Source organism: Helianthus annuus, chromosome 4 (assembly GCF_002127325.2).
Source record: "Helianthus annuus cultivar XRQ/B chromosome 4, HanXRQr2.0-SUNRISE, whole genome shotgun sequence".
Taxonomy (NCBI): domain Eukaryota; kingdom Viridiplantae; phylum Streptophyta; class Magnoliopsida; order Asterales; family Asteraceae; genus Helianthus; species Helianthus annuus.
This window is the reverse complement of record NC_035436.2, coordinates 176,668,205-176,740,293: the sequence shown is the minus strand read 5'-3', so window position 1 is coordinate 176,740,293 and position 72,089 is coordinate 176,668,205. Positions and strand designations below refer to the sequence as shown.

Genomic DNA, 72,089 nt, shown 5'->3' with positions numbered 1-72,089 from the left:
CCTGCAAACGGCTAAAGATCATCTTATTCATCAAGATTGGTTCAGATCTAAAGGATTTCCACACTTTTCAACAAAATCTCAACAAGATTTCAACACTTTTCAACTGATTTCAACTTTTCTTCAACATTCTACACAAAACCGATGGAATCCGTACTCATTCAGACTCTCTACTCATTCCTTTGTTGAGAGCCGGCTTGAAAACGGATTTCCACCGGAGAGATGACCGATTCACGGGTTAAACATGAAACCCCATCAAGAAATGTGAATCTGATCGAATGGGGTGGTTCACATCCGATCGAATGAGCTGGTACTTGATGTGTTTCCGTTGTTCGACACATTTTCACACTGTCTCCGTTAAATCACAAACTTTTACTTAGAAAATTTTACAAGTATTCAAACAACAAGATCGTCCACTCGAGTGGCCATCCGATCGGATGACCATACGATCGAATGACCATTCGACCAGGAGGTTTGACCCTTATACAAATCCTTGTTCAAAACTATTTGACCAAACTTTAAACTACCAACTTCGCGATCGAATAGCCATCCGATCGAATGGCCATCCATCCGGATGACTTGGCATCCTTACTCTACATTGTTTAAATGCTATAACGAAAACTTCAAAATTTTCGAAACGATTTACAAACACCCATATCTCATTCGAATGGCCATCCGTTCAAATGGTCATCCGCTCGGATGACCATCCGTTCGGATGGGTTGTACTCATATGATCGAATCACCATTCGACACTTATCACGCCCGACATTCTATTTACACGATGTTCAATGCTTACGCTACTGTTCTATGCTCAGGCTAACTCCAACGCGCTCCCGTCAATCCAAGTCTGTGTTTACTAGCTAAACACGTACTGTGAGTATACTTGAACCCATTTTCTTTTAACGCACTTTTGGGTGTTACATACGTTCTCTATCAAAACACAACAACACACAACTCAAACACTTTATAAACGCTAACCGCTCCCGCATGTTATACGCGTACTTTGAATGCTTTTACTATGCTTAGACAGTGTTACACTCTACCGCCTCTAGCAACGATAGTACTATAGTTTGGACTCAGCACCTGTCGTGGACAGGGGTTGCTAGGGATCACATCTCTTCACGTGTCCGCTGGACATGTGTCGCACATACTCTACAACGCGGTCTTGTGGTTAAGTGTGAACATAGTTTTGATAGTTACTTGCTTCGCCCGTTACGTGATACATGCTGGTTATGCGTAAACGCTTTCTATACTATATGCTACTTAAACTTGTGTGCTAACCTTACATTTTATGTATTGACTTTATTTTAACGTATGTGACAGATTGATAAGATGCTATGCTTGCTATGCTGAAACGAGTAGGAAGTCTAGAAACTCCACTAAACAAATCTGAGTTGTCGGAACTATGTTTTGTTTTTGAGACTTATATCTGTAATAACTATTTTGCTTTATAGTTAGTAGTATGGGACATTAACGTTAAATATATTGTCATTAATAGTTGTTATGGATTCTCTTGGACAATCTGTTTCGCTCAGTGCCACGCCCCGATGTTTCCGCCATCGGTTGGGGTGTGACAACACCACCATTCCATTTTCAAATTTTGAACTTTTTCTTGAAGATCAAGTCCATTCCAAGCTAGTTTCAAGGGTGATTGAAGATCCAAAGGAGTTTCCAAAGTGATTTCAAGGAGGAACAAGCATATCATCATCCAAAATATCATCAAAACCCAGTAATATTCTTGAAAGGTATAAAAATTATTTTCAAAGTTTATGTTCATGTTTCTTGATGATGATGATGATGATGATAGAAGGTTTCTCAAACACATGGATTCTTCACAACAGTTAAACTCTAACAACAAATGGTTTTTAATTAAAATAAAAATGGAAGCATATGTGTGTACATGTATGGCCGTGAGTATGTATGTATGTGGGTTAGAGGTTGTGTTTTGATTTTTAGTTAGTTCTTGATTGATGTGATTCTTGAAAGATGATTGCATGCATGATCAAAAAGGGTTTTGATAAAGGTTCATATGATTGAAGATGAATAAATGAAAAGTGGGTTTTTGGAACTATATGTATCTGTCGTGTATATATATGTATATGCATGAACATGTGGGTTTTTGCTTGACAGTTCATAAATGTGAAAGAATGAATGCATGCAATGATTTTATGATGATTAGATAAAGATGATGTTTTAGATTATATGAAGATGTGATAAATATATGTTTGATGCATTTAAGTTCTTGGACGATGAAGATATGATAATAATGCATTAAGTGCTTGTACATAAGTGTAGGTGATGATTAAATGATCATATGATGGTGAACTTGTAATGAAATGATATGATATGATATGATATGATAAAAGTGAGTTAAATCAGATTATATTCATGTTAAAATGATGCTAAATAATGTGTTTTGATAATATGAAGTTAAGTCATAAGTTTAATAGCTTTGCATGTTGTACATGAAGCTTAAAAGTGGTAAAATAGGTGAAATTGCATGATTTATGTGACTTAAATGAAATCGCCACTAATATGGATATTGGTACCATTTTATTTAGTAAATAACATGTGTTATGTTAGAATATGAAGTCGTGATGATTTGGGATGATTATAGTAAAGTTTGGTACAAGACTATGCGTTAAAAGCGATAAAAATCGACTTTTAAAGTGATTTTTGCAAAACCGATTTAGATCAGGTTATAAAATGATATTTTTCTGATAAATATAAGTGTTTAAACTTACATTAAGTATCCATGGTGTTTGGCTAGTCATACGTGACTTCCGACGCCTAAAAACGTTAACGAAACGTTAAAAATACGCATATTTTGACGTACACGAAAACGGGTTGTTCAATGGTGAACTTTGCATGTTGTGATATGATATGTTAATATGAGTATGTATAATGTGTAATTATAAGTTTTAACATGATGGTAGGAGGTAGGACTATGCATGTGCACTTGTACGGTTAAAACGGTAACTTCGTTAAAAAGTCACGTAAATATGCAACTTATTTGTCAAGCATGAAAATAATACATAAATGCTATAAAATGATGAAATATATAAGTTGATGGAATACGTTCACTACGATATTTGATGATATGTTAACGTTTGTGTAAATATGTTACAAAACACAAATTGTAGATATATTGTATGTAAACGAGTGTAATAACAGATATAACATAATAATGGTCACCAATAAAATTATTCAAGTCGCAAAAATCTCAAAGTTATGTGAAAATCTTAAGCATTGGAGAAACTTAGGGATTTATAGAATAATTGGTCATTAAATCGTTCCTACCTGAAATTAGGACGTGTAGACCAGATTTTGTGGGATTGTGCTTGCAGAAAACGCACCCAAAGATGAGTGTCGCTAACCGATCTTTTACTGTTTTATATAATATTTTGGGGGAAGAACACGCCTTAAAAAGGATAATTATATGTTTTTGAATAAAACACACCTTTGAATAAATTATTAATACATTTTCGTGGAAAATATGGTTTGGAAATGATATATTATGTTTTCGAGGAAAACATGGTTTCGAAAATGTGAATGATATAAAATTGTTTTCGAGGAAAACGGGAATGAATGGAATATAAATAATTGTTTCGGGGAGAAACGGGGAGGATTACAGTGTTTGGGGTAAAACGACTGTATAGATTTAAAAATATTTAAATCTAAGTTGTGACGAATTTGCTTGATCTCAAGAGAGTATGTATCGGAAAAGGCCTACATCTCGGTGGGGACTTCGGGGAATTCGTACAAAGCAAAATATTGAATTATCAATTTAGTAGGATATATTTATATGTATATATATATATATATATAGTTCATGAAGCAGGCACCATAAGTGACCTAATGATGCGTGCTAGTGTGTATATGTTTTAGGTATATATTTTAAGCCTTTTTTACACTTTTTAGCCAAGTTTTAAATTTATAAAACACGATATTTACTAACACTACACACACATATGGGCAAGTGCACCCATCGTGGACGTAGTATAGTGTTGGTAAGATACCGAGGTCGTCCAAGGACACAAGAGCTTTTAGTACCGGTTTATCCTCAACGTCTAATCAAATCAAAATGTTAGAAAAGTTTTTAAGACTAAGAAAATAAAACTAACTAAATGCTGAAAAATAAAAATAAAAATAAAAATAGATAGACAAGATGAATCACTTGGATCCGACTCGTGTATAGTGTAACCTTTGATTATTTTCGCACTTTTGCACTTGTTTAAGAGATTATCTTAGTTATTGTAGTAGGCCCCTCTTTTGAAGGTGAGGTTACCCTCAACCCAGTAGTTTGAGTCAGCAAGGATACAATCCTAAAGGGTCGGATTATTGAAAGATAATTAATTAAGTTATTAATGCAAATTATGGTAGGCCCCTCTTTTGAAGGTGACGTTACCCTTGACTAAGTAGTCTGAGTCAGCAGGGATACAGTCCTAAATAGCTGGGTTATAGTATTAATAGTAGTTTACTTATGAGGGGGTCAAAGAGTTTGGATCCCCGCCATCCAATACCTTTGGGTATTGAAGGAGATCCTACTAAATTTGACCCAGGTCCCTTGCAGGACCTCTAAACGCTGAACAAGGGCAAGACTCTTACCAAACCGTTCCCTTAACCCCCGACCAGGTAGCCAACATACCTCCATATAGACCGTCGAGATATGAATGGTGAAAATCTTTTATTTTATATAGACAGTAAAATAATGTCAAGACACCACGGACACCCGATAAGGAAGAATCACCTTCAACATAAGAAACTAGTTATTAAAGTCATTAATACAAAACCAAATAAAAAGTGCAAGAGATTAAAAATAAAAAGTATTACACTAGACACTTGTCTTCACCAAGTGATGTAAGAGACTTAGGCAAACATGGCCTTTGATTGTCAAGAACTCTTACGATCAATCTTGGATCCCGAGACGACTCACACACTCTATGATGGACAATGGATGATGGTGTTATGGTGGTGGTGGGTAGTGGGTGAAGTATGAGAGAGGTGGTGTGCCAAGGGATGAGTTGAAATGGCTCCAAGCACTCCTATTTATAGGCTGAACAGAAGCCTGGGCACGGCCCCGTGCCCGCTGGTGTCACACCCCCAAAATCCACCCGCGGAGTATCACCGCTTGGGAGCGTGACTGACCAGGATCAAGCCACCAATCATGTAGAACAACGTAAATAGTAACAGTAAATGTAATTTAACCAAACCAATCCATATGAAAGGTGTTCAAAACATAAATATAAATTCAACGTTTATCGGAAGCATATGAGTAAAAGCCCAAACATAAGTAAAGTATGAAATGTCAAATGTCTAATCAAAGCATTCCCGATCCTTGTCCACAACGACTGCGCCTCCCAGTGCAAGCTCCATGTATACCTAACGACCTGCAAGGCATGTAACAGAGAGTCAACAACTAGTTGAGCGAGTTCACAGTAAGTAAGTTCGTAATAATAGGTTCGTTTCATCACCATGCGTTATAAACTAAGTCAATTGTATGTTCATTTAGTGGGGGTTTCCCATGTGATATATTCAGTTAGTGATGGGGGCTTCCCATGTCATATGCACTAGACTATTGGTAACCATGAGTGTTCTTCTTAACCCGAGAACAGGAGTACATACGATGTATACGTAGGTTTTACGTAAGTGTCCTTCTTACCCCGAGGACAGTGGTACGCGTGAGGTATACGTAGGTTTTACGTAAGTGCCCCTCGAACCCTGAGGACAGTAGTAAGCATATGTATACGTAGGTTTTACGTATGTGTCCCTCGAAACCTGAGGACAGTGGTAAGCACAAGTATACGTAGGTTTTACGTAAGTATCCCTCGAACTCTGGGGACGATGGTAAGTAGTCTAGCTGTGTCCTTAACTTACAAGTCTATCATATCCATCAATACCATTCCCAACCCACCGGGAATCCCATGCCTTGGAAGTGTGAACTCACCTTGGTTTGCTCGGTTTGTTATTGCTTCTAGTGTAAATAAATGATTAGGTCCGTTACACACGACCTAGGGTACATTGCACATAAACTCGATGTAAGTGTTTACGTTCAATTAGGGTTTACAGGTCCTTGATGTCCAAACAACTGTGATTCGTGTGATAGTTGTGTAAAGAATGATATGACATAGATTGTTCATACATACAGTATCATCCAGTAACATACAGTATCATACAGTCATATATAGTAGCATACAGTAGCATGTTGTTCCTCATACAGGGTTTTGATCTCAGCACTATGAGTAAACTCAGATCCTAGTGTTAGCATTAAGTCTAATACTGGTGTTTACAATAAAACTCGGATCATGCAAGCATCACTAAAATTCGGACTGTATGGCACAATAAATACTCGGACCATATTTCACTTGTAAAGTTCGGACCATACACATATCACAAAAGTCGGACCATACAACATATCACAAAAGTCGGACCCAAGCAACCCCTTAAAAAGTCGGACCATGTTTTCTCCTTTCACAAATTCGGACCACACTACCCTATACAAAGTTCGGACCAAACAACTCCCCAGAAACTCGGACCAAGCACCCCTCTAAGAAACTCGGACCTAGCACCCCTCTAAGAAACTCGGACCTAGCATTCCCTTGATAAAAATTTGGACTAGGCATCTCCCTAAACTCAGATCATACATTCAAATCAAAACTTCGGACCATACATGATTAACAAAAGTTCGGACCATTCATGCATTACAAATAATTCGGACTAAGCATTCCACTAATACTCGGACTCAAAACCCTAATCACACAGAAACACAAGATAAGCAATGTAACAGTTGCAGCAATTCTACGATCACAACCCTAATTTCATTGTTACGAATCGACATAATAGTATGGCAATTCAATCATATCAATGGCATTATAATACCCAATAACAATGCACATTCATTCATAAAACAATCACGTACTCATTCAAGCATAATCATATAAACACAGAACAATTGTTTGGCTTTCTAGGGTTTGCATGAATCAATAACCAATGATTAACAACAAATAATCATTAAACGTTTACCTTAGATTGATTCTAGCTGGATTAGAAGATCAAGATTGATGCAAGAGAACTTGTGTAGCCAAGAATGATGAGAGAAATGATTGTAGAGAGAATGATTTGAAGTGACGTATGATTGAAATTGGTAAGAATGATTAGGGTTAAGGGGTTTTGTTTTATTTTCATTATTACCACTAAACACCCCTACGTATCATCCTTTACACCAAACACCCACTCCACATATAATTTACAGTTTCATCACCAAGTTCATGTATTTGTCAATCATTCATAAAATAACACATAACCATGCAACAATCACAATACACTATATCAAATCACAACGTGTACAGTTACAAAGCAAACCAATTGTGTAAGTAAGCAACTAAACAAACAGCGAACGTGCAATAAATGCGAAAGTGAAATCTCAGAAACTCGAGTTGTCACATTATCCCGAACTTGAAAGAAATTTCGTCCCGAAATTTAGCATGCGGTTACTGAGGAAGCTAGTTAAGTTGTATCGTTTACTGGTTTCCCTGGGGTGTCACATCATCCCCCCCTTTGATTTGGAATTTCGTCCCGAAATTCTATAGTAGCTTCAGCGTCAGTAGTGGTTGCACGGTTTTCGAATAACTGGGGATACTTGAGTTTCATTTGGTCTTCTCGTTCCCAGGTGAACTCTGGGCCACGATGGGAGTTCCAACGAACTCGTACAAGAGATATTCTAGTGTTCTTGAGGACCTTAACGTCCCGGTCCGTGATTTCAACAGGTTCCTCGACGAAATGCAACTGTTCGTCGATAGTGAGTTCCTTCAGAGGAACTATGAGGGTCTCATCTGACAGACACTTCTTCAGATTAGACACGTGGAAAACGTTGTGAACTGCACCGAGTTCAGTTGGTAGGTTTAGTCTGTAGGCTACTTTGCCTATTCTTTCAGTGATTTTGAACGGTCCAACATACCGCGGATTGAGCTTGCCTCGTTTACCAAAACGAACCACACCCTTCCAGGGTGAGACTTTGAGTAGCACTCGATCCCCAACTTGGAACTCGAGTGGTTTCCTGCGCTTATCAGCGTAGCTTTTCTGACGGTCACGAGCCGCCGCCATGCGTTGTCGTATCTGTGCTATTCGTTCAGTAGCATCAACTACCATTTCTGGACCTGTGATTTGACTATCCCCCACCTCTGCCCAACAGAGAGGTGACCGGCATTTACGTCCGTACAATGCCTTGAATGGAGCGGCTTGGATGCTGGTGTGGTAACTGTTATTGTACGAAAACTCCACTAAAGGGAGATGCTTTTCCCAGCTGTTGCCGAAATCAATAACACATGCCCGAAGCATGTCTTCTAGGGTTTGAATCGTGCGCTCAGACTGCCCATCCATCTGAGGGTGATATGATGTGCTCATGTCTAGCCGTGAGCCAAAAGCTTTGTGCATTGCTTGCCATAGTTCTGAAGTGAATCGTGCATCACGATCTGAAATAATAGAGGTTGGCACTCCATGCCTCGAAACAACTTCTTTCAAGTAGACGTCTGCTAAGGTAGAGAACTTATCCATTTCTTTGATAGCCAAGAAATGAGCAGACTTTGTGAGTCGATCTACACTCACCCAAATAGTATCATTCCCACGCTGGGATCTAGGCAGGCCAGTAACAAAATCCATGGAAATTTCTTCCCATTTCCACTGTGGTATCTTGGGTTGCTGAAGTAGGCCTGAGGGTTTCTGGTACTCCGTCTTGACCCTCGCACAGGTCAAACACTTGCCGACGTAAGTTGCTATGTGGGCCTTCATGCTAGGCCACCAGTACGTAGTTCTAAGATCGTGGTACATTTTGTCTGAACCTGGATGTACGTAGTAGGGAGACTTGTGAGCTTCATCCATTACCAGCTCGCGTAAGTTGCCATAATGTGGAACCCAAATGCGTCCTGTTACATAGTAGGCGACGTCTTCCCTTTGTTCTAGTCGTTGCCTTGAGCCGCGTAGGGCTTCAGCCCTGACGTTTTCTGGTTTCAATGCTTCCACCTGAGCATCTCGTATCTGTGCAGGAAGACTAGACTGAATTGTAAGCTGTAATGCTCGCACGCGTCTAGGTACAGCATCCTTTCGACTGAGAGCGTCAGCCACAACATTGGCTTTGCCTGGATGGTACTTGATGGCGCATTCGTAATCGTTAAGTAGCTCAACCCATCGACGTTGACGCATGTTCAATTCCTTCTGCTTGAAGATATGCTCGAGTCTCCCGTGATCGGTGTAGATGGTGCACTTGGTACCGTACAGGTAGTGTCGCCATATCTTAAGTGCAAAAACAACAGCTCCAAGTTCCAAATCGTGTGTCGTATAGTTCCGTTCATGAACTTTAAGTTGCCGCGAAGCGTAAGCAATAACTTTATCCCTTTGCATCAATACACAACCAAGACCCTGAATCGATGCGTCGCAGTAAACCACAAAGTCGTCCGTGCCCTCTGGCAATGAGAGAATAGGTGCGCTGCAGAGCCTATCCTTTAGGTGCTGAAAAGCTGTTTCTTGTGTATTACCCCAACGATAGGTAACACCTTTCTGTGTCAGCAATGTAAGCGGCTGCGCAATCTTTGAGAAATCCTTGATAAACCGTCTGTAATAACCCGCCAAACCCAAGAATTGACGTATTTCCGTTGGTGTACGCGGTGCAGGCCAGTTCCTGATCGAATCTACCTTGGATGGATCAACATGAATCCCATCCTTGTTTACCACATGGCCTAGAAAGTGGACTTCACGAAGCCAGAAGTCGCATTTTGAAAACTTGGCGTACAGTTGTTCCTTTCGAAGAAGTTCCAAGATAAGCCGCAAATGCTGCTCGTGTTCCTCCTGACTCTTGGAGTAGATCAGGATGCCGTCGATGAAAACAATCACGAACTTGTCTAAGTAGGGTTTGCACACCCTGTTCATAAGGTCCATAAAGACTACAGGCGCATTCGTTAGCCCGAATGGCATGACTAGAAACTCGTAGTGGCCGTAGCGAGTTCTGAATGATGTCTTAGAGACATCCTCATCCCGGACTCTCAGCTGATGGTAACCTGACCTCAGGTCAATCTTGGAGTAGTAGCTCGACCCTTGCAGCTGGTCGAATAAGTCATCAATACGTGGCAGAGGGTAGCGGTTCTTCACTGTCACCTTGTTCAGTTTGCGGTAATCTATGCACATCCTGAAAGTTCCATCTTTCTTCTTCACAAACAGTACTGGAGCTCCCCAAGTCGAAGAGCTAGGACGAATAAAGCCCTTATCCAAGAGCTCTTGTAGTTGCTTTGACAGTTCTTCCAGTTCTGTTGGAGCTAGTCGATACGGTGCGCGAGCTATAGGTGTTGCTCCAGGAGCGAGTTCAATCTGAAATTCGACCTGGCGATGAGGCGGTAGCCCAGGTAAATCTTCAGGAAACACTTGAGGAAAATCGCGTACAACTGGGATATCCTCTATTCTTTCCTCTTTCGTTGATGCATCAGTAACTAGTGCCAAAATGGCAGTGTGACCCTTTCGTAAACATTTCTGTGCCTTTAGGAAGGAGATGATGCCAACCACGGCACCACTCTTGTCGCCTTGAACTTCGAGAGGTTCTTTACCAGAACGGGGAATACGAATGATCTTCTCCTTACATAGGATCTCTGCTTGCTGCTGGGATAACCAATCCATACCAATGACGATGTCGAAACTACCCAGAACTATAGGAATGAGGTCGATGGAGAAAGTCTGACTAGCAAGGATAAGATTACAACCCTGAACTATGTGTGTGGCCTCTAGACTTTTACCATTAGCTAACTCTACGACATGTTTGGTGTTTAGGGGAGTTGGTGCACGTTTTAACATTTAGCTAACTTTCAAGGACATATAACTTGTATCCGCACCCGAATCAAACAATACAGTAACATAAAATTCGTCAAGAAGAAACTTACCCATAACTACGTTGGGATAATTCCTGGCATCACCCTGCCCCAGTACAAATGCACGTCCCCTAGCTTCGTTGTCGTTGTTGTTCCCACCGTTGTTGTTTCCGTTGCCTTGGTTATTGTTGTTGTTGTTGTTGTTCTGGTTTCGGTTTAACTGAGGGCAGTGTCTTTTGAAGTGACCTTCAGCGCCACAATGAAAACATCCCCTGTTGCCCTGTTGTTGATTGTGCTTGCTGTTGCAGCTGATTCTGAGTTACAGGTCGTGGGCTCCTACAATCCTTGGCTTCATGGCCCATCTTGAGACACCTCTGACAACGACCCTTATTGCACTGGCTACTGTGGTGTCTGTTACAGTTGTTGCACCTGGGGTGATTTCCGTGATAAACTCTCTGCCCGTGACTACCAGAAGACTGCTGACTAGGGCTCTGGTAGTGGTCAGTCTTTTGCTGCTGAACCTGAGACTGAACTGTAGCTGAACCCTTGCTAGAATCCCCCTCCCATTTTCTCTTGTTGTCACTGGGAGTAGCAGGAGTAGCAGAAGTGGTAACGGTAGTAGCAGCGCTGATGCGCTTAGGTAGCCTGTTTTGTTCAACTGCCTGATCCGTGAGGCGATGAGCAAGACGCTGAACATCCTGGATGTTGTTAAGTTTAGCCGATGTCACATGGCTCTGAATTTCTGGTGCCAACCCCTTGAGGTACAACTCAATGCGCTTGACTGGAGGGTCCACCATAGTTGGACACAAGATGGCCAGCTCATTTGACTGTTTCGTATAAGCTTCAATTTCCGACCCTGCCATTTTCAGATGATAAAGCTCCACTTCCAACTTGTGGATGTCATCACGTGTGCAGTATTCTCGTTTGATCAGCTCTTTGAAATCATTCCAAGGGGTGGCGTTAGCAGCTGCCAACCCTAAAATCTGAACTTGCGCGTTCCACCAAGTCAGCGCAATTCCTTCTAAAGTACCAGTGGCGTATTTCACCCTGCGAGCCTCAGGGCATTCACACATCTTAAATACCGACTCGAGCTTTTCGAACCAAATGGAGGAGTCCAACCGCTCCTTCAGTGCCACTAAACGTGCTAGGACGACAGTCCATGAAGTTCTTGAAAGTGCAAACAGGTTGCTGAGCGTGTTGACCTGCTTGTGCAGCTGCAAGTGCCACAGCAACTTGTTCGTTGATGAGAGCCGTCAACTGGGCTTGATTCAAGTTAATACGTCCGGCCATGATCTTCATAGCAAATGCAACATAAGTGAGAGAGGTTCGCGAATAATGCGATGACAGGAGAGAGTAAGCACACAAGTGTTCTCAAGCAATAACGAAAAGTAGGCAATGTAATCTAGGCATACCACGAGCAAAGTTCTATGTAATTCTAGTATGTAGACAATAAACATAAACCATATTACCTAGGATGTTGAGTCTTGCACGTGGAGCGAGGCGTCGTTGTGGATCGTTGAGCACTGTACTGATATAGTCTGGTTTTAATAAAAACGTTTTCCCCATATTAAAACCAAGTTCTCTATAACCAATGGCTCTGATACCAATCTGTCACACCCCCAAAATCCACCCGCGGAGTATCACCGCTTGGGAGCGTGACTGACCAGGATCAAGCCACCAATCATATAGAACAACGTAAATAGTAACAGTAAATGTAATTTAACCAAACCAATCCATATGAAAGGTGTTCAAAACATAAATATAAATTCAACGTTTAGCGGAAGCATATGAGTAAAAGCCCAAACATAAGTAAAGTATGAAATGTCAAATGTCTAATCAAAGCATTCACGATCCTTGTCCACAACGACTGCGCCTCCCAGTGCAAGCTCCATGTATACCTAACGACCTGCAAGGCATGTAACAGAGAGTCAACAACTAGTTGAGCGAGTTCACAGTAAGTAAGTTCGTAATAATAGGTTCGTTTCATCACCATGCGTTATAAACTAAGTCAATTGTATGTTCATTTAGTGGGGGTTTCCCATGTGATATATTCAGTTAGTGACGGGGGCTTCCCATGTCATATGCACTAGACTATTGGTAACCATGAGTGTTCTTCTTAACCTGAGAACAGGAGTACGTACGATGTATACGTAGGTTTTACGTAAGTGTCCTTCTTACCCCGAGGACAGTGGTACGCGTGAGGTATACGTAGGTTTTACGTAAGTGCCCCTCGAACCCTGAGGATAGTAGTAAGCATATGTATACGTAGGTTTTACGTATGTGTCCCTCGAAACCTGAGGACAGTGGTAAGCACAAGTATACGTAGGTTTTACGTAAGTATCCCTCGAACTCTGGGGACAATGGTAAGTAGTCTAGCTGTGTCCTTAACTTACAAGTCTATCATATCCATCAATACCATCCCCAAACCACCGGGAATCCCATGCCTTGGAAGTGTGAACTCACCTTGGTTTGCTCGGTTTGTTATTGCTTCTAGTGTAAATAAATGATTAGGTCCGTTACACACGACCTAGGGTACATTGCACATAAACTCGATGTAAGTGTTTACGTTCAATTAGGGTTTACAAGTCCTTGATGTCCAAACAACTGTGATTCGTGTGATAGTTGTGTACAGAATGATATGACATAGATTGTTCATACATACAGTATCATCCAGTAACATACAGTATCATACAGTCATATACAGTAGCATACAGTAGCATGTTGTTCCTCATACAGGGTTTTGATCTCAGCACTATGAGTAAACTCAGATCCTAGTGTTAGCATTAAGTCTAATACTGGTGTTTACAATAAAACTCGGATCATGCAAGCATCACTAAAATTCGGACTATATGGCACAATAAATACTAGGACCATATTTCACTTGTAAAGTTCGGACCATACACATATCACAAAAGTCGGACCATACAACATATCACAAAAGTCGGACCCAAGCAACCCCTTAAAAAGTCGGACCATGTTTTCTCCTTTCACAAATTCGGACCACACTACCCTATACAAAGTTCGGACCAAACAACTCCCCAGAAACTCGGACCAAGCACCCCTCTAAGAAACTCGGACCTAGCACCCCTCTAAGAAACTCGGACCTAGCATTCCCTTGATAAAAATTCGGACTAGGCATCTCCCTAAACTCAGATCATACATTCAAATCAAAACTTTGGACCATACATGATTAACAAAAGTTCGGACCATTCATGCATTACAAATAATTCGGACTAAGCATTCCACTAATACTCGGACTCAAAACCCTAATCGCACAGAAACACAAGATAAGCAATGTAACAGTTGCAACAATTCTACGATCACAACCCTAATTTCATTGTTACGAATCGACATAATAGTATGGCAATTCAATCATATCAATGGCATTATAATACCCAATAACAATGCACATTCATTCACAAACAATCACGTACTCATTCAAGCATAATCATATAAACACAGAACAATTGTTTGGCTTTCTAGGGTTTGCATGAATCAATAACCAATGATTAACAACAAATAATCATTAAACGTTTACCTTAGATTGATTCTAGATGGATTGGAAGATCAAGATTGATGCAAGAGAACTTGAGTAGCCAAGAATGATGAGAGAAATGATTGTAGAGAGAATGATTTGAAGTGACGTATGATTGAAATTGGTGAGAATGATTAGGGTTAAAGGGTTTTGTTTTATTTTCATTATTACCACTAAACACCCCTAAGTATCATCCTTTACACCAAACACCCACTCCACATATAATTTACAGTTTCATCACCAAGTTCATGTATTTGTCAATCATTCATAAAATAACACATAACCATGCAACAATCACAATACACTATATCAAATCACAACGTGTACAGTTACAAAGCAAACCAATTGTGTAAGTAAGCAACTAAACAAACAGCGAACGTGCAATAAATGCGAAAGTGGAATCTCGAAAACTCGAGTTGTCACAGCTGGGCACGGCCTCGTGGCCGTCTGACACTCTCTTTCTTCATTAATTGTAATTCGCAATTACAATAAATGCGCCTGCAGTACTCTGACCACGTCCCCGTGTCCGCTGGGCACGGCCCCGTGGTGGGCAATAGAAGCTTCTATTAGTTTGTCTTTTCTGCTGCTTCTTCGGCACGGCCTCGTGCTCGCTGAGCACGGGGCGTGTTCAGTCTTCTGCTTTCTTTGTTTTGCTTGGGAGGATGCTGTCGAGGGGTCGGGCAATCCACTTTTGTCCCTTTTCTTGTATTTATGTTAGATTTTGCTGTCTTTTTGCTTCTTTTGTTAATTTGAGCTCATTTAATCCTGAAAATACAAAAGGATGACAAAAACACACTTTTCCAACATTAGTACTAAAAAGGGGTTAGTTTTATGCCATATTTGATATAATTTATATGTTGCATTTTGCGCGTATCACCTAATATGTGGCACTTTGCGCGGATTAGCCGTTTAATCATTAATACCGGTATGCGTAGAATTGTTGATAGATCTATCGGGTTGACCACCCCGTCGTGACCGGTAGCTTCGCGTCAAGTCAAACGACGAATTGATGTTCTGTGATTGTCTAGCGTTGATTATATCCTTATTGTTAATGTATAGCTCATAGGCCTTGCAACCCTATGAATCTGAAAACCTGATGCTAGAAATTTAATATATATCTAAACTCTTGGGAAGATGATTTGTATCGAAGGTTTTGGGAAAACGCTTGCGACCAGAAGAGAACTGACCCATGGATTTTAATAAGAAAATTAATTTGACTTTCTTAAAATATATGAATGTTTTGACATGAAATTCATAATAAGAATTTTTTCCTTAAACAAATTGATTACAATTTGAATAAGTGAACTCACCAGCCTTTTGTGTTAACACTTGATTTTTACGTGTTCTTTAGGTACATGAGTTCGGCTTCAGGAATTTTGGCTTGTCTTATGGTAGTTGATGCAATGGTGTAATAAATAATGTTCTGGACAACTTTTAAAACTTTTGTGACCATGTGTACTAAGATCCATAAGGATCAAACAACTATGTTGTGGTTGTAGGTTATGTTTAAACTTTAAATATTACGTTTTAGTTAAGTTGTATGTCCAAAAGTAAATATTGCATCGTCCACTAAGATACTTATGGGTACCAACATTCTTCATCGCCACGTTTGTATTTCTGCTGCAACGTTTTCAGGGTGTGACATCGGCGACGCCATGTGCAACTCCAACTTCTTGTTGTTCGTTACTTGCACCCGGTTGATCCTGATCGCATCCCGATGCTCTGTAAAGCTCCCGAATAGCTCCTTAAACCATGTTAAACCTGCAAACACAAATTCTATCAAAGTAAGCCATTCAAAACCAAAATTCATGTAAATATACAAACTTAATACAGTAAAGCAACGGGTTTTCAAACGCGTATCGCTCTCCATTGTCGAAACACGACTCTCAAAACCGCCGGCACCAAGCTCTAATACCAATTAAACGCTCCAATTGAACTAACTCTCTTAACTCTTTTTATTATAAATCAAAGCATACAAATTACAATAAGTCAAATCATCTATTTGTACTAACCAAACATGTTGAAAAAAAAAACAAAAATCACTCAAATAGAAACTAACTAAAGATTCAATATCAAGAACTCTAAAAATATGACTATACATAAAAAAATTATAAAAAAATAAATCCAGCTTAAAAGACACTTACACCTTAACCTATTCGGTTATGTGAAAAAAAAACGACTCACTCCATTAGCTAATTATATATATACTATAGAGTAAACTGCCATTTTGGTCCCTGAGGTTTGGCCAGTTTTGCCACTTTAGTCCAAATCTCAAACTTTTGCATCTAGGGCCCTGTTGTTTCGTTTTTGTTGCCATTTTGGTCCAAATTTCAAATTTGGCCAGATTCCCCAACTTAAACACCCCTATTTTGTTTTTATCCTCAGGGGTATTTTGGTCATTTAGATTTATTATAACTCAAATTTAATAAATAATAATGGCACTGCCAGAACAGCAATAATGCCACTGCCAGAACAACAACAACAAGCACCACCACCACCACCACACCACCACCACCCCCACATCATCCCCACCACCACCATCCCACTGCCACCAACACCACCATCCCACTGCCTCCAACCCTCCCAAACCCAAAACCCTCAAAAACCCTCACATAACTCAAAGCAGCCACAAAATTCCACCGCCAAAGCAAATTGTCCTAACCCTATGGCTTCAAAATCAACGACAATCGAATCGGCGACCAAACCTGTTAAATCAGCAGTGAAGAAACCGTGGAGATGAAGGTGGAGGAGGTGATTCACAAGAACAGTAAATCCGATTCAGGAGGAGGAGAGGGTGTCGGGGGTGGCGGCAGTGATGGTGGAGGCGGTGAGAGCGACGGTGGTGGTGGTGGATCTTCAGTGGTGGTGGTGATTGACGGATGTGATTCACAAGAACAGTAAATCCGATTCAGGAGGAGGTGAAGGTGGATGAGGTGAGGGTGTCGGGGGTTGCGGCGGTGATGGTGGTGGAGGCGGTGAGGGCGGCGGTGGTGGTGGTGGATCTTCAGTGGTGGTGGTGATTGTTTGAGAAGATGGAGGTTTAATTTGGTGGTGATTGTTTGAGAAGATGGATCTTCAGTGATGGTGGGGTTTATATATTAATGGTGTTAATCAATATTAGGTTATAATAAACCTAAAATGACCAAAATGCCCTTGAGGATAAAGACAAAAAACCAGGTTTTAAGTTGAAAAATCTGGTCAAATTTGCAATTTGGACCAAAATGGCAACAAAACGAAACCAAAGGGACCAAAATGGCAACAGGTTTGAAATTTGGACTAAAGTGGCAAAACTCGCCAAACCTCAGGGACCAAAATGGCAATTTACTCTTATTTTTATAATAATATATAGTTTTTTTTCTTTTATTTAATATATTATAAAAGTTTATTATTATATTTACTTTTAATACATATTTTTAGTTTTTCCCTTTTTAAAACCATATATTCCTATACCTTTTTTAATATTTTTTTTTCTTTTTTAGAACATATATTAATTTATCGATTAATGTGATACTTCTTTAATTATTTACGTTTATAACTTTTTTTTCTAAAAACTTAAGTACGCAATTGTGCTTGATTCTTCCCTGACATTCTGTTAGAAGTTTTGTTAAAAACGAAGACAACAACAACAACAACCGTACCCAGTATATCCCACAAATAGCAAAGCTATTTATAGGGTCTGGGGAGGGTGGGATGTAGACAGACCTTGCCTCAATCCCTAAGGATAGAGAGGCTGCTTCCAGAGAGACCCCCGGCTCTAAAACCATCAACATACCAACACACCAAGTCACGAAAATTGTTAAAAACGAAATTATACTCTAAATAAAGTATTTATTTGGTATCTGTTGACGAAGGACGATGAATAGTAACTTTATTTTTATAACAATATATAGTTTTTTGTTTTTCTTTTATTTAATATATTATAATAGTTTATTATTATATTTACTTTAAAAACATATTTTTAATTTTTTCCCCTTTTTTAAAACCATATATTTCTTATACCATTTTTTAATAATTCTTTTTTTCTTTTTTTAGAACATATAATCGATAAATTTGATACTTCTTTAATAATTTACGCTTATAACTTTTTTCTAAAAACTTAGGTATGTATTTATGCTTAATTTTTTCCTTGACATTCTGTTATAAGTTTTGTTAAAAAACGAAGTTGTACTCTAAATAAAATATTTATTTGGTATCATAAAACGATTCGATGATATACTAAACCGTTCTAATGGTTTGGCTTTTTAAACAATATGTTTTATTTTCGAATCACGTTTGTTTTACATTATTATTTGTTCGGTTTCACCGCAACGCGCGACCTAAAAAAACTAGTTCGTATAAATTCCTATATTTTTTGTTTAAAGCTTTAATTATACTATAACTAGCTTCGTATTTCCTTATCGGAATCCTTAAATATATATTTCCGATAAAACAATTTTTGGGTTATCTTCGTATTTAGAGCATTCACAGTAGGTTCTCAATCTCTATCACTATAATTTAACTAAAATACATATTTTTCTCTAAATTTGTTTATTTTTTAACAACCTCTCACGTTAGTTCTCTATCTCTATTTCTATCTTAGTCACAAACACTTATTATATATATTTTTTTGGGTTTCATACACTCACAAAATTATATTTATAGATGGATAGTGAGTCTTACTTAGAGAATCAGTGTACATTCTCTAAACCATATCTCAATTATAGAGATGTTGATGAAGAGTGAAAATGAAAAAAAAAAGTTATATTTTTCCCTATAATTTTGAGAAAGTAAATATATAAAGTACAATTTTAAGGTTCCCAATTTTAAGTAAAGAACCTGATGTAATCCTCTTAACAGTTAAGGTTCCCAATTTTCAGGAGTTACATGTACAATAGTACAATTTTTCTCTGTGTTATACATAATTTCATAAAAAATGCTGATTAAAAGTCAGATTTTAAATATTAATATAAAATGAATAATAATTATATAAGTATGTACACGATTAAAATTTGAAGACTATTATTGTTTTCAAAGACGTATAAAATAAGAAAATGATCAATACACCTCAACTCTACATCAAAAGTTATATTAATTAATTAGTTTACGTTTTGATATATGATTTATCAAAGCCTTTCTTTTGGTAGTTACGTTTAAATTTATCATTATAGGATCATGATAACACACGCAACATCTTATTTCCACACCCCCTATACGCTGCGTTATAGCCTTAACGCGGCGTAAAGGGTTTCTTACCCGACAAAAGGTGAGTTGACAGTTGAAAAGGTACAATGTCACGGGGATCCTATACGTTGTGTTTTGACCATAGCGCAATGTATTGGCTACGAACCAAACCTCTTGTAGTTTGTTGGTATTCAAATTTTCTTGAAATAGGAATGTTACAAGTTCGAGGCAAGGTGCCCCTTTGTCACATAGCCAAACGTATTGGCTACGAGGTTGTCTCTTTAAAACAGACTGACCGAGCATACGGGTTTTTCAAGTTTTTCGTATTCATATTTTGTTGTTTTAGTGGCATTTTTTCAGATGACGATGTCTAGTTCATGAGGAGGATCCCCACCTGTCCCCGTCTATTAGATCGACTACATTATCAGGTATTAAGCATGCGGATGGCACACACCTTCCCCGGCATCGGTCTTCGGTTTCGGACGCGAGACTACCAGACTTTTGTCCCGGAGCAGTTGCTAAAGGAGATACCAGTTTATCTTGAGCTGAGGTCGGGAGTACCAGCGCCTACTCAGCCTCAGTCGCAGCCCGATGATGATCACCCACCACCGTCGCCATGGTACCCACAACACGTCTTCGATGACTTGCCTCCTGCCGCACGAGCGGTTGCTCGGGACTTCGATCGTCGCCTCGGACGTGCTGAGCGCTATCAAATGTGGACAGTTCAGACGCTGATGGGGGGCCACGGGATTGGGGGAGCTTTCACTGGCACCATCACCATCGCTAAAGGAGGACGACTAGCCTATGTTAGTTTAATTTTTATTTTATATTAGACATGCAGTTGTACTTTTGTCTTGTATGTACAAACTGATTGTATATTTATACAGATGATATTTTATTTATATGATGTTTGTAATCTTTTCGAATGTTTCTTTCGCAACATATTGTACGTTCTTTTAATAAACATGATTGTGTAATTTAATAAAAATTGAAGTTTTATAAATTGTTAAAATAATAAATAATATAGAACCAATGTAACAATAAAACCGGTTAAAATTTATAAAACAATAGCATAATGAGTTAAATTTTAAAGATATATATATTTTTTTAAAATGAAACCAAAATCTACAACTTTTCAACCAAATACGCCCAAACAACAACCCAAACAAAACACCACACCCCTATACGTTGCGTTTTGGCCATAACGCAACGTATATGTACGATCGACAGACAAAGACTGGCTACCTATATGTTGCGCTATGACCAAAACGCAACATATATGGGTGTTGTGGGTGTCAAAACAGCCAAAAGAGGTGTAGGAATAGACCGCCAGACCGGACCATATTTAATATATTTGTTACGTGAGAAGACAATTGAAACTTCAAACATACTAGAGTCCTATGTTTTGGTAGACTTTGAATTGTTGCCGCTATACACTTGATGTGAAATGCAAGAATGACATGTGACCATATCGTCAACATTAACATTACATTAACATGATATGATTTTGTATCAATATTGTTATCTACTAGTTAGGGTCGTTCCAAAAATAAATGTATATTTAATTTAGTAGTGAATCATGATGACGATGATTTAATAAAGGTTATATATTAACATGATCATGATCTCTCATGTTTGTTTATATTTTTAATTTTGTAGCATAGATTATTTACTTTGGGGATGATACATCTGGGATTTTATAGCATAGATTATTTTTAATTCCTTGACCATCTTTTATAAAACTCTTAGTTTGTTAAGAAATTACCTTTTATGAGAGTTTAATGATTAAACAACATATAAGTAAACGATATATAATGGTTTGGGTGATGCTAAGTCTAGTGGGTGTGGAGGTGGGCCCTCATGACCTGGGGATGCACCCCACACCCACCGGCCTAACCAACCCACGTTACATGTATTCCTTGGTCTTTCACCAATAATTGTTGTTCGTTAGTCTTCTTTCTAAATCCGCAGAAATTAGTGTGTACAAACTTCTTTATAAAGAAGTAAAGATCACCATAACTTCTTGACAATTGCAATTTGGAATGAATGACTACAATCTTTTCATTTTTGATGAGTGATCACCTTTTAACTTCTTACTAAGTTTGTAGTGACTATCATTTACAAAATGTTTGATAATGAATGTTACAATTTGTAGCACCAACATTTTTTTATCTTTTAAACTTTTTAATATTGACCGCAAATATATAAATAGAAGATTACTTGAGAAAATTTTGTTTATGGGTTTTGGATTTCCAAAATGGCCGGATCAATGTATACAAAGGAAGTATTAAATAGATGGAAGAGAATGAGACTTTAGAAATGCATATATATGGGGCGATCAATATCATGACCGGATCGTGCATCGGCCGTGCTTGGTCTGCAAGAGTTCCCCTCATAATTTTTTTGTTCATAGCAATAACTGTATTCAGTGGCGGGCTCAGAAATTATATCTTAAGGGTGAGGATGCGGTGTTCAACCATATTTTTAAGAAGTGCGATCGGGTTTTTTGCCTAAAAATACACTATTGTTTTTCAAAGGATGCGCCCGCCTACCCAGCTATCAACATGGGTCCGCCCCTGACTGTATTCGAGTTAGTGTTACCATACATAGTATGAAAATATATATGATATTTGTTCGAGTTCATTAATTTAACACGTAAACATGACAATTGAGTTTGTAGCTATAGATAGTATTGTAAACATAGTGTATTTACTAGGTCTTTAATTTAACAGCAACACAAATAAGCTTAAATAATCAAATTCGTAATTAATAAATAACTGAATTTTTTAAAGTTAACCTCATAATCACAATTATTGATCGATGTCGCTTGCACTTTGAATTATATATAAAAATACAACTATAAAGAAAGCGACAAGCATTGCATGTTCTCTATAATTTGGTTTCCTAATTATTGGCACATGAGTTTGGGGTAAATTTCGACTTTATTCTTTGTGTGGATAAATTATAAGGAAAAACTAAATGAATTATATGATTTTGTTCTATTATTAAAGTTGATTTTATAAGGAACAAAATAAGTATAAATATTCTGCGAACTTGAGAGAGCCATCGTAGGCCTGTGGGGGCGTGGCTGCGTGGTGCGTCGCATGGTCCAAGATCTTAATAGTATCGCAGCCGTGGCCCGATGGGGACCTTTCTTTATTTGGTTATTATAAGCTATAAATCTAATTAATATATTATTGTTTTATGATTTAAATATACAAAATGAACATTGGTTAAAAACTTAAAATCCATACTGTAACTCGTTGATTGTTTTTGAAAAAAAGAATATAGTTTCACATAAATTCTATTTGAGCTTTTCAATACTTAAGTATTAAACATTTTGTATTATAAAACTGAGAATACAGTTTATTTAATTCTAGAATAATATGCTATAAAAATATATTTAAAAACAAAAAGTTTTAATGAAAATATATTGTCGATGCAATTTGATTTTAAGGATGTTGTGTTAAATTATCAAGAGCCAACACATCAATATATTGTGCGGATACTTTTTTTTAACGACCAACAGAATCAATCCCGAACACTTTTGGGGCACCCATTAGACAAATGGAGTACTCCGAGAGTAACCTGAGTCCACCACCAATTCCGGGGAAAATCCAGTAACCCACCCGCCCGTAGGCACGACGGTGAAATTACTAGTAAAACTCGTTTGGCTCAAGGATCCAACCCAGGTTTCCCTGGGTCTCCTATCATTGCCCACCAGTGCCCCACTCTGCACCAAATGGGAGTCGAACCTGCATCTCTCAAGAGAAATGCAAGTCTTCCACCACTTGATCTAGAGATTATTGGCATATTGTGCGGATACTACTTCGACATTACACTTAAACTCATATTTAATTTAAAGGACGCATATGCCTCAATTACATAAACAAGTAAAAATTCACCACTTGTGGCCTAATGGTAGGGAGGTTTGGGTTCTTCAATGGAGACTCGAGTTCAATCTCCACTTGTGTCATTTTGGTGAATTAGCCATGATGGATAGAGCCTAGGCTCCTTGCAGAGGTGTCAGGTTCTATTCATATCACCCGGGTTTTCGTCCAACCGTGTGTTCGTCCAACCGTGTGTTACGCCAAAGAGTGTTCAGCTCTTGTGGTGGCATAACATCTGTCAACTGGTTGTTGGCGGTATGGTTTCTCGGAGAAACGCCCAAACCAAACTCTGAAATCAGCGTGGGTCTGATTGAGACAACATAATTTAGCCGGAGTAAAGAAAAAGAGTTCTTCGATTTCGAATGTGTGATGACATAAGACATGAAAGTCTTCGTTAAAGAAAAGATAAACAAGTAAAATAAAAATCACTTTTTAGTTTTTACAATAACATGGGAATTTGGTTTTGAATTCTGGATTGCTATAGAACAAGAAAACATATAATAATTAACAAAAAGAGAAAGCATTTGCCTTTGCCACCTAATCACCTATGATAGTGTGACCTAACCCTCCGTCAGTTCTTCCAAAACGAAATTATTTCGTCAAACACTGCCACATCACCAGAACATGCGAATCACAATGTGACAAGTCAGCTTTTTCCCCAACACGTACGGACATTTCAAATAACACCCCGAATTTTTTCTCCAATTTTCTCATATTTAATATTATATTTTTCACTCGTCGTGTATATATATTACACACAGAGGTGAGATCCCATACATGCAGAATTTCAGATCGCTATATACAATTTATTATCTCTCTCCTCTGTTTCTCTCTCTAACTTTCAATTAATCGTTCACCGGAGAAACTAAACCCTAGAACTTTCATGGCGCCGGCGTGCGGCGTTTCTGCACCGTCCGATCGAGTTCCGGTGATGATTCCGGTACAACCGGCGGTGATGCCGGAAGCCTACGCAAAGGACGCAATCATCTCGTGGTTCCGAGGCGAGTTTGCGGCAGCGAACGCGATCATTGACGCTCTGTGCGGCCATCTGTCGCAATTAGACGACGGAAAACGTGATTACGAGTCGGTTTTCGCCGCCGTACACCGTCGCAGGCTGAACTGGATCCCGATTCTTCAGATGCAGAAGTATTTTTCGATCGCTGACGTCACTCACGAGCTCCAGAAGGTGATTCAGGAGAAGAGTCAGAAGACGAGACCTGGAGACGTTGAGAAAAGTCAGAAAAGTGAAGATGTTGTTGTTGTTGATTCTTCGCCGGTGAAGGAGAAAACGGTTGAAGTTTCGGTTGAGTGTAATGGAAATGATGATGTTCACGTTGTTGATGTTGATTTTGTTAGAGATGATTCTCCGATCAGTGAGATTACAGATTCAGGTATTCATCTGTAACTATGTGTTCATAATTTTTATACGGTCTGTAATGCAAACTGTGTGATTGTTTAGATCTGTTTGCCCTGTTTCTCATGCTACACATGATTTTTGTTATAGTTTATCATATTTTTTTTAATTTTTAAAAGCTTATAGATGTGTTTCACTGTTTCTTCACGGAAATTATATGCATATAACACGGACGCCTTGTAACTTCACTGATTATTTCAATTTAATATTTATTTACGGCAACTAGGATAGATGATTAGATTCCTCTGTTTTTTTCTTTGGAGTTTCTTTCATTGAGCTGTGCATTTTCAATCTATTATATTCCAGATTTTCATGTTCATGTTCTTAAATAATTTTTATTTTTTTATTTCATCGAGTATTTCGTGTTGAATATAACTAATATTTTAGTCAAAATATTCTGCTTGAAATATTATCTCTGGCATATATATTTTTTTTATCATAATAATCGAGCAACAAAAAAAGAAACAAATCCACATGGTTTAATATTAAATAATTGGTTATGAGTTTTTAAGTTTTTGACATATATATTGTATTGATTTTGATTCCTTTTTCGTGATTATGGGATTTCATATTATGGTGAAGCCTGCAAGTTGGATCCGTTTTAATGGACGTCAGCACATGCGTCTTGTTTTTTGGGTGGTACTGATGGAATTTGGTGATAGATGCTCATCCCTAGGTGATGCCGATTCCATTGTTAACTCCCCTTGCGTTGTGAATTTTTGAATGGACCAAGTACCTTCCGCACTATTGATGGTCTAGAATGTTCCTAAAAAAGGAATAACATTTGTTTTCCCACGTAACTTTTACTAAATTTTTAGCCTATGTTTCCACTTTAAACCTTTTTTCCTGACTAAAAAACCTTTAATTTTCAATATTTTTTTAGTAAATGTTGGAATTTAATGATTTAAATGAAAAAAAATATGAACACAGTTACTGTTTAGTGTTTTTCTTTCTAAATTTAACCTAAAATAGAAGGTAACTGTAATAAAGAAAAAAAGTCAGTTAAATCCTACTCAAGTTTCATAATTGTTATATTTAGGTCATTAACTTTATGCAGTCATAAAAAGTTTGACAACGATGGAAACGATATTGAAAGTTTGTGATTTTTATAGTCAGAAAAAATTATGAATTTACTTTGTTGGTACCGTATTGAAACTTGGTTTCTATTTCCTGATTTTATCAATTTGTTTTTTTTTTAACTAGTTATCAATATTATGATATGATTAATTGATTATGTAATTAATAAGATAGGAATGTATCATGGTTGAAATGAAAACATAGTTTAAAATATACATGTAGAATATATTAGTTTCATGTAAATATTGAAGATCACTGAAATATGAATATAAGCATATTTTTACTGCAGGATCTCAAGAAGTTCAATTAGTAGAAGAAAACAACGATGTATGCTCAAATCAAGAAGAATATTGGGAGGCTAGGCGTGCTCAGATCAAGATGACAAAAGGGTTCGTAGCCAAGGAGTCTGTAAAAGGACATATGGCGAGTTCTTTTTTATTATTTGCATTATATTATATTCTAAACATAATTCATGAGCCGCGAAAACAGTTATATTGATATTGAATTTTGACCAACAGGTGAATGTTGTAAGAGGTTTAAAGGTTTATGAAGACATACTTGATGATTCAGAGTTGTCTAACCTATATGAGTATGTGAATGAACTACGAGTCGCCGGTCAGAATGGTGAACTCTCAGGTGGACCCCGAATCGATTCGTGATGCTTTTATAGTTAATCTAGTTCTTTCCCTTTGGGACTGAAGTTTTGAGATAGTAAGGGATTGAACAGGTTTGGCAGTTATTGCATTTCCTTTATAATTATCTTATAACTGCACTTTCAATCATAGGATCCAAAAGAATTTCTAAACAGCAGAACATTATATAATCTGATACAAATAATATTGTTAAATGTTTTTTTCTTCTTCTTAAACTAGAGTATTGGTTCTTAATTTTGTTCAACTATGATTAGGTGAGACGTTTATCAAGTACAACCAACAGTCGAAAGCAATTAAGAGAGAACTCATTCAATTTGGAGCTCCTATTTTTGGTCAAGTAAAAGATGATGCTATAACTAAATCCCAAGATGGTAAGCATCCTCAATAAGTCACGTTTTATATCAATGATCGCGTATTATGTGTATTCGGCCCATTTTAACTAATTATCGATATGCGTATAGGCCAAATCGAGCCAATCCCAGCTCCTCTTGAAGATGTCATTGACCATCTGATTCAGTTTCATCTGATTTCTGAAAACAGAAGACCAAACAGCTGCATCATAAGCTTTTTCGATGAGGTATTAATCTTTTACTGTAATGCCTTTAATTAACATGTGTGTTCAATGTTCATACAGTTTACGATATTTTTTTATATAATGCAGGGGGAGTTTTCACAGCCTTTCCTGAAACCACCTCATCTGGAACAACCAATCTCCACTCTGCTTCTTTCTGAATCAACAATGGCGTTTGGGCGCACTTTAGTATGCGATAATGATGGAAACTACAAAGGACCACTCATGCTTTCCCTAAATAAAGGGTAAGCTTATTTTGATCATGAAATGTTACATGTTTAAGTTTCATATATCGGTTACTGATATTAAGTTTTGTAATTAAACAGATCACTTTTAGTTATGAGAGGAAACAGCGCCGACATGGCACGCCACGTCACTTGTCAATCTCCAACTAAAAGAATCAGTGTCACATTCTTTAAAGTCCGGATGGATGACACCTGTGAAAACAAAGTCATGACAGTCTGGCAACCGAATGTACCCGCACCAAATGGAACAGTTAAACTTAAACCCTCTGATACAACGGGTGTGGTCCCTAAATGGGGCACTCTTCGTGCACCACAATTGCTTATGTTAGCCCCGGTTCAGCCAATGGTCATGAGCCCAAGAAGGTTACCCCGTGGTGGCACTGGTGTCTTCTTACCATGGACCGTTGGGTCAAGAAAGCCCACAAAGCATCTACCTCCTCGAGCCCAACGGGGTCGTCTTCTTGTAGCAGAAGCACATAGGGTCGAACCCACCTCTGATTTGGGCATCAGTGTTGCTTGAGAAGTCTAAGATCTGAAACCATTCACGTTTTACCACTCGGAAGCTAGAAATTAGAGTCTGCGGTCATATGATTAATTACACTTGATTTGGTTGTTTAGGTATTAATCTTTATGTTAATCATCATAGAATTTTATAGTTAGTTAAGTTTAAAGAATGTGTGATCATATATTCATATCTGTATTAGCATCAAAGAAGTTTTCACTACGAAATGTTTTCTATATTGTAATCTACATATGCAGTAACTAAAATAACTAACATCACTACAAGAAGAGAGGCTAAAACACGATCGAGGTTGAGGTTAAACACGATGTTTTCACTTGCAGATACATTGCCACACATGATTCTTTTCGCGTTTCTGTTATATGTCATAGGAAAGATCAATAAACTTGATCTAACGCGCTCATTGCAAATTACCCGAAGCACTTTTTTTGTTCATTTGCTTTCGGTTCTTGTCTTTTTGGATCGAACAAGATTCATCTGTTTAGTGATCTAGATTTTGTCACTCTTCCAGTCTATTTTTAGATGAGCGATAAAGATCATACGGAGCCCACAAGTGATCAACCGTACAAGGTTTCCTCGAGTCTAGTCTCAACCATGGTTTACCTTTCCCACTCCAATGAAGCAGGCTAATCGGACCAGGGTGCAAACTCCTGCATTTTCCTTGAATGTTGTCACCACCTAACCCATGTTGGTTCCATCTATGATCAATTCCTTTAATATTTCCAGCAAAAACAAGCAGAAATGGTGGCAATGAACCCAAGTGATATATCCTTTTTTGCTTTTGCACTGCCATCCATTCTTCTACTTTGTATGAATACCCACCTTCCCTCCATTTATGAACATCTACAACCATCACCCCTGTGTTAAAATAACACGGATTTCGACCCCTGAATGTTTTCGATAAATTACGGTCCATCCAGAAACCATTCGTGAAGTACCGCTTGAAGTTTGCCTTACAATACTCAGGTGCAGCGAGTACCTTGCCTTCCAAGTTAACTCTCCACAACTTCCTAATGTCATCAACCATCACAATGTCCGAGTCTAGATAGATCACACGGTTGACATTCTTCGGTAACATGTCCGCAAGGTAGACTCGCGCATAGTTCAATGGCTGGTCAAGTGCGTGACGGATGGATTTGGAGATCTTCCCACAAACCTTTTTCGAGTCAAATTTATATATCTTAAACCTAAGGTATGGGAATGTTGTTTTGATGGTGGTGTAGATTTCTTCGTCGCAATGGGACCACAGGAAATGAAAATATACATTTTCGGGACAAAACGAGTGTTGTAAAATGGATAACACGGCTGCCATGGTCCCGCGGAGGTAGTTCGAGTCAAGAGTCATTGCTACATGAACAATGTCATTGGTGCACTCATCCCCGTTGTGAAACACGGGTGCTTCGCGAAAGAGGGGAAGAGGTTTGGACGGTTTTCGGATGAAGCTAAGGCGGACGCTGGTGGCAGCGGTGGTGGTGGCGAGGCTCGCCACGAATATCAAACTAACGGTCGAGACGAGAGACAGGAGGCCAATGAGGAGTGAGGGAGAAAGAGATCTCCGAAAGGCCATCCTGTCTTTGACGTTATTATGAGATAAACAAAGACAGGATGATACACAAAGTATTTAGGAGAAAAGATTTGACGCAGCCATCAAAGGCTGGTTAAGAGGAACTTCAGGAGATTCTCAAATTTATTGATATCAAGGATGCAATCAATTGTGTGGAAGACCATAATATTCGGAAATGATATATTTCTGGTTCAACCTTTCAAAGGTTTTGACTTTTTAGTCAACGTGTATTGTGTACTTTCCTAATTAAGACAATTAAAATTTGTCGATGCGAAGATTTTTAAATCCAAGATTTTGTATAACCTTCAATTTTTCTTTGAAAAAAAAAATAAAACTTCATTAAAATACACCTCCGACCCAAGCCGGCAAAAGACCAAACAAAATAAAACCCCCGACTCAAACGGGCAAAGGGCAAACAGTTACAACATATACATAGGATATTTACACCACTCTTTCCAACTAATATATCTACATGAAAATCTATTTTTAACGCAAGCAAAACCCCTCAATTTTATCTCTAACATAATTTCTTGCGCGCTTCTCTTAATCTGATTGAACATCAACTTGTTCCTACCTTATGCACCAACAAGAAGTTATAACCAACCCAAGAAATAACCTTTTTTGCTTTCTTTTCCCATCTTCAAATATATATATATATATATATTTGGAACTGCGACATTTTTATTGAATAAATAAAAACGACACAAGGGGCTAGCAAGAAGTTGGGAGTTCCAAAACGGAAACAAAAATTACATAATCATGTCTCTAATATTAAAATCGCACCAACGCCCCCACTCAAGGTTCTTTATTGGTGACCTATTTTTAATCCACATAAACGTCTCTTCTTTTATGTGTTCCACAACCTTCTCCATCTGGAACGAAATGTTATAAAAAATCTTGTTGTTTCTAGCCATCCAAATCCTTCACACCGTCGAGTAGAACACGGTCTCCACCACCTTCCTCCACTTGTTCGATCCTTTGAACTTGGCAATCTCTTCCAACATTTGTGAAAAAACTCTCCATATGCATGAGGACCGGAATTTTCAACCAAACACAAACATGCCACCAAACTGCCCTCACCATTACACACTCTACAGCTATATGACTATCCATTTCGGTTTCGAATACACAAAGTTTACATTGCACATCACTTAAATCAATGCCACGCTGTCGAAGAGCCTCTGCCTAAGGAATACAACCTAGACACAACTTCCAAACAAAATACAATACCTTTTTTGGAACCCAACCGTTCCATTTAAACGCTCCCACATCAACCTTTACCCCAATTAAATCACTAATCTCCTCCATAAACTTCGCAACAGAGAAAACCGGATTTATACCTTCCAATCCCAAGCCAATCACATTTGTCACCCCTGCTTTCTTAATATCATTTGCAAATATATATGTTTCAAGTGATTTTTACACCTTAACTATTCAACATATCTGTGGGATTTTTAAATCCAAGATTTTGTATAACCTTCAAATATATATGGTACAAGTGATTTTTACATGTTAACTATTTAACACATGCGTATTTTAGAACGAAGATATATGTCTCTATTATATATATTACAAGTGGTTTTTAGATTCACCATTTGTAATATTTGGATATGCCATTATACACTTACAGTTCACACCAATACGCCAGAGTTTGACTACATGGATGCACAATTGTTATTGGTTGAAACATACTATTATAACTACTTTAGATACACCGTTATAATTGTTATGCACCGTCGTAATTGAACAACTTAGACGGATCATTGTACCTAGTTTAGATGCCCCGTTATGATCACAATGCATTAGCTCAAAATAAAAAATATTGATTTTATGATATAAAATGTTTTAAAATAACTAATAATTAATTATAGTTATATGAGCTTAATAAATTAGTGAAACTAAATTCAAACAAGTCAAAGATGGATGTTGATTCCTTTTTTTTATTTTTTTAACATTTGTAACTTTGTATTCTGTATAATTTTGTCATTATTTGTAACTTTATATTCTTTATAATTTTGTCACTATTTCAATCTTAAGGCCACATGGTATGCTTCAAGAGTCCGGACGTTTTTTGTCGGCTCATATTTAGACGTAATGGCGTTTGCGCGTAGCCCTGAGCGCATCCGGCCCCAATCCTTCCATTTTTTGCTTTGCTTCAACTAGGCTCTAGCCTCTCCAAATCTCGGAGTGCTTAGAGATTTTGGAGGATTTTGTCGCCCCCGATCTCTCCAAATTTCTAATCCAACACTACTCAATGTGCCCTAAAAACTAAAAACAACCAATCCCAATCACTACCTAGGAAGTTTTTCATTTTTATTCTGCGTACATCACAACTCTACGGGGCTGTTTGGTAGCCTCTTAATGATCATTCAGATGCTACCTCTTAATGGTTTAAAACCTCTGAATGAATAAGAGGTAACCTCAAGTCTGAATGGTTAAGAGGTAACCTCTGAATAGTAAATCATCACATGTCACATTCATCTCCCTTCTTATTGGTAAAATTCTTAATGGTTCCATTAAGAGGTAGCCTCTTAATAACCATTCAGAGGCTACCAAACAGCCCCTACCTTTTTGAAAAAGTTTTTTTTTTTGAACAAAGAACTTCATTAGAAACACAGGCTAGCCCTCGAAACAAGGACCGCCACAAAAACGCTTACAACATATATAGAGGGTTACGAGACCATTCTTTCCAAACTAACGAATCAAACTTAGATCTATTTTTTAACCATAGAAAAGACCAAGACTTAATCAACGCTACCGCCTCTACCACCTTAGGATCCGAGTTATTAAAAACCTTGGCATTTCTCAGCTTCCATATAACCCAACAGGAAATATAAATGATCCCTCTGACCACTTTTCGAGCCCATTTGCCACCATTGACCTGTTCATGTGCACTTAACAAATCTTTGAAATCAAATGCCATAATCAACCCCATCCTGCACCATCGGCCCACAGCCAACCAAACACCAAGAGCAAAGATGCAACCTGTGAAAAGATGCATCACATTTTCATCCCCGGAGCCGCATATCGAACAGGAAGTATCTTGTAAATTAATGTGTCTCCTACATAACTCTTCCCTTGTTGAAATACACCCCATTTCCGCCCGCCAAATAAATAGGTTAACCTTAATCGGGATCCACGTTTCCCACGTCATCATTTGTTGTCGTCGAACTTCAGTGCCAGCTCTAATCCATTCTTTGACTCTCGCCACTGTCATCGGTTTCGTATCCTTATCACCCCATGACCACCTATTCATGCCAACCTTTTTGAAAAAGTAATTAGAAGTATGAAAACACATTTACCAACCCCGAATTTAATTATATAAAGAAAAGAAAAAAACAACATAATCAATCAGGAAATAAGAAAAGAAAAAGATCTTCCAAACAAAAATCTGGAGCCATTGCCGACGTCGTCTTCTCTCCAATTGGGGCTCTATAATTATTATTATTAATTATAGATATACCCAATCACTTCCAATTCGAGATCCACTTGTTTTGACTTTCACTGCTACTAATCAAGGCTTCACTTTCTCGATTGTTCAGGTGATGGTATGAATCGATCCTCTTTCGATTCAACCAGATGGGGAGATTTCTCGGTGGCTTTCTTTTGCCCTTACTCTTGTTAACAGGTAGGTTTTCATTTTGCACACTTAAACCTAGACAATTTATGTATTTTCCCCAAATGTTTGTAGATTTTGGTGCTTTTTAGATAGCTAAATGTAGTTTTCATAGGTAGGTTTCTTTAAGTTTGAAGTTGAAATAACAATTCACTTGACACTTGAATGTCAACTGTCAGCTTTAAGTTAGAGTAGAAACTAGAAACATTGTCTTTTCCTGTAATCAATGCAGTGGGCAAAAGTGAAATGGTAGTAACTTTAACGCTATTTTACTAACTTCGTGAAATAAGGTTAAAAGCGGCGGATGGTTAATCATGCATCATATGGTGGCGTTGATAGCTGAAAGACACGGGGGCACATGCACCAATTGGTCTTTGTCCTGATTGTTTGAGTGTTATGACTTATGTGCATGTGCCTTAGGTCCAAGGCTTGATACAAAACTACAATCGAGGCGGGGGTCTCACTGGAACTGGAAGCAGCCTCTCTATCTCTACGGGGTAGAGGTAAGGCTGTCTACATCCACCCTCCTCAAACCCTACCTTAGCCTTGCTATTGGTGGGATTTACTGAGTATGGTGATGATGATGATGATGATGATTAGGATTATGATTTTCTGATTATTTAGGGTCGAATGTCGATACTACTTGAAACATGTTATCGATGGCTCATTATGTTCTCACTCTTTTTTGCTTTTGCAGCTGCTTTACTAAATTGGAGTTTGATCTCTCTTGGCAATTTGATAGCTTCACTGATTATTCTATTCACTCCTCCAAAAAGAGGTGAATAGTTTTTTAGTCGTCTTTTTTTGTATAATGCCTCCTGTATGCATCATTTATGTTATAACTCATGGCGTGTAATTGCTTATGTGTATGTGTTTGTGTTGTAGGGTTTCATTTAAGAGGGAGAACGCTACTATGGTCCATTGTTCTTTTTTCATTTCTTGTAATTATTTCACAAGTTGCATTTCTTATCACATGGGCCATCGAGTGTGGAAGCTGCGATGCAGAAGTACCTTGGTGGGCAAAGCTTTTAGGATATATGATGTGAGAGTTTAAGTTTTTGGTCAAACTATATTATTAGTGTTATTCGCATGTGTCGTCATTAATCTGTTACGCGGACTAATGGAATATGCTTTTTTCAGAGTTGAAACATGGACATCACCCATAGTGATTTATCTTTTGATTGTGCAACTATTAGTGGCGGTGATTGCTTCTGTTGAACTCCATGAAAGCAGATTAGGGTTGTTTAGACATGCATCTACGTTTTTAGGGAGCTTGTCATCAGCTTTTGATGGAATAGGTTAGTAACTAATTCGACTGATTCACAAATAAGTGGGTTGGAATTGCGACCTGTAATTTAAAGTTTTAATTGAAATTTTCTTTAACTTATTAAGCTTTGAAATTATAGGTTCACATGTGAAGGTTGGTTTCTGTTTGCTGTTACCTGCTGTTCAGTTAGTTGTGGGAATCAGCAATTCTTCTTGGGTCTCTTTGCCGTTTTTCGTTTGTAGTTGTGTGGGCCTTGTGGATTGGTCCTTAACAAGCAACTTCCATGGCCTTTTCAGGTAAACTCGTATTATTATTTGTAAATTTTATTACAATAAAGTTTGATTCTAGTTTCATCGTGGGGTGTTTATATGTAGGGGTGTAAACGAGCCGAGCCGAGCCCGAGCTCGACCAGGCTCGAGCTCGTTTAACATATGAAAGCTTCGAGCTTTATTTCTGAAGCTCGAGCTCGGCTCGAAGATAAATTTTCAAGCTCGAGCTCGGCTCGGGCTCAACTCGTTTAGTATTTATTAATTAATTTATATTAATTATAATTATTATTATACATATAATTTAGTTATTTTTATATTTATATAAATGTTAATTATTATTATATAAATATATGTTTAATATATTAATAAAAAAATGTATAAACAGAAAGCTCGATTAGGCTCGCGAGCCGGCTCGGGCTCGGGCTCGTTTACTAAACGAGCTTGTTTTTAGGCTCGGGCTCGAGCTCGTTTAAGCTCGGCTCGTTCGAGCTTTTTTTCGAGCCGAGCTCGAGTAGCTCGGCTCATTTGCACCCCTATTTATGTGTGTGTTTTGGAAGAGTTCATCGCAACTTGTAGAATTAGAATAAAAGAATCAGTCGTTTAAAGTTACAGATAGTTGTAATTTTCTTGTTACTTTAACAAAAAGTGTGTGTGGTGTGTTTTATATCTATTGAATGTTTTTTTTTTCCCGATTGTTACTCACATTTTGGCTTCCACTATTTACATTTTGATGAAGGTGGTGGAAGCCTCTTTGGTTCTATGCAGGATTCAATATATTCTTGCTTTATATCTATCAACTACCCTTAGGGTTCCCAACGTTCTTTACTACAATATGTGATTTCATCGGCCTCTACCAAGTTTCAACAACCTTTGAATGGCCACAAATTTGTTCAAGTCTTTCACTTATCATATTTTGCTTCATGGTAACACAAATTTGTTTCATTATCGTTTCAAAATTTTGTCTTTTCAAACTCATAGTTATTAAAGTTGGCTTCTTTGTTTAATGATCCAAACAGTTATCTTTTGTCAAATTCGATTTGGAAGAAATGGATTCCATCATGTCCATGAGTGAAAGCAACTTGACTGAGTATCTTTTGCCTATAAAGAACTCTTTTTTTGTTCGTGAATCTAGGTAAGTGACATTTAATATGAATTTACGGTTTTAAAGCTTCTCTAATATTTTTTAAATGATTTATTGTGATGTTATTTGCAGATCTGGAGTAAGACATACCAATGTTTTATTAAGAGGTGCAGTTTTTCGGATATTTAGCATTAACTTCTTCACATATGGCGTCCCGGTAAATATCCTTTAAATACATCTTATAGCGAAAGAAAAAGAAGTTAAATACAAATCTTTCTTTCAAAACGTACATCTAAACATGTATGCACATCAAAGACTAGTAAGCTAATATCAAATTTCGATTCTTGGCCATGATTGTTGCTTACTTGACCTAAATGATGAATTCTGATTCCGGGTTAAGTCTAGTACCAGTTATATTTATGCTTATATGTTAAATTTTCAGTGATGAAACTGACAGGTTTCCCTTTGTGCCCTTTGTTTGTGGAGCTTCTATTTTGCAAGTGTATGCGCGTTTGGGTTACTTGCATACGTCGGTTACGTTATATTTGCTTACCCATCTTTATTTCGGTTGCATCGCCTAAACGGGCTACTCCTTGTGTTCATTCTCTTATGGGCTGTCAGTACATATATCTTTAACGTCGCATTTTCGTACCTCCATTGGGATCTTGAAAAGGTAATCTTTTTTCTTTCTTTCAAGTTTCCTCGCTTTTTTCGTTAGTGGGGGTATTGTGGTAATTTTGACCCATTTACATAGAAATGGATCTATATGACTACATGGTTTGTATTTTTCCCCAAATGGGTCAAATAAACAAGTTTAAAATGGGAACGAGTTGAACATGTTAAACAGGTTGAAAGTCACCTGAGGTCATTTGTTTTTACGCATACAAGATACAACCTCCTAAATCATTTAATATGGAGATTCAAATTAATCTTTGTAATATTTTTTTTTAAATGGACAAAAAGATGCAACCCATCGTACACTATGCAGTTAATATCGGTGATTTATCTCTGTCCCCATGTAAAATATCTGTCAGAATATCGGTACCGATATTATCGGCGATACTGACCGATATTTGACCAATTTTACGATACAAGTACCTTTCTTCTTAGTTCTACGATTCGTCTTTCTTCTTATTGCTGCTATTAGTCTTAATTGTTAATTGTTAGTGTTAAATGTTGTTTTAAGTCTTAATCAGTTCCTAACAATTATTAGTGTTTTGCCAGTTGCAAAAGGTTAATTTGTTACTGGTAGGAGAGTATACTGAATTGTTAGTGTTAAATTGCTATATATATATATAAATTTTACATGATATTAAAATTACCGATATCCCACCGCGATAACCGATATCCGATTTTTTACCGCATTAACTGCTTAGACTCACCGCCTCTACTTTGTGTGATGGGAAAGTTTTTGATGTTGCTTTTTTTATTTTGTTTTACAAAACGGCATAATCAGGATATGGAGATTTGGGAAATGGTGGGACTTTGGCATTATCCTATTCCTGGATTTTTTATACTTGCTCAATTTTGTCTCGGAGTTTTGGTTGCGCTCGGGAATCTTGTGAACAACTCTGTTTTTCTTTACATCTCCGATGAGGAGGACCAGCCGACATCAAATGGAGATGCCACTCAGGAAGGTGATATTTTGTTACATATTTTTACTAGTCGGTTTGATGCTAAAGCTATAGTTAACATCTGTTTTTATATGTTCTTGAATAAAGAACATGTGTCGATAGTTTTATTTAGTTTAAACTAAAGATGGGACATGTGAAATGGTGTGGAAAATAATATAAAGAGTAAAGTACACGGATGGTCCCTGTGGTTGACCAAAATTTTGGATTTGGTCCCTAGCTATTCAAAACCACACGAATGGTCCATGTGACACTTTGTAACGTATTTAGTCCCCAACTGTTGCCAAAAGTACATGGATGGTCCCTGTGGTTTGCACTTTGTAACGCATTTAGTCCATAACCTGGACATGCTGAAACCTTTAGATTTGTTAGTTGGGGACTAAATGCATTACATAGTGCAAACCACAGAGGGACCATCCGTGTACTTTTGAAAAGCTAGGGACCAAATCCAAAATTTTGGTTAACCACAAGGACCATCTGTGTACTTGACTTTAAATATAAATGAATAGAAGGGGTGTGGCCGTGTGGGAATTGGCCAAAGTCTCACTCACATGGTGTATCTTTAATGCATAAAACTTCATAAACCATTGTACCAAAACCTTAGATTAGTATTGAAAGAATTAGATTTTATAAATTATATTAGACACACTTTTTGTCTATTTCTTAACATGTGGTTACAACTTACGACAGTTACGGAAGATACAAAAGTACTGATTGTGGCTACAATTGCTTGGGTACTAAGGAAATGTTCTCGTGCTATCATGCTAGTGCTAATATTTCTCATTGCAATGAAGCCCGGTTTCATCCACGCTTTGTACAGTACGATAAATTTGAACTTATATTATTTTGTTTATGATTAAATATTTAAATCCCATCACATGAAAAAAGCACTAAATTTGTTTAAAATTGTGTTTTCCAGTGATATTCTTTTTCCTGTATCTTTTAAGTCACGACATCGGCGATAAAGTACGGCATACGCTTCTTCTTTTGTGCGAACTTCATTTTGCTTTGTTGTACTCTCTTCAAATAACTCTCGTGTCTCAAGCTTTGGAGAAAAGTGGGTCCCTGAGTTTGGAAATCTTATCTCAGTTAGGTACGAGTACGACTTTGATTGCTTTTGTTTTCTTTTTGTTTCACGTACACGTGGCAATATTGACCCGTTTAGAATTCGCAACAGGTTTCTGTGGACAAAATAGCCCGTGGGATTTTGTGGAAATCGCATTGCTTGCATGCTTCTGTGCGATTCATAAACACGGATACGACTTGCTGTTTTCATTCTCGGCAATCGTGCAACACACGCCGTATCCTCCAGTCGGGTTCAGCATCTTGAAAGCGGGTTTGAACAAATCGGTTTTGTTGTCTGTTTATGCCTCGGGAACCGCCACAAACAGTGACGATAATCTATCCCAAGGTTTTTTACTTTTGTCCTACATTATATTATTGCGATTCAATTTGTTCAACTATGTACTTAACTGTTTTATTTTGTTTTAATTCAGAGAGAAAAGTGGCTTCATATCTTGGTGCAATCGGCCAGAAATTTCTGTCAATATATCGATCGTTTGGCACGTACATTGCGTTTCTAACAATACTCATCACAGTTTATATGGCAAGGCCCAATTTCGTATCGTTCGGATTCATTTTCCTTCTTCTATTTTGGATCACCGGTAGACAACTTGTTCAAAAAACAAAACGCCGCCTTTGGTACCCACTAAAGCTGTATTCAATCGTCATGTTCATTATCACCTACATTTTAAGTATTTTTCCTGCTTTCAAATCATGGGTATCCACAAAAGTCGATCTTTATGCATACCTTGGGTACAATCCGGATGCCTCGTTGTTAACAAACGTATACGAATCATTAGCAATAATGATCGTCATGCAACTTTATAGCTACGAAAGGAGGCAAAGCAGGTATAGAACGTTAGAAGATCCAAACCGAATGCAATTCGGGTTTGTCGGGTTTATTCAACGCCTTTTAATATGGCACAGTCAGAAGATACTGTTCGGTGCTATGTTTTATGCTGCGATATCTCCGATAAGTGCTTTTGGGTTTTTACATCTTCTTGGTATCGTGTTATGTTCCATTTTACCAAAAGCTTCACGGATCCCGTCAAACTCGTTTCTTGTCTACACGGGGGTTCTCGTGACGGTTGAATACTTGTTTCAGATGTTGGGTGGATTAGTGGGTATGTTTCCGGGCCAACAATATTACAGTCTGTCGGTTTTTCTTGGGTTGAAGGTTTACGATAGCGGGTTTTGGGGTGTGGAAGCGGGGTTGCGGGCTAAAGTGCTGGTGGTTGCCGCTTGTACGCTGCAATACAACGTTTTTTATTGGCTCAAAATGATGCCTAGTTGGTTTTCGGGTGTTGGTCAATGGGAAGAGCCATGCCCGTTATTTTTTTCCGAAGAAGATGTGTTGCGAAATGTAGATAACGACGCAGCGGCAAGTTCAAGTGGTGGGAAAACCGGGATTAGAACCAGTAGCTCGTGGGCGTCGGCTCGTGATTCGGGTACGAAAACGGGGGTAACCGAGAGTAACAGTAGACGATACTTGCTTGGGTACTTTTTGGGGAGTGTTAACGAGAGCCATAAATGGAACAAAAAACGGGTTCTTGAATTACGAAAAGAAAGATTCATAATGCAGAAAACTTCATTGAAAGTATACTTGAAGTTTTGGTTGGAAAACATGTTTATACTTTTCGGGCTGGAGATCACTATGATCGCACTGCTTCTCGCGAGTTTTGCTCTTCTTAACGCTGTTTCAATTCTTTATATCGCGTCACTTGCAGCTTGCGTGCTTTTAGGTCGCCAGTTTATACGAAAAGCATGGCCGTTTTTCGTTTTCCTGTTTGCTACTATACTCGTGCTAGAATATTTCGCCATTTGGAGGAACCCGGTCCCGTCTATTGAACCGGAACCCGAAGACATCATCCGATGCCATGAGTGCTGGCGGTATTCGGTTCAATATTTTGGCTATTGCTGCGACTGTTGGCTAGGGCTCACCGTTGATGATCCGAGAGTACTCAGCAGCTACTTTTTGGTCTTCATGTTTGCGTGTTTCAAGCTTCGAGCGGATCGATTCGGTAGCTTCTCTGGCTCGTTCACTTACCGACAAATGATAGCTCAACGGAAGAATTCGTTCGTATGGCGAGATCTCTCGTTCGAAACCAAATCAATGTGGACGATTCTTGACTACCTGAGACTGTATTGTTACTGTCATTTGTTAGATCTTGTTCTCGCGTTGATTTTAATCACGGGAACGCTCGAATACGATATTTTACACCTCGGATATCTTGCTTTTGCTCTGATTTTCTTTCGAATGAGACTTACGATACTCAAGAAAAAGAATAAAATATTTAAGTGGTTGCGGATGTACAATTTTGCCGTCATCGTTCTTTCGCTGGCGTATCAATCTCCGTTTATCGGTGCTTTCAATGACGGAAAATGTGAAACGGTGGATTATATCTACGAGGTTATCGGGTTTTATAAGTACGATTACGGGTTTAGAATCACATCACGGTCAGCTTTGGTTGAAATCGTCATTTTTATTCTGGTATCACTGCAATCATATATGTTCGCTTCAGAAGAATTCGATTACGTGTTTCGGTATCTCGAAGCTGAGCAAATCGGCGCGATTGTACGCGAACAGGAAAAGAAAGCTGCCTGGAAAACCGCACAGTTACAGTACATCCGCGAAGCTGAGGAGATGAAACGGCAGCGTAATTTGCAAGTCGAGAAGATGAAATCCGAGATGCTTAATTTACAAATCCAACTTCAGAGCACGGATACCGCACCGGCACCAAGCACCGACGGTTCTCCTTTACGTGAGGGTTTAAGGAGACGAAGAAGCACCGAACCCACCACTTTAAATCTCGATAACGAAGATGCAACTCCCAAGAAACAAAAGTCTGATGCTTTTGTCGACTCGTTTTTTCCTTACGAAAGTTTGTCTGCGGTTGCGTCTCCCAAGAAAACATCGCTTTCGGAGATCACCGAGTTTGAAGAGGACGTGCCAGAGATGCAAAATAAACGAAGGGCACCAAAGCGAGACACCTCATTGAAATCCGCCGTACAGTTGATCGGCGACGGTGTTTCTCAAGTACAATCAATCGGAAATCAGGCGGTTACGAATCTAGCAAATTACTTTAATATCCCACACGAAAATTCAGATTCTGATTCAGACGTTCCGTCCGAATCGTTAAAAGCCGATACACATGACCAGATGGAAGGTTACATGGCTTTCAACCGTTCTACAGCTTCTGTGGAATCGGATAAAAGTGATTCGCCAAGCATACGTATCGGCCATATCTTCCAACATATATGGGCGCAAATGCGATCGAACAACGATGTCGTGTGCTACTGCTGCTTTCTCATCGTATTTCTATGGAACTTTAGCCTGCTTTCGATGGTGTATCTTGCAGCTCTGTTTTTGTACGCACTTTGTGTCAATACGGGACCGAGTTATACGTTCTGGGTCGTAATGTTGATCTACACCGAGTTCTACATCTTGATTCAGTACATGTATCAAATCATCATCCAACATTGCGGTTTTACAATCCAATCAGCGTTTCTCTCTGAATGGGGGTTTCCGACTAAAAAGATAACTTCGTCATTCGTTATCAGCTTGTTACCTCTGTTTCTCGTTTACCTATTCACCCTAATTCAAAGCTCGATAACTGCTAAAGACAGTGAATTGGTAACGGAGTTCAGTAGTCTCATCGGGGGGATCACGAATCAAAATGAGCTTCTTGTGAATCCGAATTGGCGGGAAAACACACAAAAGGTTATTCGACTTGCAAAAAACTTTGCAATGTTGATCATCAGAAACTGTACTCGATATTGGAAATCTTTAACGCAAGAAGCTGAATCTCCCCCGTATTTCGTCCAGTTATCGATGGACGTTCGTTATTGGCCCGAAGACGGGATCCAACCGGAAAGAATCGAGTCGGGAGTGAATCAAGTTCTTCGATTGGTTCATGATGCAAGATGTAAAGAACCGAACCCGACAACGTGCCCTTGTCCCAGTATTGTTCAAGTTCAAAGCATTGAAAAAAGCGAAGAAGACTCGAAAGTTGCATTAGTGGTTTTCGAAGTGGTTTATGCATCACCACCGGAAGAGTGCACGTTAACCGAAAGATACAAATCGTTAACCCCGGCAGCCGATGTAGCTAAAGAAATAACTGAAGCACAAAGTGCAAATCTTTTCGAAAAAGTTGGGTTTCCGTATCGGATTATTTCAGTAATCGGTGGTGGAAAACGAGAAATTGATCTTTACGCGTACACATTTGGTGCTGATTTGGCGGTTTTCTTTTTGGTTGCAATCTTCTATCAATCTGTTATAAAAAACAAAAGCGAATTACTGGATGTTTATCAGCTTGAAGATCAGTTTCCAAAGGAGTTTGTGTTCTTTCTAATGGCAATTTTCTTCTTAATCGTGCTTGATCGGATTATATATTTGTGTTCGTTTGCTACCGGTAAAGTCATATTCTACATTTTCAACCTTGTGCTTTTCACGTATTGTGTAACGCTTTACGCTTGGAATACAAAACCTTCACAACAAAGTGCAGTGGGCTTTGCACTCCGAGCAATATATCTCACAAAAGCCATATCGCTTGCATTTCAAGCAACGCAAATACGATCCGGTATTCCTCATAAAAGTACGTTATACAGGCAGTTTTTGACTAGCAGTGTTTCAAGAGTTAATTATTTGGGGTATAGACTCTATCGGGCCCTACCATTTCTTTACGAGTTAAGATGTGTGCTTGATTGGTCATGCACTACCACATCGTTGACCATGTATGACTGGCTTAAGGTATGTTTTGAAAATGATTATTTGATAATTACGCTTTTAAAACTAAAGTAAAATGCCATTTTCGTCCCTGAGGTTTGGCCACTTTTGCAACTTTTGTCCAAAGGTTTGTTTTTTCGCATCTGAATCCAAAAGGTTTGAAATCTTGCCATTTTCATCCTACTCGTTAACTCCATCCATTTTTCTCTGTTAAATGAGGAGCATTTTCGTCTTTTTCAACATTTTTATTAAAATAAAAACACTATAAGAAATAAAGATACACCTCTGTTGACTTTCTCACCACCCAAACCATTTAATCATCACTAAAATGTCTAAAAAGACGAAAATACCCCTGACTTAACCTTAAAAAATGGATGGAGTTAACGACTCGGAAGAAAATGGCAAGATTTCAAACCTTTTGGATCCAGATGCAGAAAAACAAACCTTTGGACGAAAGTCGCAAAGGTAGCTAAACCTCAGGGACGAAAATGGCATTTTACTCTTAAAACAATTCTATATCAGTAACTAAATTGTTCTTTTTTGTTTCTTCGGTTTGCAGTTGGAGGACATAAATGCAAGCTTGTACCTGGTGAAATGTGATTCGGTTCTAAATAGAGCGAATCATAAACAAGGAGAACGGCAGACACGAATGACAAAATTTTGCAACGGCATATGCTTATTCTTTATACTGATCATCGTCATCTGGGCTCCGATGCTTGTAAGATGTCAGCTAATGTTGCACTTACAATAGGGGAGATAAATTAAATATTCTTTTGTTTATATCTAGTTGAAATATTACTTTTGTTTCTTGACAGATGTATAGTAGCGGGAATCCAACAAACATTGCAAACCCCATCAACGATGCCAGTATTCAGTTCGACATAAAAACCGACGGTGGAAGATTAATGTTGTACCAAACAACTTTATGTTCAATCACCCCTTGGACCGACTTTGACTCTTCGGTTGACCTTGACCCGTATGGCTATCTTGAATCGTATAACGTAAATGATATTCAACTGATTTGCTGTCAAGCAGATGCCACCGATCTATGGCTTGTTCCAAATGTCATTCAAACCAGATTCAGTCAGTCAATCGATAAAAATATGGATATGAAATTCAGTTGGATACTCACTCGAGATAGGCCGAAAGATAAAGAAGTCGTCAAGTTTGGGCAAAATTTGGCCCATTCAGATCTACCCGACCCGTCAGCAGTTAAACAAGTTCTAGAAGGTTCTAGTGATACTTTTAGGGTAAACAACACGTATCCTCGGTATTTTCGTGTTACGGGTTCTGGGGAGGTCAGAGTGTTTGACCAAGAGGTATATAACTACATAATATATATATGATTTATCTGTATTTAGTTTCTTGTCACCGCTTTAACTTGATGATCTGAATTGATGATATTTTGCAGGCAACTGGTGTAGACGGGGCGCTTTTTTTGAACCGTGGGGAGTCACAATGGTGGTCGTTTTACGATATTAGTTTGTTGAACTCAAGTGTGTGTGGAGATTTGATGGGGCCCATGGCGATTGTTGTGTCAGAAGAAACGCCACGTAAGTGTTGTGTGAATTTGTAGGTTTATAAAGTTGTGAGTTTCACGTCACTGAGTGATATATATATTTTCTTTTCAGAGGGTTTTCTTGGAGAGACGTTGAGTAAGTTCAGTATATGGGGTCTTTATATTACATTTGTGCTAGCGGTTGGTAGATTCATCCGGCTTCAATGCTCAGATCTGAGAATGAGAATCCCGTTTGAAAACCTTCCTTCTTGTGACAGGTACCGTCTTTAACGACCCCACAACAAATGGATTTATGTGAACTAGTTTCATGCGGAAACTTATTTTTGGTGTATTGAACAGGTTGATTGCGATTTGTGAGGATATATATGCTGCTAGGTCTGAAGGGGAGCTTGGAGTGGAGGAGGTGTTGTATTGGACATTGGTGAAAATATACAGGTCGCCGCACATGCTGTTAGAGTACACAAACCCCGAGTAGTTTGTTAGAAAGTCAAAAGTCAAAGATACCCAGTTATTTCAGGAAAAGAAGTGGCTAACTATACAATTGCTAACATTAAGGTAAATCCCAAGCTTTAGACACAGAGAGAAAGAGAAAGTGTGTGTGTGTGTGTGTGTATCAATCCATTCATTAATCTTGTATCATGTATATGTATGTGTATATGTTGATAAGAGAGATTTGCGTCGAGTACCTTGTAACATATATAACACAATTCTTATGTTGTCAGTTAATCAAAAGTGTAACTTAGACAAATGCTGATTTGTAACATCTAGTGTATCAAACTACATGTATTCATGCATCAAAACAACTTACAGTGCTTCTTGACCTTAGACGGCTGACAACTGTCTGTATGTTGATTTGTGAATGCTTGCAGACAAGTTAACGCGCTTGGTTGGTTTGGTAAAATCACTCTGATTTGATTATTTTACAAAGCAATGTGTATGCATAAAGTTGAACTAACGCTATGCAAATGTCGAAAGTGTGTTGCACACCTGCACACCATCTACATACCATTTTGGTTTTATTTATACTAAATTTAGTAAAAAAAAAAAACAAACCCTATAACACAAAAATATAGCTAAGCCTTTAGATGAAATGAAACAATATTGTGTGTTTAATGAACTCCCTCTCTTTCCCTCTCAACACTTCGAAAAGGCCATCGCGACTTTCTTAATACGTAGACGTACATGTCACAATGCAACTCAGTTGAACCTGAACCCCAACACCATTATTTTCGCATACATGCATTTGTTAGTTAGGCATTGCATTAACTCGATAAAGCGTGTACTCATTGTTTAGCACTGTATTTTGTATGCAAGAAAATCTGATTTTCAATAAAGAAGTATTATGAAAATTTTGGCACAAGTATCGTCTTGTTTGTCCTCTATTTCGTGGGAGGTTAATCCCCTTGAGCAGGATCGTATCTGTTGTATGTCGAGTCACAATTCGTTCAATGTGTATCAGGTCATACGGATCCATGCAAATTGAAGCAACCCGTTACCCACGTTCACCACCAACCATAGTTTCTCCATGTCTTTTCATGTTTAACGCGGTAACATTTGCAAGTTAAATTCATTTGCCATACGAGTAGATTGAGTGGCGAATCTGTATCTCTATCGATCCGTAGCCTATTCGTTTTATTTTATTACAGTCCGGTCTAGCACACCCACCTGGTCCTAAGAATAACACTGTACTCCGTGTAGCAAAGAAAACAAAAAACACAAAAGCCATACAACAAACTCAATTGTATTCATCATAGTCGCAGGATCATCAGACCCCATACGAGATACCATTCCCTGGTTCCTACTAAAAACTTACGACTACAGCCACTTTACAACATATTCCAGTTCAATTTGGCCGAGAGTCATGAACACAAAACCTAAACATACAATACGATTAAAAAAAACATAATCCTGATTTTACGTCATAATAGAACCTTAAAAACACACCCATAAACCAACCAACCAACCGACCGACTGACCAACTAACCTTTTTAAGTTGATTTCTTCTGTTTCTTGACACTGGGACTCTTGACATTCGGACTCGAGCTTTTTTTCTCGATATGTTCTGGAATTGTGTCGCTCATGACCTTAGGAGACGTGAAACAGAAATCAGTAGGCGACACGTTGCTGTATTCCGGGTGTTCTTTGAGGTACGTTATGATTCCCGGAGCTGCTCTAACCCTTGTGCCATCGGGAGTGATATACTGCACATCCATTTTAGAGTAATCTCTTCTCAGTACAATTACTCTCTGAAAGCCTTTTGGGGTTTTTGGGATGTTGGGTTTATCCATGACCCATGTTCTAGAAGAATCATACTCGATATCAGCAGGAGTATCGCAGACGATCCCTTCAAGTTTGTTGCAAACAAATGGGTCCTCACTTTGCTTACTTCTGAACTCTTCAAATTGATCTTCAGTTGCTAATGTCCTCCACTTGAAACAGTCGTTGCATTGAACAGCAAATGTGTCGACCGAACTCTGAGGTGGGCCCCTTGATTTCTGCATGAATTCAGTTGATAATTTAATTCAAATCGGATTAATAGACCAACACGGATGTAAGAAAACTATTCATATAAAAACAAGACATTAAAGAAAACCTTGTAGGCTTATGTTTGATCTCTTAGATACTTCTAAGAAAACTATTCACATAAGCAATTGTATGTAGGGCTAGTCAGATAAAGTGGGACGCTTACGCGGTTGTAAACATACCGATTAACGAATGTAATTGATACAATTGTTTATGCATTATTATTTGACAAAGATAATCACATAACTATCAAGGCTTAAAACAACGGAAACGAGCCTCGAGGCGTTTTCCGTTAGCGTCACGAGGCGTAAGCCTTGAGACATTATTAAAAAATAATTAATATATATATCGTAAAAATCACAATTTATTTAATAAAAAACAAACATCATAAATATCAGAATTTAAGCACAAAAATAGTTCAGCAACCTAATTTAGTAATGTTATGACATTTAAATATTATAAAACGCGTTTCCTCCACATCATCGTCAATGTTTTCATCAACCAAATTTAGTTCGTCACCACTCACCGTCATCTTCATCGTCGTTTATTAGGGATAACAAATAAACAACATTACACAAAACAATGTTATAAACACACAATGACTAAAATCCACCAAAACTCCCTGAGTTTTCACGATAAAACATAATATATCTGCAGACAGACAACAGAGATATAGAAAATCATGTTTTTGATACCCTTAATAAACACACACACACACAAGATATTCAATTCAAACATGTCATTTGCATAATTGACATAGGTTATATCACACAACTGTTTAATTGTTTCGACCCGTACCGTTTTGACCCGAATGGGTGGTTGTGGGTGCCGGGGTGATGGATTCCAATTCATTTGACAACCAAACACAACAAAAATGGAATTGAGATTCCAATTCCAACAATTTCCAATTCCAATTGGAATGTTTAAATTCCAAATCCAATTCCTTCAAATTCTAAATCCTATACAAATTCCAATTCCAATTCCAAATCATTCCACGAACCAAACGCTCCCCTAGAACTACAGAACAACATGACATAAGCCAAAGTTGGTACAAATTAAACATACAAAAACAATTACTTCAAATCATACAAATATCAGAATTCCTATGACCAAAACCGCAGATCGGAATTGAAAACACGTACAACGCACATCAGATTCGCATAAAACCCCAAAATTACATCGGAAACCCTAAAAACATTAAAACACCGTACAATGTTTGGCATCATAAAACGACAAGGACAAAATAGAAAGAAATTGGGGATTTTGTTAACCTTAGCAGACGATTTGGGAGTCTTGTTGACCGCCGGTGATCCGTTTGCAGCCTCTTTCTCTTTCTCCTTCTCGTTCTCCATAGTAGCTGAGTCTCCTCACACGTGTGTCCGTCGTGAAAGTGGGTCGCACTTATATTTGTATCGGCATCGTATGTGTTTTGTTTCGACACCACTATGTTAATTGGAGTGGTGGTGCTAAGCGGGCCCGGGTTAAACCCGAAACCAACCCGGGCATCCACGATAAACCTAAGATGTGTTTGGTTAGTTGACAGTAGGGGTGTTCAAAAAAATCCGAATCCGAAACCGAATTATCCGAAATTCCGAATTATCCGAAAATTCGGATATCCGAAAATTCGGATATCCGAAAATTCGGATATCCGAAATTCAGATATCCGAAAATTCGGATATCCGAAAATTCGGATTCGGATATCAATATCAAAAATTTTCGGATATTTCGGATATCCGATATCCGAAATCCATTAAATAATATAATTTTTTAATTATTATATATATACACTTATGTTTCTTTGTGATAACCCTACCGCCCCTTTCCACTGTCCAGCTCTCATTTTCCCCATCTCCATCCATTTTAGTCTTGTACTCTCCTTCAATCAATGACTAATTCAATTTGTTTAAGAGTTCATCTCAACGAATCCTTCTATCTGTTCAAGAAATCATCTTGACATCATTCAAGACTTCGATCGACGACTCATTCGATCTGTTCTTTGGCTTTGGCTCTTCGATCTGTTCTTTGGTTCGTCGATCTGTTCATGGGCTCTTCAACCTGTTAATTTTAAGAATACATTGTGCTCTCTCTACTTTTTTCCCTTTCATTAGTGTTGGATGATTTCTATTCTGTGCCATTTTGTCTATATCTAAAACTTTTTAGTTATTTACAAACGCAAATCAAGTGATGAGATTAAAAGAATACAAGGTTATGGATCTAGGTTCTTCATATCTCCACCTTTTAAATAATATTATAATATTAAAAGCAAAAGAATAGAAAGATCGGATGTATATCTGATGAACAGATGAAGCCATTGATATAAATGTAACATTTTCTTTTTTTGAGTTACGGATATCCGGTTCATTATCCGAATCCGTATCCGAAATTTTCGGATATCCGAAATTTTGGATACGGATTCGGATAGTAAAAAATAACTATCCGAAATTTCGGATAACCGAAATTCGGATATCCGAATTTTCGGATATTCGGTTTTGAACACCCCTAGTTGACAGATAATAGAATTACAAGTTTTGTTTTTTATGTTTATATAAAATTTAGTCGGTGTTTTTTGCGTTTAAAATTGTCGAGTTTTGCACTTAATGCTTTAAAATCTTAAACGATTTATCATTTAACCTAACCCAGTTAATTTTAGCTATCTAGTTGATTTTAGTTGTTAAGTGGAGGGAAATTTGATCTTTTTAGTTATTTTTTAAAAAACCATTTTAAGAATTAAAACAAAAAAGATATATCTTTTAAAAACTAATCGGCCCTTGTCTTAATTGCTGAGTGTTATGTGCCTTATGTCCAAGGCTTGATGCAAAACTACTATCGAGCCGGGGGTCTCGCTGGACGTAGCCTCTCTATTTCTAACGGGTAGAGGTAAGATTGTTTACATTTTACCCTACTCAAACCCTACCTTAGCTTTGCTATTGGTGGGAATTCTGAGTATGATGATGATGATATATCTTTTACCCCATCCTCTCTATTCCCCTCTCTCTCTCTCTCTATATATATATATATATATAGAGGGTAGGGCTCCTAAGAGAAGTCCACCACCCTATTTAAGAAACTTGAGAAGCAATCTGGACCACACATTTTCCCTAAGCAAAAAATGCAAAAAAAGTGAAAAAAATGCAATTTTTTTTTTTGGGAAAAATCGCAGCTTTTTCTTTAAGGATTAAATTATTTATTTATTTTTAAAATTTTTTTTTTATGATTTATACACATGTGTATATTGTTAATCTTTTAACTATATATATATATATGTATATTGACAATTATACATATATGTATATACATGTTGAAAAAATATGTGTTATAAATCCTAAACCTTATACCATAAACACTAAAGCTAAACCTTAATGCTAAACCCTAAACCCTAAAGCTAAACTCTAATTCTAAACCCTAATGCTAAACCCTAAAGCTAAACCCTAATTCTAAACCCTAAAGCTAAACCCTAATGCTAAACCCTAAAGCTAAAACTAAACCCTAAAGCTAAACCCTTAATGCTAAACCGTAAAGATAAAGCTAACCCAAAAGTAAAAGCTAAACCCTAATGCTAAACCCAAAAGCTAAACCCAAAAGCTAAACCCTAATGCTAAACCCTAAATACTATTACTAAACCCTAATGCTAAACCCTAATGCTAAACCCTAATGCTAAACCCTAAAGCTAAACCCTAAACCATAAAGCTAAACCCTAAACCCTAATGCTAAACCCTAAATACTAATGCTAAACCCTAAATAACACTTATTTTTCAATTTTAAACATGTATATACATATATGTATAATTGACAATATACATATATGTATAGTTAAAAAGATTAACAATATACACATGTGTATAAATCGCAAAAAAAAAAAAAATTAAATTCTTAAAGAAAAACCTGCGATTTTTCCAAAAAAAAAAATTGCATTTTTTTTTACATTTTTTTTGCATTTTTTTGCTTAAGGAAAATGTATGGTCCATAATGCTTCTCAAGTTTCTCAAATAGCCTACTACTTCTCACATGATCCTTATCCTATATATATATATATATATATATATATATATATATATATATATATATATATATATCTTTCTCTCTCTCTACCACCATCAACACAACCACCCCCACCCACTTGACCACCTACTCCGACGCATCACCGTTAACCTCCCCAACCATAGGAGAATCTACTTTAACACGATTCTCTGTAAACTTCGTCTCACATATCAAGTTTCTTACGCTTCTGTTTAAGCCCTAATCACTCTCTTATCCTTCTTTCTCACATTCAAAATAACAGTCCGAGACAACCGCATTTCCAAGTCCACAACACTCCACCAAACACTCCTATATCATACAATCTATATCTCTAAACCTACACACACACACCCCGATTTATACATTGTAATCATTGATCATAACTTCAAATCGAGTATGTAATGTGTCAATACTTAATAAACTTTATTGCTTACTGTAAAAACTGGTAAATTTGATTAGATTGATGACGATAACATATCTAAAAGCCTAGAAACCGTCAAGTTCAACTTCTGGATTCGATTTTTGCCGATTTTGAGGCTCCGGTTAGGTTTTAGGACTTGACATATGTATCGATTTTCAATAAGTCATCATAATAATATTGTGTGTGAGATGGAGGTAGGGGCAAATGTTCTTGTAGAGAAAGGGTTTTTCGGGTTTCGGACTTTAAAACGGAAAAATCCGGGTGGGTTGTTGAAGGTGTGGTCACAAGCTTGTGGAGGTGGTAGAAAGAGAGAGAGAGAGAGAGAGAGAGAGAGAGAGAGAGAGAGAGAGAGAGAGAGAGAGAGAGAGAGAGAGAGAGAGAGAGAGAGAGAGAGAGAGAGAGAGAGAGAGAGAGAGAGAGAGAGAGAGAAGGGGGGGGTAAGAGAGATGTGTGTGTATATATATTGTTTTATTTATTAAATGGTTTTTTAAATAAATAAGTAAAAAGACCAATTTGCCCTCCACTTAACAGTTAAAATTAACTAGGTTAGGGTCAAAAGACAACTATAAATGGTTTTGAAACATTAAGTACAAGACTCGTCAATTTTAAAGGTAAAAGACACCACCTAGAATTTGGTAAAAGCATAAAGGACAAAACTTATAATTCACTCAAAGAAAAACATAAAGATTAATTTTAAAGGTTAAGGACACCGCGCCTGTTGTTGTTTCCTACACTTTCTACCCAAACCAAACTCCCTATTTGATCATCTCCCTTATTTATAAATCATTAACTTTATTATCCAATGAAAACCTTAATCAGCCAGCAACATCAAGTACCACAATCTCTCTCACCAATCACACCACCACCTCTCAAAGTCTCAAGTCACATTACCTTCACAATTGTTGAAGCTAATCAAACCAAACACAAACTCGTGCACTCTAATTAACCTAATAAAATATGTAAAAACCCAAACAAATGTGTAACTCAACCAATTAAATACGAGTGCATGTGGTCGTGAATGCGGTGTTATGTCAATGGTGATGGCAAAACACAACATTCAAATATTTTCTTGAAACACATAATGACTCAAGTTTAAGCATTACAATTTACAAGTATAAATGTGGGTAAGCCCAACAACCTAAGTGAACTTCTTTGGGTAAGCCCAACAAGCTAAATGAACTTTTATGTTAAGCCCAACAACCTAAGTGTTCTTTAGTTGGGCTCAGAAAACAAGTGAATTTTCATTTTCATTTTCATTTTCAACGTATACAATTCCCATGGGCGGGAATAGTTGTTCGCAGCCATTGGCTGAAATGGGCGGCCGCCCCTTCCTTATTGGACCAACCAATTTATTATTTTATACACGCTTTAAAATTACGGTTTTGCTCCGGAATAGTGTTTCTCTGCCATTGGTTCAAATGAGCGGTGAGCATTACCCATTGGACCAACCAGTTTATTATTTTATGGCTGAAATGGGCGGCCGCCCCTTCCTTATTGGACCAACCAATTTATTATTTTATACATGGTTGCAAAAGTCGCTAGGCGCTCCCTAGTCGGATTCGGGAGTACTCGGGAAGTACTCGGCTTAGGCGGAGATTACTCGGGGAGTAATTGGCCTGGGAGACCAGTACTCGTGCCTCGGCAGCCTACCTTGTAGCGAGTACTCGGGAAGTACTCGAAGCCTAGACGGGACTTTTACAACCATGATTTTATACACGCTTTAAAATTACGGTTTTGCTCCGGAATAGTGTTTCTCTGCCATTGGTTCAAATGAGCGGTGAGCAATACCCATTGGACCAACCAGTTTATTATTTTATACCCACTTTAAAGTTACAGTTTTGCCCGCTATTAACAAAATACGGTTTTGCCCCAGCTTCAAAATACATTTACCCTTTTGCCCCGAGCTAAAAAATACGATTTCGCCCTCGGTAAAAAAATTACGCTTTTACCCTCGGCCTAAATTACGTTCTCGCAACAGTTAAAAATAAAATTTTGTTTTCCCCCCGGCTCAAAATTACGAATTTACACCAGTTTATTATTTTACACTTACTTTAAAATTACGGTTTTGCCCATAGTTTAAAATTACGTATTTGTCCCCAATGCAACATAAATTTATGCTCTTGCCCTCAGCTAAAATTTACGAATTTCCCCTCGATCCAAAATTACGATATCACCCTCAATTCAAAATAACGTATTTGCCCCCCGTAAAAAATAAAAATATGGTTTTCCCCTAGCTAAAAATTAGGATTTTACCCTCGGGAAAAAAATGATTTTCCCCAAGTAAAAATAAAAATATGACTTTGCCTCTAGCTAAAAATCGTGTCAAAAAACTGCCTAACACTCTTTTTACTTTTTATTTCTATCAAAACTATAGTACTGTTTTTTAATTGGTTGATAATTGTTCGGCCATCGCCCCGCAACGCAGGCAGGGCATCACCTAGTTATTTTCCGTGAACCATATAAAATAACTTATGCGATGGCTAGAGTGTTCACCAAATCGAATATCCCGTTATTTAACTTTTGATTTTTTGAAGTGTATTCAAATTTGAATTTGAATTAGAATTTTAAAAGACTGATCCGGGTTTAAACGTTCAATTTCTAGTATACGAACAAACTAAATTATAAGAAAAGAATAAGTAAAGAAATCTATATATATAATAAATGAATAAGGTTTGGGACACATGTCCTCACATGGTGCAACCATTTTGGTTTTTTCCCGCCTTTTTTTTAGGTTCATCTCTTAATATCGGTTGACCCGACCCGGTATTAAATACATTTCCTAAATTTGATTACCATCTAATAATAGCCTAAATCAATACCATAACCCCCATTGCATCTCACATCTCTCCTCTCAATCATTGTTCCAAACACTCTTAAGAACCTAAATGAAGATCATCGTCAACAATCGTCTTGATTGACAGTAAGCAATTGGATTCCATAATCTGTTGTCAAGATTTTGTGTTATTGTTTGTGATTTTGAACTTCGTGTACTATAATCGTTAGGTTATTATGGATTTGGAAGAATGATACACAAAATCTCTTACATCAAAGGTATTTTTATCATTTGAGCATTTGTTATTTTGCTTTTTATTACTTTGATTTTGTATTAGGATGTTATTTGTTTTGATCGGTTACTACTGTGTAATTTGAAGGATCATTGTTTTCTATGTTTGTTTTCTCTAGCTTTTCTTTTGATTCTATAGGCATGTCTTAATGATTTTCCTAACTATTATTTTGTTTTTTTTCTTTTAAAATTCAAATAGTTCTTCGGAGAATCATTAATGTCTTTTAATTCGATAATCTTAAGGTTTTAGAAAATATGTTTGTTTTAAAGTTTTGTAATCTTGGTTGAATCTGGCTTTAATCTTGATTGTAAATATGGTTTTCTCATTTTTATTTATTGGATGGAGTTCGTTTTTCAGGTAAAAAAAATTCTTGAAAGATACTTGAAATTGATATTTATTGATTTTTACTATATTGAAACATGATATTTGTTTTATGATTACCATATTGTTTAAGGAAGCTTATTATTGATGTAAAAAATAATGTTTGTTTTTTAAAAAACATAGTTTCATGTGTTTACAGGTTTTGTTATCAAGAAAAAATATGGCCATGATGCCACCAATATTGGTGATGAAGGTGATTTTGCTTCTAATATTATGGTGATCATGGTTTAACCATGGTTTAACCATTTTCATACATCATTTTGATATTCTTTTTTAACGATTTCTACATATTCGTTCTTTATCTTTAGGAAAACAAAGAGGGCCTTAAATTACTAAAGATTCATTTACACTTATGAATTGATCAATTTGATTTTTTTAAATCTTTAATATGTAAAATTGGAAGTAGCAAAATAGAAACACATCAAAACTGGTTGAAAATTACCCAAAGTTTATTTTTTATACAACCTCTTAAATTGTTTCTTTCACTAAAAAAAGTAAGCGTATTAAAATAATATACTTTATATATTGTAAAATATAACTGAAAATATTTATACAATAATTCTAAAATGATACCATATCTTTTTAACATTTATATTATCAAACAATTAATTGCTTTTTCTTTAAATTGGTAATAAATACATTCCTTTTCATTCATAATTTGATTCCCTTCATCTTACCAACTTTTCATATATCTTTTTCGTTTAGTATATTTTTTTCATTTAGGAATGTTAACTGTCATCATTTATTCATTTCCATTTCTACAAATACGTGTAAATGATGATTTACAATTTCATAATCAATCAATAAATTTAACGTATATTTATATTATATATATTTTTATCATTTAAATACTAAGCAATGAAAAGGAGTGTTGAACGTTGACTTATCACAAGTTAAGTCTATATTTTGAATTGTTATTTTAAATTGATGTATTTAATAGGTTAGTCAAATTTATTAATTAGTTACTTTGTAAAGCTTAATTATTTTCTCCATCCATTTGTATCAGAATTAACTTTTTTAAACGTTAATCAAAATTATTAATTTAGTTTTGAATTGTAATTTTAAAGTAACATATTCAATAGGTAAGTTAAATACGTTAATGGGTTACTCCCTCAATTCTTATTCATGTTTGCAGATGGCATTTACATTTGTAAGTTTAATTTCTTATTTTTTTCTAATAAGATGAACTATTGTCACCAGCTATTATTTGATTGCCTTTGTGTAGGTTTAGGCAAATTTGAGGTTTTTTGTTTGTTGGCTGGTATGGTCATGTGATTGACTTTACTTTCACTTCGCAGTCATTGAGTATGCAGCCGTGGAAGATTTATTCTCTTTGTTTGAAGATGAAATATTCCATATCTTGGCTTGCCATCCAAGATTGTGATTGTTGCTGTATGAATGGTTTAAAATTTGAGCAAAGATGAGAATTTTGTGTGTCCTGGCGGGGTACTCGAGATGGTCATATGATTTGACTTTGCTTTCACGTGGCAACCAGTTAGTGTGTAGGAATGGCACACCCATACTCTTTCTTTAAATATTTACATATATGATCCTCATTATTCTTTCATCGTGTTTTCTAATCATTCATCGTTTACATAATATTACCCATTTTGATTGATTGCAGATCAATGGTGGATACTTGGGTAATTTCTCCTCCTTTTTTACCCACTGTAAATTTTGTTGCATGTATTCAATAATTGTTGTGTTCTAATTAAAGGTTACACCAGTTCTTTTTGATTCAGTTGTTGGAGGGCTGACGATGTTTGAGCCTACTTATGTCATTTTCTCGGGTGCCTTTTTTCATGTTATGCATATAGACTAATAATACACTTAGTAATTACGTATCTTTTTAATATTAACGATGCTTTGGTTCGTTCTTACAAGATCCAGAGAAGACCAAACTACAGCTTCTACAAAAAGCACATATGTCGTTCACCTGGTATGGTATGATAAGCCTTTAATTAAGTTTCATATAATATGTTTTTCACAGTTTGTCTTAAACTTTAATATACTTTGTAAATGCAGGGTGGTTATTTAGAAAGATAAATTCCAGTGATGTTATTAAATATGCGTCTAATGTAAGCACCGCAAGGAGGGGAAGTTGACTCTGGCCACCCTCCAATTTAGTAGCATTAGTTTTCAAATAGAAATTATGAGAAATAACACGTCAACTAAAAACGAAATAAAACCAATAGACGCTCATGTGTGAATAAAGACGTTGTGCCAATTGTATGTGTCATCCATGCAAATTGGGTGACGCCATTACTAGAAGAGAGCATGTTGCTACTTATTTACTTAGAGTACACTAGGTACCTTTGATCTCCAATCTTATATAGGTGTAAAAATGGCCGGGTCAGGTTAAGTTTAGTTTTATTTAAACGTAATAACAATTTGAATTTTTTAATCTATTATCTATATGTATAAATGAAATGGGGTTTGGGACACGTGTCCCTAAATGGTGGTTTATACATGATAATACATGTTCAATATATTCAAGAATATTGTACATAATTTTCAGTGTGTTTTAAAAAGTTTGACACTTGAAGATTTGGTTATCCATCGATGTGTGTCATCAAATGTGGCAAGTTTATGTTTATGCAATTAAGGTGTTTGATAAAAGGCTTATATGGGTTTTACCAGATAAATTCATCATTTCGGATTTAAATTAGCATCATTAGCATAAAATTCATTCTCCTTCTAAGTCGGCAATTTCAAGTGGTTCAGAAATTACAAGTGGTTTGGCGGCGAGTACAGGAGGTTCAGCGATCGGCGCTAATTGTTCAGTTCTCAGTCGGAGATTACAGGTGGTTTAGGTAGCATTATTGCTCTAATTTATTTTCTTTTTTTCCAGATTGATGTTGTAGCTAAGAGCTGTGATGGAAGGCTTCACATTGCCAACAACGATGAACGAGAAGAAAGTTTGATTCAACTACTTACGGTATTATGTTAAAGGTCACTTCTTTTGTATTTGGTGGTTTCAAGTGATGCTATTAAATGTTTACAAAATATTAAGGGTTGAGTCTTGGAACAATCAGCACATGGTCACTTTTTTATGGCCGCATGTTCGAGCCATGGTTCATCCTAAAAGTTTAGAACATTCTAATCTAACATCGCTACTAGAGTTCTTCACCGAACTCCAATTTTATCTAACAACTTCCTAAATTAAAACTTTATTATAATATATGTTCAAAGTTGTTCCAAATGCACACATCATAAGAGAAAGTCTGTCTTTGAGCGTGAAGTTGAGATGGTGTGAATTTACATTTTTTTACTGTAATCTTAAAGTACTCTATTATTTTATTGCTTCCAATTTATATTTTGTTCGATTCATATATAAAAAAGTTTTGTATTAAATTTTGTATATGTCAAGGGATGAATTTATCATAAAGACTCATTTAAGAAACATATATGACCTTTGGCAAATCATGAAGGTTTTTATGAATCTATATAAAAAATTTGTACCAAATTATTTTATAGAAATTAATTATGTTCTTATTTTAAAATTTATACACCCTCAATTCGTTGTGATAGTTGGTATTATTAAGGTTATAGATAAGCATTTTGGTTGGCACTATATGGAGTGTCCTAAATTTTAATTAGGGCGGATACAGATCTTATAGACTATGTGGGCATGGAGGAGCATTTGTTTCATGTGTGCAACAATTATCATTGTGATGAAAGGGGTTACATATCCAGTTGAAAGGTATTATGAGCCTATTTTTATCTATTTTAATAATTATATTTATTAAAATATAAACGATTTGTATATATTTTTTTATTTAATTTAACTAGATTCAAAATAAAAGTTCAAGTGGAAGACATTAGTGATGATGTTCCAATAATATTATTTCATCCTCCGGCTGATGAAATTATTGAAAAAGTTGTTCTCAAGTCTGCCGACCAGTTGCTTCAAGAAAACACAACATCTGTATGTATAAGTAATTTTTACTTCACCTATATATTTTTGTCATTACATTTAAATTTTTGGTTATATTAATTTAATCATAAAATATTATGATTCACAGGATGTTGAAGAAAGTTAGCTTTCCTGTGGATTTAAACAAGTTCATTGGAAAGATGTTTGCTTTTAAAATTGAGATAACAACTTATAATATGACTAACTTTGATGAAATGTATTTGTTACAAACATGACCGATGATGAGTCAATTATTAATGAGCTCAAAGAAAAGATGAAGATTACTGAGTTATTTTTTATAAAAATAGATGATTCATATTAATACATTAATATTTACAATTTATGTAATTCTATTATTAGTAACTTAATTTTGACATTTGTCTCAGGGAAACAATAAAGAATTTATCCAAAGAAAAAGTCATATTCCAAGCGTTAAGAATGATGATGCTAATACCAGTTCTGATATCAATAAAATCAACAAGCGTAAACTGGTTGACGTCTACAACTCTTCAACTCCAAGTAACATCAAGGATCCGGAGAAAGTTAGAAAGAAAGAGACTTAGCTCTTATCTCGATGAATTCAAAGCAGTTTTTATGATTTTTACGTTTTAAACATTGGTTTTTTTGAATATTTCAGTTTGTTTGACGTGGTTGTTTGATCTTTATATGTTTTTTTTTATATATGAATAAATCTATCATTTTTTAACCAATATTTTTTTTCCTTTTAACTTAATCAACTTATCATTTGACATTAATGGATGAGTCTTAATAAAAGAAAAAAGAAAACAAAATACATATAATTTCCTAAAACACGTTGTTTATAATATGTTTATGAATTTTATTAGTAGAAAATTCAAGTAAAAGCATAATATAATATAATTTAAAAACAAACAATATAACATTTTGTATGGGTGTACGAAATATTTTTATACTGAGATCTCAGTAAGAATTAAAAGGTTATTAGTTTTGCACGAAAACTATGAATACACATGGAGACAAAGTTAGGATACTGATGAAACCGAACAAATAATTATTGTGGGAAGGGAAAGAAGATACTAATGAGTTTGAAAATGTTGTTTATGTACTTTTTTATTATTGAAAACTAAATTTTCCTAGCCCGGGATGTTCCCGGGTGATAGCCTAGTCTATACTATATAATAAAAGAAATCTGTTTTGGGACATTTGTCATTCACTCATTTAATTGATTAAAATTATTAATAATACTAATAATAATAATATTTAATCTGAATTAATACAAATTTTTATTATTAATATATATACATATGTAAATGTGTGTGAATAAAGTAACTACAACGTAATTTATGGTCATTTTTTAAAACAAAGATATTAAATAACAAACAACTAGAAAATTAATTGTAATTAACTTATATTAAACATAATTTAGTAACGGTAATCATTCTATTTCATTAATATTCATAATTTTGAATTATAATTAGTATTTAATAATAATTTAAAAGTTATAAGTATATAAAGAATATTAAATTTTTCATGCTAATCATTAACAAAATAATTTTAAAAATCTTCGATATTTAATGTTTTTCAAAAGAATAATCTATCTACAATACTTGTCTTATATTAAATATATAAATAATAAATTAATATTAAATGTTATCCTAATTTATTAAAAATATAATTTTTTTATTATTTGATATACAAAATTTTATTTATTCAACAAGACTAAAATGCGGGGTTTTGAAAAATATAACTTTTTTTTATTATTTACTATACAAAGTTACATTTATATAACTCGTGTAACACACGAAGTTTTTAAAGATATAACTTTTTTTATCATTTGCTATATAATATTAGATTTATTCAACCCGTATAATACAAGAGGTTTTTAAGGATATAATATTTTTTATTATTTGGTAGATTTTTCGACCCAACTATACACGAGGTTTTTAAAGATACGACCTTTTAGTATTTAATATACAAAATTACATTTATTTAGTATGTGTAATACACATTATTCTTAAATATATAACTCTTTTTAGATCTATTCAACACATGTAACATACGAGGTTTTTAAGGATGTAATTTTTTTATTATTTTGTACATTTATTCAACCCGATTATACACGGCTTTTTTAAAGATACGACGTTTTTAGTATTTAGTATACAAAATTACATTTATTTAATCTGTGTAATACACATGGTTTTCAAATATATAACTTTTTATTTGGTATATAAAATTACATTTATTTAACCCGTACAATATACGGGGTTCATAAAAATATAATTTTTTATTATTTAATATATAAAATTACATTTATTCAACCCGTGTAATACACGGGGTTCTAACCTAGTTAAGATATATAACAAAAATATATAATTAGTATTTAAATATTACGGACCGAGTTAGTTTGAAATTTACGAATTTCGGAATTTGATTTGGACAGAAAATTCGAAATTCGGGTCGGATGCTATGACAATAGGTTAAAGTAAGACTATTTTTCGGTCATGTCGGTGTTTTTCATGAAATTTTAGTAAAAAAATATAATACTATGAAATTGATGATTTTAATTAGTCTTGTATGCAATCTTTTTTCTTATTTGAAGTTTTAGTAATTATTTTTGGATTAAAGTAAAAGCTTTGAGATATATAAGTGTGTGTTCTAATATTCCTTTTTTATGGAAAATAATTGAAATTGATTTGTTAGGGCTAACGCACGACTAAAAAATAACAAACATCAATAATCCTAAAAATCAAACATTAGGTTGTCTCACATGAACTGCTAGATTACATGCTTTGACGTTGATCCTTTCAAGTTGGTTTTTACCGATTCATAAAATAATCCATTTAGTACCGATGTTGAAGCGTCCTGACAAGTTGGTTTAGTGGTTAGTCATTTGGTTTCTCTCCTTGAGATCCCAAGTTCAACTTTCACTAGCATCACTTTGAAGGACATTGGTGGTGACAATGAAGTTTAGAACTAGGCCTCTCTAGAGGTTTCTAGTTCGAAAGCGAGCCGAACTAGGTTTTACCGCAGTGGGCCTTCGGGCGGCGGGTTTTCCTTGGAACTGGTGGCTTGGTGGCTCGGGTATCCATCTAACTCTGATCGTCAGAGGCGGAGCATAGTGTAAAGTGGGGGGTGCACCCGCTGAAAATTTCAGTTAGTATAAAATTTCCTAATTTTCGTCCGAAAATTTTAAAATTGTATAGGTCCTATAGGATTGTCCCCCTGATTATTTTGCCTAAATATTTATACAATATATAAATTGGGTCCCATGACTTTCCGCCCCCTCGAAACTTTTGGTCAAGCTCGACCACTGTTGACCGTTATGGAGGAGGGGATGCATTTGCTCGATTGAGGGCATCCCAGGATGCTTATCCGGTGATTTAGTTGGCCGTTCAAAAAAAAAAGCACCCATGTTGAAGCTCTATATACAAGTTCTCTATGCGCATTTTGATCCCTACATGTTTTCCCACTCAAATGCCACACATTTTAATGTTGTACCATCACACATCTATAGTTTGTATGTGATAATGGGGATGGGTCAAAACCTACTTCCCTCCTATATTAACGAAAAAATACAAGAATAACATCAGACAAGGAGGAGAGATCCACTTATCGCCTAACGATTAAACGTAGAACGAACAAGACAAGGCGTCTCCTAATAACGGACCAGGCAGAGACATCTCCTGAACAAGACGACTGTAGGGCACATAAATCAAGATTGTCAAAAGTCAAAGACAAAAAGGTAAAGACACGACCAATTAATTAGACATAGGGGGACACCACAAGACCAGTCACTATCAACAAAAACATAGTCAAGGGATTACCTGAAATGGTATGGAAGAGAAGTTATAGGCCTCTGAAGTAAAGGAAAAGGTATTGCGGTGTTTCCTCTCCTGGATAAGTCCTGAGCTTACTATGGAACAAGAAAGGACCCTTGGTTCCTATAAATACCCATTTCTTGAAGACCTTCAAACACACATCAGCCTGGATAACTCCTCAGCTTACTTAGGAACAAGAAAGGACCCTTGGTTCCTATAAATACCCATGTCCCGAAGACTTTCAAACACACATCAGATACAAGACTCTCTCTCGAACTTATACCTTATACGCTATCTTACTTCTCCTTTGTAACTTAAATTACTCCTCCTTTGTATTACTTTTCCTATCATAATTTATACTTCCCCATTGTACTCATACCACTTAACCTGGATTCCTCCAAAGTTAAGTGTTAGATCATTTCAATAAAACACACATTATTACCACTACATAATCATTGTAGCAACAAGTGGCGCCCACCGAGGGGCATACTTCAACTTAGTCACTTGAAGGGTGATTGTCTTTGTTGCCTCAAAAAATGGTAGAATGTCTGGCGAAAACCAACAAACTCCCGAGGAAACATACATCCTCCTTCTCCAGAAGACGTTATGGACATATCTGATATGATAGAGCTTACTCCTGAAGGCGTTAGGGAACACTTCTCCACATTACAACGTCTAATGAACGAACATATTCTACAGGAAAGAATGAAAGGCGTAGCTATTAGACTCTCTTATGGAGAAGAACCCAATAGCGCTCATAAGAACACTTCCCCTAGGCTCGATCACCAAGATCCACAAACAACTAATAACTCCCCTACCACTGGCATATCCAGACTTCAAGGAGTGGTGTTTGAGTCTGAGTCTACGCCTATCTGGGAATCCTCTCCTAGGGTCCAACCCCCAAGCTCCAGGAAATATCCCAGTATAGCATGCTCAAATTCCGGTGGGGTCACAACTCCCCATGAGCCAACTTTCAGTAGCGCAAACACTACCTTACATTCCCTTTCCACTCAACTGTACCTGGCAAAACAGTGGTGTAACGCCTCGCTTTTTAGAACTTCCTTTATTTAGAAAACTCGCCTTGTATTCTATTAATGGAAACTCGTATTCCTTTTGTAATCATATTCGTTGCCAATCATTATAAACCGACACTTTGATCGTAATAAAAGCTTGATTATTTTATGCACATTATACATTAAATATACGTACATGTCGTACCTTCATCCTAGATACATACTTGATACTTGTTCATCATTCTCGTAAACACATACTTATTTTATCAACGAACTATCGTAAATGCATGTTTTCATACACTTTAAGCATACGAATACTTAATTTTATATTTACAATACTTAAACTATACTTTCATACAAGTTTACTATTTAATTATATGTAAATTATACAAACTATGCCTTCAAATACACTAAGGACCAAACTACAGGGACTATTCTTGCCAAAAAACTGAAAGTTTGCCGGGTTACACCTGTCGCGGCACGCTGCAGGTCGTTCTTCCCCCTCCGCGACGCGCGGACGGCTGTAATCCGAGCCAGACATGATCTAAGCTCGTATTGGTCCATTTTGTTCAACTATCTCCCACCTAACTTCCTTTAAAGCCCCATTAACTTTTAACCTAACTCTTTCCCTATAAATACAACACTTCTAAACCTCATTTTCACTTTAAAAACATCATAACCACTCTCAAACCTCTCAAAACTCTCTAGAATTCTGATTTTGTTGAGCAGAAAGTTTCAATACTTTCAAGTGAGTTCTAGCTCACTTCTTTACTTGTTTCTTCATTGATCCTTCTATTAACTTACTTGGATAACCTCTAGGAAGGTTTTCACAAGTTTTCCTTGGCAAACTAAGGTGAAACCTCACCATATTTGAGGTCCGAAGTAAGGTTTAAATTATGTTTTTATTCATGTTCATATATTTTCTATTTCTTTGCTAAAACTTGATGAAATATTGTACCCACCAAGCTCATAAGTTAATCCATAGTTGTGGGTTTGTGTTGTGGTTGATTGCCACCAAGTTGTGAGTTCAAAACCCTTTTTTACTTTATGTTCATACATGTTACATCTTCAAGTGTTGAAAAAAATACATGATTCACCATCTTCCATATGGTTGAACTTGTGTCTTGTAAAAGTGTGAACCGTGGGAGCTTTGGCTTTCCAACCTAGTTCCACTACCTCACTTATGAACCTTGTGTATAAACACTTAGGTAGCTTTCTATTATCAAAGTAACATAACCCCGTCTAGCCTCCAACACTTAGTTAACTCTTTCCATGTTGTGGTGGTTCACCCTGGTTAGGACTTACTTGGCTACTTGAGAATGTATTAGTTAGTTTATTTCTTGTCATTCATGACCCTCCGAATCATCCTTGTGATGATTTGTGTAGTGGTGAATCATACAATGAGGTTAAACGTCCAAGCTTGACTTACATGGCAATCTATGAAACTCATGATGGACTCAGCTTAGGATTAATATTATAACTATATATTATTTTGGTAAAAATCTTACCTAATCAATTTAGTGATCAAATTAGTTAAGTGAGGTAGTGTGCTAAGAATGTGTATCGGAAATATGCTGAGTTGGTTGTTTGCAAAAACAATGTTCATGATATAGCTCAGGATATTGAGCTAAATCTACAATCAAACAATGAGCAAAAAAGTAAAGGGTGACACGAGATGTACGAGGAAAGCCCTTGATCAATCTAGATCGCCGGCACAAAACCTCGGGAGCTGACAATCACAGCTGCCTTGTTCTTCTTATTACTTCAAATCTCAGGATACAGTGCAAGATATTGATCAGATTGCTACTAAGTGTTACAATGCTTTTTCAGAAAGTGAGAGTTGCGAGAGAGTAGAAGTGTTTGAGAGCAATGAGTGTTGTGTCCTATTCGATCTGATCTATCCATCTATTTATAGCTAAGAAATAAAAACAAAATTTCCTATAAATGAGGGATGCCATCGAATATTCTTTAGTTAACGTTGCAGACCAAGTAAAGCGGCCTCAACGTCTTTCTTCGAACCACTTGGACTAAGTGTTCAGGGGAAAAGGTCTTCGTGAATGTTGCAAGCTTGGACTCGTACTCCTGCACATAATCCGTTAGTGATCCTCAGGATACCATGTCAGGATGTTACCAATATCCTGAGTCAGCATCCTGGGCATGAACATTTATCATATAATCAAGATATAATTTAAGATACTATCCAGGATATGGGCTCAGAATTTCACCCATAACAATTGTCCCCAAAAATGTTATCGTTATGGATCCTGAGTCCTAACGGTTACATTTTTTCACGATAAACAAGGCAATTAAGCGATAAGACCTTGATGTGACTACTTGTAACCGTGCAGCCTATAATTACTCATTACTTCCCTATAACTTCTCATCCTCATCCTCATTTAACCCTCACCGAAGAGAAAAAGGTAAAAACTTCTCTCTCATTTCCATCTTCTTTCTCCTTTATTCTGCACAGTATTCCGGCAACCATATGGCATGGCAAACCAGATCCAGCTTCGGTGACTCCGCTCCTTCATTTATCCACCAGAATATTCTCCAAGATCCAGAGAAAGAAATATGCTCCTTTGACAGTGCTCACTTGTCGGCTCTGAAAACCTCCGGGATCTTTCCGAAAGGGACGGTGTTCCGGCCGTTTGATCGGGAAATCCGGTCAGACATGGTTTCCGATGAGTGGTTATGCTTTAATGCTTTTCCCTTTACCTTAGGGTTACAATTTGCATTTCCTGACTTCATCACCGAGTTCTTTAACATCACAAAAATCTGTTTCAGTCAAACAATGCCAATGCTTTGGCGAGTCTTGCTTGTTCTTGATCAAATCAAGAAGAACCATATCCCTGATCTTTCTATTCATGACCTTCCTTTAGCATATCGGCTTAGATGCCATGGCTCTTGCCGATTCTTGTTCTACTCCACCTCCGGCGATCAACTGATACTCCGTGCCACCAGGAATGAGGAGGAATGGAAATCCAAATTCTTCTTTGTAAAAAGAGATTCAATCCCTGGTGGAATGGATTATCCGGTGCAGTGGTTGAGAAAGGGTAGGACTTAGGGTTTTAGGATGATCCTGTCTTATATCCTGTTTCATATCTTGAACTAACTTCTTTGTTTTCTTGTATACAGCTGACTTCAGAAAGCTTACACCTCCTTTAGCCGACTCACAGAAGAGAATCGAAGTCATCAGACTCCTCCCAGAGGCTGAAAGAAGTTTCAATCCGTTTCCAGCATCTCCAAGTCCACTCTCCAGTTTAAACATGTCTGGTAAGGATCCTGCACAATATCCTGCATACATGTTTTTATTTGATATGTTTAGGAAAGAGTTTTACTCCCTGTATGCAGACTCCAGCAAAGTTCCAATCCTCTTGGACATTGATGAGCTTGATAGTTACCCCACTCCAGTCAACGTCAAGAAGGAAACTCCTGCCACTACCAGCTCCAAACCGGTCCCGGTTCCTAAGCCCAACCTGAGAACTCGGGCCTCCACCGCTAAGAAGAGGAAAGGTTCCGAGGTCAGCACTCCAGGCTCTGAAGGGTTCTCTTATGAAGAACTCAGCTTTACCGACTCCTTAGAGCCAATGACATCCTTCCTTAACAAGGTAATATCCTGGTACCATATCCTGAGTATATATCCTGATAGAATATCCTGGTTAGCTAGTTTTTAACTTATACCTGAATCTTGACTTGCAGGGTCTCCAACATCTGCTCCATCTCTACACTGATGCCTGCAGTACAACCAAATTTCAAGAAGCCAGGATCAAGCAGCTTGAGACCACTGTTGCTGATCAGGGCCCCATCGCTGAAGCCAAGAGCCGGCACTACGAGGATAAGCTGAAGAAGGTCACTCAGGATACTGAAATAAAGCTGGCAGCCGTCCAAATGGAGCATGAGCAAGCCATGGTCTCCTTCCGGGAAGGGATAAAAAATTCAGCTGTTGTCTCTCTGCTACAAGCTCGCATCAAGATGGCTTATGAGGCCAAAGAGACAGGTCTTGAGTGCCCATCCTGGCCGGTTGATTCCCAGGTGGCAAAGCTGAAGGAGCTTGGAGGCAAGACTGTGCCGTATCCTGCTGGGGCTGGTGAATCCTCTAAGTTAGCAGAGGTGGTGGACAAGGCTGGAGAAAAGAAGGATGCTGGGACGGATGCTGGTGAAGATGCTGGAGAGGATGCTGCTCAGGATGCTGAGGCTGAGAAGACGGAGAAGGCTGGTGAAGATGCCGCTGTGTGAGGGCATCCAAGTGGGCGATGATGGATGTTGATGCCTAGGCCGGAGCCCACTTTTTTAAATTTGAATGTTGGTTTGTAGCCCGAAAATAATTTACTTTCCCTGCATTTTACTTTTCCTGCACTTGAACAATTTATATTTCCTGCATGCTTTTTGAACAATATAACTGTTTTGGTCAAAAATCACACAAGGATAATGCAACCAAATCTGATTTTGTGAGGAATGATGCTTGGTTAATTGTATGAACAACAAGTATATGAAATCAACGATGAACACCGAGATTTATACGAGGAAAAAGCCCTTGATCTTTAGAAGATCTCCGGCATAAAAAACCTCGGGTGATGGAAACTACCGATCACCAACTATATTGCAAAAACAATAGTGATCCTTATACAACTTCGGAAGAAAACAAGCTCGATACAATGAATTGCTAGTATAAGTGTGTGTTTTTTGCTAAGTGTTTGCAAAGAATTCGTGTTTTGTGTGTATTTTCTGTGGTGTGCACGAGTTGTGCCTCTAATGAGCTTGTTTCCCCTTAAAAAGATAAGAAAAAACAACTAACTAACTTCCCGAAAAAAGGTGGTGGTCACCCATGACCACCACTAACGGTTATTTCTTCAATATGCACGTGCCTAAAAGCATATTCCACGAGATTCCAGCAAAGAAGTGGTCCACTACGTCCACTACCTGCATTTACACATTAAAAACGTGCAAAACATAAGTTCTGTTAAGGATCCTCGGACTCGTGATCCTCAGACTCTAGATCCTCAGACTCTGGATCCTCAGACTCTCTGCATCAGCCATTAAGCATCCGTGATCCATGCCTAGTCTCAGGATAGATGATCCTTAGCATAAAATTCATGCCCTAACAATTGCCCCCAATATGGCAGTTGTGATAAGGATTCACAGTTGTCATATTTCCGTCAGAAGCGGACTAGCCGTTGCTGCTGGTAACTAGTCGTTACACTACTTGTCGTCATTGATAAGACCTGCTATAATCTTCATTGCAAAATATAGAGTTAGAGATAACTCTTCAAGTGCCTTTACAGATAAGAAGATCCTTCCGTTCGTGGAGAATGAATCCTTCTACACAGTTTGCTATTAACATTCCTGCACTTTAATTTCTACATAGACACTTTAACTGTTAGATAGCCCTGTCCGGCCTGGGTGGATGGTCCACGATTTTGCTGGTGAAATCCAGGCCAAATGATTTTGATACATAATGAATAGGTAATAACATTAAACTTTTTTAGCTACATCTATAGTTGTTTCTTCCCTTTTTATTTTTCATGTATGCTTTCTATTTTCAAAAATATCATCACCAAACAACTGGAAAGTTATTGAAAATCTGATGATAATGTAAAATTTTTAACAGAAAACTTGAAGTGTTCGAACAAATGTGGATCAATGATCCCCAACCAAAAAGGATAAGAGACAACTTACAGCTTAGAAAAAGTTAGAATATAACATACCAGAGAATCCAAGTTAGGATTCTATATCCTTGTAAATTATTGCTGAATAAGCAAACTATGAAAAGTAAAGCTTCTAAGATCAAGGATCCTTATCGTCAGAACTTGTATAACTTTAGACAGTAGTTTCTAGGGTGAAGGATCATGGATCCTTGAACAATAGGCAGGATAATGGGTGGTGGATGGATCCTCTGTTTGGGGGATGAAGCCACTCGTTATCCTTCCGTCTTTTATTTTCTGCACTACAAAGACCCGTAAACAATGGACACCCTTTGCCAACCCATGTGGACGGGCCACGTTTTGCTGGTAGAAACGTGGGTTGGCAATTTTGACAACCTTAAAAGGTTTAATGTTTTGTGAATAAAATAACTTTAACTTTTTGGCTATCTCCCGTGTTGCTATCCTTATATATCCTTTAGTTTTCAATTGTTGTGATATACATTTGTTTGAATAAGAAAAGTTAAACAAATTAAGTTTAAGAATTTTAGGATATGATCCAGGATCAAATAGTCTATAGTCGAAAAGTTCCGAAAAGTAGTATATTTTAAGGATCATAAGTTCAGTTGTCAAAGTATAAGGGTTATTCAAATGAATAATGAATAAAATCAAAATAGTTAAGGATCATACCTGAGAATCCAAGTTAGGATCCTAACCTTTATCATTATAAACAGGATAACCATAAGACAAACCTTAATGGAAGGTAAGGATCAGGATCCCTGGTCGTTTGTCTCCAAAAACCTGAAATAGGATACAACTTGGGACTAAGCCAATATAATATAAGAGTTAGTAACTGGGGACAAGCCCAACAAACTAGGGACAAGCCCAAATAAACGGATGTAAACTGGGGTCAAGACCGTATAAACGGATGTAAACTGGGGTCAAGCCCATATAAACGGATGTAAACTGGGGTCAAGCCCATATAAACGGATGTAAACTGGGGTCAAGCCCATATAAACGGATGTAAACTGGGGTCAAGCCCATATAACTTGTGTAAACTGGAGTATGGCCCTCACTGGCGACTATCCAAACTTGAGCGACATGAAAATGCCGAAACCTTAGCTAACGTGAAAACGTTAGAAACCTTAGGAACGGATGTATGGTACGTCTACCATTACACGTAGGATCCTGGGTACAGCCAGTACAATGAAATTGTCAGCCCCTAAAACGAGTACTGGTCGCACTGCCTTGAACTGCACCAGGATCATCGTGCGCTACTGGCGAAACTGGGGACAGGCCCAAACTGGGGACAAGCCCAAAACTTTGGAGAGTTGGCCAACCACTTTGATCTTCTGTAAAATGATAACAACTCTGCAAAAGCTTAAACTTTGTGAAAATAGATGTTAACTGATTAACATCTTTAACTTATGATAAGTAATAAGTATAAAATGAATGAAAATGAAAGTAATGTGTTACCAAATGTAGAATCACATATCCTTTGAGGATCCTGGATCCTTAATCAGAATACCGGTATCGCTGAGTGTTTTAGTCAAAAATCAGATGAGGATAATGCAACCAAACTCTTTGTTACGGGGTATGATGCTTGAATTGATGAATAGCAATGAGGATCACTTAGAAGTAAATTGCACAAGTGACACAAAGATTTATACGAGGAAAAAGCTCTTGATCAATGAATGATCTCTGGCATAAAAAACCTCGGGTGATGGAAACTACCGATCACCAACTTCCAATTGACCAAGAAATGTTTACAACTTCGGATAATAGCGAGCTTTGTACAAGGATTACTATAGTGTAAAGTGCAGAAAATGTGTAAAATCGCTAAGTGTTTTGCTGTATGCTCAAGAGTGTTGCCGTACGAGTGTGTGTAGCCAAAATTAGCCAAGTGTTTCTAAAGCTAGCTCGCTACCCCTTTTAAAAATAGAAGTTAACTAGTCTAACAAACTATCCGCAATTCGTGCCATGCTCCCACGTTCTCCACAACATCCATTTTCAGTCAAACAGCTGCGAAATAACCGTGGAATATTCCTTAGTAACGTTGCCAAGACCAAGTCTAACTTGTTACTCCTGCAAAGCAATACGAAATTCAAAGTAAACAATCGTTAGTATAAGGATCCTTAGGGTGATCCATGATCCTGATCCTGAGGCACTTCTGAGGATCACTATCTGTCACAGAAGTAAGGATCACTAATAGGATAACAAGTGAGGATCATAGGTCATTAAAAATCCTGCCCTAACAATTGCCCCCAAAATATAAGGAGTAATTATGTAACATATACGAGTTGTATTTTGTTGATCTTATCTGCAACTAACTAACGGATATATAGCCGTTAATATCGAACTAGCCGTTACCATTTTGACGTCACCGAAGTGACAACCCTGCAAGATCATGATTATAAATAGGAGATAAAGATAGGATCAATTTGCATTTAAACTCAAGAGAACTCCCTTTATATTCTCATCCGAAGAACAAACAGGTATTCCCTCTTCATCTTCTTCTTTCTCTTACTCTGTTTTATTGCTTTTACCATCATCTTGCCGAAAATGTTGCTCCGGAACTCTCCTGCTAAGGATCACCAAAAAAACAACCCTTTTAAAAGTCAAGGAATCATCACAGATTCCGCAAAGGAACGCTGCTGTTTCACTGATCCTCAG

At 37.1% G+C, this 72,089-nt stretch overlaps 4 protein-coding genes across 5 annotated transcripts; 2 read left to right on the top strand and 2 right to left on the bottom strand.

The window, feature by feature from the left end:
* Positions 1-24,141: 24,141 nt before the first annotated feature.
* Positions 24,142-28,139, top strand: LOC110937345 (RNA demethylase ALKBH10B). Of its 2 annotated transcripts, none has more exons than XM_022179753.2 (7): positions 24,142-24,820; positions 26,210-26,343; positions 26,439-26,556; positions 26,828-26,944; positions 27,035-27,150; positions 27,235-27,389; positions 27,471-28,139. In XM_022179753.2, exons 1-7 carry the CDS (start codon positions 24,313-24,315, stop codon positions 27,907-27,909), a joined length of 1,587 nt encoding a protein of 528 aa, XP_022035445.1. In that variant the 5' UTR covers positions 24,142-24,312; the 3' UTR covers positions 27,910-28,139. The 2 variants fall into 2 exon arrangements, with proteins under 2 accessions (XP_022035445.1, XP_022035446.1); XM_022179754.2 differs by having other exon boundaries at positions 24,148-24,820; positions 27,238-27,389.
* Positions 28,140-28,174: 35 nt separating this feature from the next.
* On the bottom strand, positions 28,175-29,476 carry LOC110937346 (probable galacturonosyltransferase-like 4). Its single transcript, XM_022179755.2, has one exon. The coding sequence runs from the start codon at positions 29,474-29,476 to the stop codon at positions 28,409-28,411; it is 1,068 nt and encodes a 355-aa protein (XP_022035447.1). The 3' UTR covers positions 28,175-28,408.
* A 3,376-nt stretch (positions 29,477-32,852) lies between these two features.
* On the top strand, positions 32,853-45,438 carry LOC110937344 (piezo-type mechanosensitive ion channel homolog). Its single transcript, XM_022179752.2, has 19 exons — positions 32,853-33,101; positions 33,787-33,867; positions 33,975-34,131; positions 34,230-34,387; positions 34,496-34,652; positions 35,362-35,548; positions 35,642-35,757; positions 35,839-35,923; positions 36,164-36,379; positions 37,163-37,343; positions 38,028-38,156; positions 38,257-38,430; positions 38,515-38,748; positions 38,834-43,149; positions 43,685-43,843; positions 43,941-44,444; positions 44,537-44,678; positions 44,757-44,901; positions 44,984-45,438. Exons 1-19 carry the CDS (start codon positions 33,053-33,055, stop codon positions 45,117-45,119), a joined length of 7,326 nt encoding a protein of 2,441 aa, XP_022035444.1. The 5' UTR covers positions 32,853-33,052; the 3' UTR covers positions 45,120-45,438.
* A 931-nt stretch (positions 45,439-46,369) lies between these two features.
* On the bottom strand, positions 46,370-48,597 carry LOC110937343 (methyl-CpG-binding domain-containing protein 4). Its single transcript, XM_022179751.2, has 2 exons — positions 48,439-48,597; positions 46,370-47,139 (listed from the first exon to the last, which is right to left on the bottom strand). Exons 1-2 carry the CDS (start codon positions 48,517-48,519, stop codon positions 46,633-46,635), a joined length of 588 nt encoding a protein of 195 aa, XP_022035443.1. The 5' UTR covers positions 48,520-48,597; the 3' UTR covers positions 46,370-46,632.
* Positions 48,598-72,089: the final 23,492 nt, after the last annotated feature.

Bases quoted from the DNA above. Each gene is read 5' to 3' on its own strand.
- LOC110937345 (XM_022179753.2), top strand. From the start codon at position 24,313: ATGGCGCCGGCGTGCGGCGTTTCTGCACCGTCCGATCGAGTTCCGGTG. The intron at 24,821-26,209 runs GTATTCATCTGT...TTTTTACTGCAG, and splicing joins CAGTGAGATTACAGATTCAG to GATCTCAAGAAGTTCAATTA. The intron at 27,390-27,470 runs GTAAGCTTATTT...GTAATTAAACAG, and splicing joins ATGCTTTCCCTAAATAAAGG to ATCACTTTTAGTTATGAGAG.
- LOC110937346 (XM_022179755.2), bottom strand. From the start codon at position 29,476: ATGGCCTTTCGGAGATCTCTTTCTCCCTCACTCCTCATTGGCCTCCTG.
- LOC110937344 (XM_022179752.2), top strand. From the start codon at position 33,053: ATGGGGAGATTTCTCGGTGGCTTTCTTTTGCCCTTACTCTTGTTAACA. The intron at 37,344-38,027 runs GTGATATTTTGT...AACTTACGACAG, and splicing joins TGGAGATGCCACTCAGGAAG to TTACGGAAGATACAAAAGTA. The intron at 38,749-38,833 runs GTTTTTTACTTT...GTTTTAATTCAG, and splicing joins TGACGATAATCTATCCCAAG to AGAGAAAAGTGGCTTCATAT.
- LOC110937343 (XM_022179751.2), bottom strand. From the start codon at position 48,519: ATGGAGAACGAGAAGGAGAAAGAGAAAGAGGCTGCAAACGGATCACCG. The intron at 47,140-48,438 runs GTTAACAAAATC...GAATTCATGCAG, and splicing joins CTCCCAAATCGTCTGCTAAG to AAATCAAGGGGCCCACCTCA.